General features: G+C 38.9%; 9 protein-coding genes and 3 long non-coding RNA genes across 19 annotated transcripts in view; 5 read left to right on the top strand and 7 right to left on the bottom strand.

Annotated features, from left to right (window-relative positions):
- The window catches only part of LOC112175462, a 4,826-nt gene extending 4,097 nt beyond the window's left edge, over positions 1-729 (top strand). The window contains exon 5 of the mRNA XM_024313141.2: positions 182-729. Coding sequence (XP_024168909.1) covers positions 182-316 — 135 coding nt within the window. The 3' untranslated portion in view covers positions 317-729. The remainder of the gene's footprint in view (positions 1-181) is intronic.
- A 920-nt stretch (positions 730-1,649) lies between these two features.
- LOC112175465 (transmembrane protein 50 homolog) lies at positions 1,650-3,396 on the bottom strand. 2 transcript variants are annotated; one of them, XM_040510052.1, is made up of 5 exons: positions 3,338-3,396; positions 3,064-3,300; positions 2,880-2,967; positions 2,390-2,542; positions 1,650-1,946 (listed from the first exon to the last, which is right to left on the bottom strand). In XM_040510052.1, exons 2-5 carry the CDS (start codon positions 3,194-3,196, stop codon positions 1,913-1,915), a joined length of 408 nt encoding a protein of 135 aa, XP_040365986.1. In that variant the 5' UTR covers positions 3,197-3,300; positions 3,338-3,396; the 3' UTR covers positions 1,650-1,912. The 2 variants fall into 2 exon arrangements, with proteins under 2 accessions (XP_040365986.1, XP_024168912.1); XM_024313144.2 differs by lacking the exon at positions 3,338-3,396 and having other exon boundaries at positions 3,064-3,331.
- A 4,083-nt stretch (positions 3,397-7,479) lies between these two features.
- LOC112175461 lies at positions 7,480-17,076 on the top strand. The gene is made up of 19 exons (XM_024313140.2): positions 7,480-9,271; positions 9,969-10,054; positions 10,190-10,519; positions 10,610-10,693; positions 10,811-11,182; positions 11,760-11,820; positions 12,503-12,641; positions 12,806-12,906; positions 12,980-13,228; positions 13,340-13,587; positions 13,670-13,900; positions 13,977-14,174; positions 14,280-14,333; positions 14,451-14,516; positions 14,643-14,783; positions 14,872-14,925; positions 15,595-15,654; positions 15,925-16,329; positions 16,447-17,076. The coding sequence occupies exons 1-19, from the start codon at positions 7,801-7,803 to the stop codon at positions 16,612-16,614; spliced, it is 4,518 nt and encodes a 1,505-aa protein (XP_024168908.1). The 5' UTR covers positions 7,480-7,800; the 3' UTR covers positions 16,615-17,076.
- A 2,007-nt stretch (positions 17,077-19,083) lies between these two features.
- Positions 19,084-19,877, bottom strand: LOC121050699 (secreted RxLR effector protein 161-like). Its single transcript, XM_040511570.1, has 2 exons — positions 19,283-19,877; positions 19,084-19,169 (listed from the first exon to the last, which is right to left on the bottom strand). The coding sequence occupies exons 1-2, from the start codon at positions 19,875-19,877 to the stop codon at positions 19,084-19,086; spliced, it is 681 nt and encodes a 226-aa protein (XP_040367504.1).
- Positions 19,878-22,169: 2,292 nt separating this feature from the next.
- Positions 22,170-22,644, bottom strand: LOC112175467. The gene is made up of 2 exons (XR_002926460.2): positions 22,543-22,644; positions 22,170-22,420 (listed from the first exon to the last, which is right to left on the bottom strand). It is a non-coding gene; the product is annotated as an uncharacterized LOC112175467 (long non-coding RNA).
- A 149-nt stretch (positions 22,645-22,793) lies between these two features.
- On the bottom strand, positions 22,794-23,327 carry LOC112178446. Its single transcript, XM_024316590.1, has one exon. It carries the CDS (start codon positions 23,325-23,327, stop codon positions 22,794-22,796), a length of 534 nt encoding a protein of 177 aa, XP_024172358.1.
- A 1,835-nt stretch (positions 23,328-25,162) lies between these two features.
- LOC112175463 (F-box protein At1g70590) lies at positions 25,163-33,729 on the top strand. Of its 2 annotated transcripts, none has more exons than XM_024313143.1 (2): positions 25,163-25,442; positions 32,852-33,729. In XM_024313143.1, the coding sequence occupies exon 2, from the start codon at positions 32,865-32,867 to the stop codon at positions 33,690-33,692; it is 828 nt and encodes a 275-aa protein (XP_024168911.1). In that variant the 5' UTR covers positions 25,163-25,442; positions 32,852-32,864; the 3' UTR covers positions 33,693-33,729. The 2 variants fall into 2 exon arrangements, with proteins under 2 accessions (XP_024168911.1, XP_024168910.1); XM_024313142.1 differs by having other exon boundaries at positions 32,827-33,729.
- Positions 28,971-30,561, bottom strand: LOC112175466. Its single transcript, XR_002926459.2, has 3 exons — positions 30,232-30,561; positions 29,754-30,059; positions 28,971-29,612 (listed from the first exon to the last, which is right to left on the bottom strand). It is a non-coding gene; the product is annotated as an uncharacterized LOC112175466 (long non-coding RNA).
- Positions 33,730-35,866: 2,137 nt separating the features above from the next.
- On the bottom strand, positions 35,867-38,676 carry LOC112179422. 5 transcript variants are annotated; one of them, XR_002927751.2, is made up of 6 exons: positions 38,349-38,675; positions 37,671-37,965; positions 37,322-37,543; positions 37,142-37,210; positions 36,252-36,408; positions 35,872-36,126 (listed from the first exon to the last, which is right to left on the bottom strand). XR_002927751.2 is itself a non-coding variant. In XM_040511939.1 (4 exons), the coding sequence occupies exons 2-4, from the start codon at positions 37,474-37,476 to the stop codon at positions 36,003-36,005; spliced, it is 348 nt and encodes a 115-aa protein (XP_040367873.1). In that variant the 5' UTR covers positions 37,477-37,965; positions 38,349-38,676; the 3' UTR covers positions 35,867-36,002. The 5 variants fall into 5 exon arrangements, 1 of the variants encoding a protein (XP_040367873.1); XR_005803853.1 differs by lacking the exon at positions 35,872-36,126 and having other exon boundaries at positions 36,136-36,408; positions 37,322-37,465; positions 37,611-37,965; positions 38,349-38,676; XR_002927750.2 differs by lacking the exon at positions 35,872-36,126 and having other exon boundaries at positions 36,136-36,408.
- Positions 38,677-42,117: 3,441 nt separating this feature from the next.
- Positions 42,118-44,674, top strand: LOC112180110. 2 transcript variants are annotated; one of them, XR_005803804.1, is made up of 4 exons: positions 42,118-42,495; positions 42,879-43,166; positions 43,341-43,391; positions 44,411-44,674. It is a non-coding gene; the product is annotated as an uncharacterized LOC112180110 (long non-coding RNA). The 2 variants fall into 2 exon arrangements; XR_002928078.2 differs by having other exon boundaries at positions 44,133-44,674.
- A 9,762-nt stretch (positions 44,675-54,436) lies between these two features.
- On the top strand, positions 54,437-59,395 carry LOC112179931 (histone acetyltransferase of the MYST family 1). Its single transcript, XM_024318421.2, has 9 exons — positions 54,437-54,772; positions 55,818-55,906; positions 56,100-56,159; positions 56,521-56,730; positions 56,906-56,974; positions 57,237-57,398; positions 58,023-58,116; positions 58,219-58,361; positions 58,932-59,395. The coding sequence occupies exons 1-9, from the start codon at positions 54,466-54,468 to the stop codon at positions 59,133-59,135; spliced, it is 1,338 nt and encodes a 445-aa protein (XP_024174189.1). The 5' UTR covers positions 54,437-54,465; the 3' UTR covers positions 59,136-59,395.
- An 8,020-nt stretch (positions 59,396-67,415) lies between these two features.
- Positions 67,416-68,517, bottom strand: LOC112178820 (midnolin homolog). Its single transcript, XM_024317052.2, has one exon. The coding sequence runs from the start codon at positions 68,202-68,204 to the stop codon at positions 67,593-67,595; it is 612 nt and encodes a 203-aa protein (XP_024172820.1). The 5' UTR covers positions 68,205-68,517; the 3' UTR covers positions 67,416-67,592.
- Between the last annotated feature and the right edge of the window lie 519 nt (positions 68,518-69,036).

Here is a 69,036-nt window from a genome sequence, read left to right as displayed (position 1 = left end):
ATGTCTGTTTACTTTTTGTGAACTCTTTGAATTGAATTGGTGACGTAGTAATGTTTAATGAGATGGGTGCAATGTGGTGTATTATTGTAGTATACTATTGTTATTGTCACTTTTTGCATGCTAAATAGGTTGGTTCTACAGCTGAACATTATCACCAACTATGTGTGCTCGTTCTATGCAGTATATGAAATCAAGACCATCTCTCAAACTGAGTCGAGGCATGCCGAAGCTTTCAATGCTGCCTGAATCTCATGCAACTAATTTGGATGGGGCAACTACTGAACTGAGCTCATCTGACTCTGGGTCTGAAGCTTGATTTACTTTTTCTCACACATAGATCCAAGAATTTTCAATTTTTTGATGGCAGATGGTTAGTCTCTTATCTCTTTGTTTTGGAAAAAAAGAAGAAGCTGAGAGTTCGGTAAGAAACAAGATAATGGGTCTGGAGAAGAACTATGCATTCTGCAAATAGTGCAATAAGTTACAGGTGCCCCAATCCTGTCTGCCTAAAATGGTTTTTGTTTAGGTTTTAAATTTTTATGGAAGAGCGTAGGGTAGGGGCTATTTTGTCTGCAGTGGAAGATGATGATGAGAAAATTGATACTTTGGTGTATTTTGGTCCTCGTTCTTCCTCTTTCTTTTAGGGGGTTTCATTCTACAAGAAAAGGCTTATTATGTTTTTGGTCAATTTTACGGAAAAGAAGAAATCAAAAGGGGTTTATTTTTATCTTTGCGCAACTTGATTTAAAGTTTTGTTTTCTATTTTGTTTAGATCAGTTATTTTTTCATTTCTTTTTTTATAATTGTCGGCCCAATAGGCCAATACATATGAATAATCATATGGAAGAAATTATGTCCAGTTTATGTTTCTGAGCGTTAGTTCATCTGGAAAATTATGAAAGCTGATAAGCTAAACCCATTTTATGTCACAACTATGGTCAAGCAACTCAGTGCTTCATAACCTAACCTAAAGCTGCATATGGGATTTAAATTACTGTGTGCAAACAAAATGTTGCACCTCTGTTTTGTACAACAAATCAACAAGTATCCTAGACTTGCTTCCGCTTTGAAATGCATTTTTTGCGTGTTAAAAACACAACACTTATCGAAAGGGCATGACATATTTCATCAAGATCACCAGAAGTAATCGAAAGGGCATAACATATTTCATCAAGATCACCGGAAGTAATCGAAAGTGCTAAATGTTGTGCAAGAGATTTCATGTAGGTAATATATGGATGTTGTTTAAATGGCCTTCCTTCTACATAGGGTTGGTCGTGACGAGAGACCTAAAATGTTAGGGTAGGGCAAGAAGTGCTTCAACTTCCTTTATTCAACAAAACAGAGGAGAGCTTAAACACTTAAGTCACTTGATGTTATACTTCCACATACATTCAGTCGAGTTGAGAGCTGTCCATGTTCTCATCTATTTTGTTCAGTTTCACAATTTGCAAGATGAAAATCTTTGCATGCCTATCGCTGCACATTTGGCGAAAAAAGAAGACAATGACAGTGATAATAAGAGACCTAAGTAGGACTTGAACTAATGCAGTCCTAAGTGACTAGCGTAGTCTAAACTCCTTGTGAAGCTAGTAGGTTCCCTTCAAAGGGTGGCCTCAGGTATCAAACTTCGGCAGCAAAGCATTCAGTGGAAGTAACATATACGAACTCACATTTTAAAAAGGCATTGCCTCAGTTTCACAAATTGAGAAACAGATAGTTAGCACAATATACATTTACAAAAACTGAAAAATACCTTTCATATCATCTATTGAATTTGAAATTGAACCCTATTGACTACATTTGTTCTTGGTCCAACTGATAGAAGGAGTAAAATGATACATGCAGTCATGCTATTCCCTCAGTTGTGAAATTCACATTCCCATGGAAAAATACTTGTCAGAGTCCCTACTTACTGCGAGTGAGCAGTCCAATATATAAGTCCACTGCAGGAGAAACAAAACTACAGTTAAAATAAATGGTAAATGTAAAAGTTGCATGAAACTATATTTAATCATCTAACAGCATTTCACATGTGCTTGCATGTACTTGGGCACATTCATGTCTGGGTATGCTTCCATTAGAGGGATGTCATTGTGCACGGAAGACAACCAGCAGCAAGCACTACTTTACATGCTTAAAATAGAAAAAACGCATACATGACTAATATATGAGTCAGAAATATGTCAAAGACAAACTCCAGCTGACAAAAAGGTATTGAGTTGCATAAATGCAATGAATATCCACGGAGAATTGTGCATGATTTGAAAATATAATTATGAGGCACCGCACATAGAGCAGACAACCATAAACAGAATGCCTATCAATAAGGAGTGTCCTTGTTCATAGATTTAAGAGACAGATGGGGGGCTCAGAAAGACAATTTTACCTGACCAACACGAAAACGGCTTGCAATACACCAGCAGTTCCTGTCCACACTGAAGGGCCAGTCGTCTCAAGTGAATCTTGTATTAGCAAACCCACTGATGCCGCCAACGATACAAAGGAAACAACATAAGCAATGAACAGCCAAAGCTTCAACCTGTCGCAATTTAAAGAAAGTTTAGAACAAACTTCAGAAACAAGCAATTTAATGGAACCTCCAACCCTCATATAGATACACCTAATTCAATCTCAAAGACTAGTTTTTACAGAATGTTCAGTTTACGCTAATATTCAATTGCTGAAGCATAGAATCATCTAAATGTTCATATCATTAGTCGAAGGCTCGAGTTAAAGCCTAGATCATCTAAGCAGTGTACTGAGTCCTAACATTAACAACACCAATGGCATTCACAAATCGAAATCAAGAACTCAATTACTTCAATACCGAATCAAAATCGAAACTGAAATCTTGATCTGGGGATCAAATTACTCACCTCCACTCGCCCTCTTCGTAAGGAGAGTAATCAATGTCGTCCTTCTTCACACAATTGAACATCAAAGCCGCCAAAGAAGCAAAAATACCTGCAAAAAACCACCAATCACAAACCCGAATCAAAAACCCTAAAAGACCTGAACTTTACAATATTAATCGGGTGGAGCAATCGACTCGGGTCGGACCTGGGAGGTAGTGAACGAATGAGACCGTGACGGAGCTGCAAACGACGGCGTCGACCCAGAACCACCACCCGGCGCCGAACACAGCGCCGGCGAAGCCCGGCCCGAAGATTGCCCAAAGCTCCGGCATATCCATATGTGGCTGCGATTACGAACACGATCGACTCCCGTCGCCGGAGTTTTGCAAAACCCGATCGATGGTTTTGTCAACTGCGTAATTGCTCTCCACTCACAGCGAACCCTTTTTTTTTTTTTTGGAGAGACACTCACAGCAAACTTTCCTCTGTGTTTAGCTCTTTCACGGCACAACTTCTATAATTGTTCTCTCATCCTTTTTATTAGACAAAATTCTCTTGAAGACCCTCTTTTGTAATATTTTTTCTTTTTCAGGCCCTTCTTTTTGGTTATTTCTTCAATGATCCTAAAGACAGTGGATAGTGGATTTGCCTGAAAATAGCACCACATGGTAAAAACCAGTGTTTGGACTCTGGAGAGTTCAGAATCTCTTACGAGCCACCCTCTTCTCCACAGACTATTACACCATTTTTTTTTTCGGAAATTAATGATACTTTATTAATAATTACCAAGGAGCTCAATTATAAATAAATCAAATAAAAAAAATTACGACTCAACCATAATCCACATGGATAGGATAAAAAGTCTAACCCTGAAAGTTAAATAAAACATCATCTCGTACAATAGTAACACAGTCACTGCGGCCCAAGCTATCTCGCATAGTCACCGCTGCCGTCAGTAGCCAAGAGGGCCTGATGAGAAGTGTCAAATTGAAGGGATGAGAACCCAATAACCGCTACCAGTAATATCCCAAAACGCAAATCGAGTCAAAACCAAGGTTTAAGGTTTCTTTTGGTTCGCGGAAAGGAAAATAATTCCTTTGTCTTTCCCATGGGAAGAGAAATGATTTCCCAACAACTTTCTATTATGATGTTTGGTAACATAAAGAAAGTTATCAGGAAAGTTGTTAAAAAATTTGTAAATAATGTAATAAAATAATATGTTGTGAGTAATAAATGTAAGGAAATAAGGAGGAAAGTGATTCATTTTAGATTTGGAAGAAACCATTTTCCCCCTTATTTTCCCTCCATTCAGGAAACAATTTCATTTCCTTTTGCATCCCAAACGCTGGAAATGAATAAGTTTCATTTCCTGATACTTCCTTTCCGTGAACCAAACGTGGCCTAAGGGGATAAGAGAATGGAACCAACACCACACACTGACTGTGGAGGTGGTTAATTATTCTATGCCTATAATTAAGACAGTTAACTGGGTCATTAATACAGCGGTAAATGTTGGTCATAAAAGCGACAATGATTACGGTCATAAGTAAGGTAATAACTATGTTCAATGATTACAATTATAAGTGTGCAATGATTAACTATCATAAATGCAACAATGATTGCTATCTTAAGTGCATGAGTAAATATAGCCATAAAATCAGTGGTAATGACGACTTGTCACCTAAGTATGTTATCGCCTATATAAAGGAGCTTCGACATCTAGGTAATGCATCTCATTTGTACTTATTTGATTATACTCGACTAAGCGAGTTATTGACTTCCCCCCCCCCCCCCCCCGATTATAGTCGACTATTAAACATCAATCAACTAGCAAATGAAGGTTCTCGATAATTCCTGATCAGCTCCCGCTCCAGTTCTTATTCATTGGTGAGTTAAAATCATTTTCGGAATTTTTCGTCACCAGCATTGACTTTCTCGTCTCCACTAGAGAGACTCAATTTGGGAAGGAAACGAAACCATCGAAATGGGACAGAAGCCAATAGCAAAGAAAAAATCCAATAGTGAATAGAGACTGAAACACACATGAGTGAGCACTCGTACTCCTCGAGATAACTGTTTCTCACTTTTAAGAGGTAGCCATGAAAACCTTCACGAAACATGTCTTTGGCATATGGAGGGGAGCTGGTGTGAGGTAATGGGTGATGAGGGAAATCATGGAGGTTTTCAGATTTGAATATATATATATATATTTGGGATAGTCGGCAAAGAAAGGAGGAACTAAGTCCTCTAGAACTGAATAAAAGCCAGCAAAATACCACAAAATGGGTCTAAAATCACCACAGAGGGTGTGAGAGAATCAAAGAAAAAAGATTGAGAGCAGAAGAACTAAGAAAAAGAGAGATCGAAACAAGAGAACCCGCCCTCAACTCTCAAGCAATCGATCTAGATCTGGGCAAGAAGGGGGGGGGGGGGGTATTTCAGATATGTTTTCTCTCTCTAAAACTCTCTCTAGGTCTTAAAGAGAGAAGGACATATTTGAGTTGCTTCTAGCGGAAGTGTGTAAAATAAACTTAATGAATCTGATAAAATAATATGGAGTTCACATTCAAAACTAATTGACAATTGATGGAATGGCCTAAATCCTTATAAACCCATAAGCAAGTTTCTATTTTTCCCATATGGGATCTATATATTCTCAACATGTCCCCTTACGTGCGGCAAATTTTCAAGCTATACACGGGGGTTCACATCCAAAACCAATTGATAATGGATGGAGTGACCAAAACCCTTATAAACCTCCTATAGGCAAGGTTCTATTTTTCCCATGTGGGATCTATATATTCTCAACACACCCCCGCATGTGTAGCGAATTTTCAAGCCATACACGTAGACAACTTTGAGTGACATGGATAAAGTAATTTGAGGTTTACATCCAAAACCAATTGGCAATGAATGAAATGACCCAAACCCTTATAAACCCATATGCAAAGTTTCATTTTTCCCATGTGGGATATATATATTCTCAACACTATGATATTCCTATAGGCTTGGTATTGTATCTGTCAAGCCTTGTGAGTAATTAGAAGCAAAACAATGTCAAAAAGGAAGGGGGTCGGGGGGATAGACAAAATGGTATAGGCCAGGGGGTGGGTCTTCTTGATCCTTCAAAACAGAAAAGTACGATCATATGAGGAGGTTTGTAGTGACTAGTGGCTCTCTAATGTTCAAGTAAGTTGAGTGATGATTTTGGCAGATAAGAATGTGTGAACATAGAATCATGCTCGATTTTACGTCGTGACTACTTATATATTTGATAATGACTGAGAAAAGCGTTATATCTTTTACCGATGTGGAAGTCATTTGAGATTATGATAGGTTATTTTACGAAGGAGAGGTGTACTCTGAATGTCGAAACATGTATATGTATTTATATAATCCAAGAAAATATTCCTTATAACGTGTCATATGCATGATCGGTTGTCAGTATGTCCAGGGAATGATCGTCCCTGATGTGACCGGGGAAGACTTATAGTCGATACATTCATGTCTTCTTCAAAGAGGGGTGCTTAACTAGGGTGTGGCTTGTGTCATGGAAATATGTCACTACACGACAACGAATGAATTGTTTTGCACGAAATGACCGTCGATAATAAACCCACATGATACATTAAAAGTGCTTTAACCTCCATAAAATCATTATTGTGCTGCTTATTCTACCACTCATGGGCCTGTTTGTATTCATTTGAGCTACTTGTTCACGTTTAATATAATTTATCTTTTAATCAAAGATAAGGCGCAACCCAATAGGATCAAGGCTTGCGTTGAAAGCCAAACGAAGTTGGACCAAATCATATCCAAAATACCAGTAAATTTAATTAAAAAACCGGTAAATTTAATCATCACATATTTTATTACAAATTGGTCAAAAATAAAACACACTGTTCCTCCGCAAGGAACATGCTTAAAACAGAAAAAACGTCAAGAGAATTATGTTTTTTTTTTTTTTTTTGGTTACAAAAAGTTTAGGTACGAGGGAGACTTCCCTACACTGCCAGAGGCATGGCAAACCTACGACCTCAACCTAACAGGACTTATGAAACTGGCCAGTGTCCCAGCCCAGCCTATTGTTATGGAACATGACATTTTCTAGATTGTCCACCAAATGAGAGATTGTTGATAACGGAGATCGAACTTGTATGAGTTTATACCTCAAGTCCGCCCTTGTCAACTAAACCAACTCTCAATGGCGAATTATGCTTTATTTTCACTCCTCTGATTTCACTGACAAAACTATTGGAAAGAAAATTACAGTAATTCGGTAAATAATAACTCTATTACTTTTTCCATGTAAATTCACTTTCACTTTCACAGTTTCACTGATAAAAGTAGTCCCAGTTCAAAAGTGCGTAAGCCCTAAGCAAAAACGTTGGGTGGGGAAAGAAAGAAGAATTTGCCAAATCGGGGAAATTGACCCGGTGAAATGGTGAATGATGTATATCCCATAATCTCCCGCCACGTGTAAAGCTGACCCATCTGTAGCAGTTGCGTCACACCATGCTACAAAAGCCCCACGTATATCAAAATTAAAATAAAATATCTCCCGAAACGTATCGTTCTGACGCGAATCTCTCTCTCTCTCTTTCTCTTTGTATTTAACAATTTTTATTTTGGTTTATGTCTTTTTTGGAACAAAAAAACAAAAAAAGAAGGGCACCCACTCGGAAAAACGGATCCAAAGAAAATACGAACCAGAATATAACCGTAAACCCTAGCTTAGCCTCGCCCAGCCGCGACTTTATCTTTCTCTCTCATCATTCGTTTCGATTTATTTTTATTTTTTTGCGAATTAAGGATTTAGGGTTTTCCTTTTCGGTTGCATGCCAAAGCTGATTTTAGATCTGATTGGGATTTTGGGGATTTCAGATTTAGGGTTAGGGTTACGGCCGATGGGATTTGTCGGTTGCGGCGATTTTTCTCGGTGATGACCGGAGGCCGATGTCACGGGAAGAAGAAGAAGATGATGGGTAGGGGTGCGGACGGAGGTTGCGGCACCGAGGAGAAGCCTTGCCCGATTTCTAGGGTTCCGCCCAAGATTCCGGCGACTCTGCCGGAAATTCCTAAAAAGTCGGTTGGGGTTGATTTGTATTCTCAGGCCAGGAAGGCCTTGTGTGAGCGGTCGCCGTTTGATGTGGTTGAGGACGTCTCAGCCTCAGCCTCAGCTGCTGCTCCTTCTTCTTCCTCGAGTGTGGTCCCCACCACCTTGCCGAGGGGGTTGGCTAGCTTCTTGTCCAGGCAATCTGATAGCCGGAAGCGGCACAAGAAGTCGCATTCGGCGTCGGATAAGAAGCATTCCCGGCAGAGTGAGAAGTTGAAGGGGTCTAGTGTGTGGGCAGAGACAGAGGAGTACTTTAGACCCTTGACATTGCCTGATATTGAAGCCTTAGCTGAGGTATCTGAGCTTAGTAAGGTAGCTGCTACTAAGTGTTTTTCGATTCCGAATTTGGGAAATATTCCCGAGCTGAATGGAAATGAAAATGTGAATGTGGGACTTGTTTTCAGTGAGGAGTGTGTTTGTGGTCGTAGTTCGAATGAGACTGTAAACGGTGGCAATGCTAATGAGGTTGCCGCCGAGGATGATGGTGGGAATGCTAGTGAGGTTGTTTGCAAGGACGAGATTGTGAATGGCGGGAATGCTAGTGAGGTTGTTGTCAAGGATGAGAATGCAGATGATGGGAGTGGCAATTCGGATGTAGTTGAAAAGGTTGATGAGAATGACGGAAATGAAAATGGGGCTGTGGAAGAGGAGGACAAGACAGAGCAGAATGGGCAGTCGATGGAAATTGATAGTGGTTTGCCTGAAGAGGAAAAAAAAAGCTGTTCTGTTTCGGATTCTCCCAGTGGTATTGAGTGGCTTTTAGGTTATAGAAACAAGACTTCTTTAGCGACAGAGCGCCCTTCAAAGAAGCGAAAGGTTCTTGGTGCTGATGCAGGGTTGGAGAAAGTCCTAAGTGCTTCTCCTTGTGATGGGAAGCCATCTTTATGCCATTTTTGCTGCAAGGGTGATGCAGGAAAAGAGTCAAACCGATTGATTGTTTGTAGTTCTTGTAAGGTTGTGGTTCATCAGAAGTGCTATGGAGTGCTAGAAGATGTGGATGCATCATGGTTATGCTCTTGGTGTAAGCACAACACTGGTGATAGTAATTCAGCAAACCCTTGTGTGCTTTGCTCTAAGCAGGGTGGTGCTTTGAAGCCAGTTCTGATGAATGGTGGTAGTGGTGGATCTCCGGAGTTTGCCCACTTGTTTTGCTGTCAGTGGATGCCAGAGGTTTATATAGAGGATATGGAGAAGGTGGAACCCATCATGAATGTCGGAGGAATACCGGAAACCCGCAGAAAGCTAATTTGTAACATATGCAAGGTGAAGTGGGGCGCTTGTGTTCGATGCAGTCATGGTATTCTTTGTTGCTTTACTGTCTTATACAATTTGATTACCGTTTTCACTGTTTCCAGTATGGTTGTATGTGCTTTGTTCTCCATTTTTTGGATTGTAGAGTTGTCCTGTAAAATAGAAGTTCCATGTGGCGATTTCTTTTTTGGTTAATAATGCAGTCTTATCTCCACTATCCTGCAAGAGATAACGTTTTGTGAATCTAGAGTGCTACACGAGTTGCCTACTTATGGTTTTCAAGTATAGATTTGAGATTCCCTTAGTGGTCATGCTTGTATGGCAAAAATTGTCACTATTTTGTTTCTTCTCTATGAACGGCTTGTTTTCAATCTGAGGGAAACAATACAATAAGTGAGCCTTCTTATGAACTGCTTGTTACAATTTTACATTTTCTTGCTTCTTTTCACATATAGTGGGATGCATGACTATATCTTGAGCTCTCAATGGCTCTACATGTGTGAAGACTTCTACTTAACCTACTTGTCATGGTCCTTGTCCTAACTTTTGATGTCTGAGCTCTAGCATATAATGTTTATCCTCTCATCTTAGAAGTTTGGGCTTGATTTATTTTTAAGAGGCTTCTATCATTTATAATCCTTTAACCAGTTTGATTATCAACTGCGGGAATATCGGTTGTCTCGACTTTTGGATTACATTCCTCCTGATATATACATATATTTTTTTGGGGGTTTTTGGTTCAGGTGCTTGCAGAACTTCCTTCCATCCAATGTGTGCGAGAGAGGCAAGACAAAGAATGGAAATTTGGGCAAAATATGGGCTCAATAATGTAAGAGTTCTCCTTGTCTTTGGGAATTGTAAAGGTTATGATTGTTGCTGCATTTGCTCTCAAGTTTTATGTCTTCTGGAGCTAGGTTATGATTGTGATCAGGTTAGTGAGACTTAAATTTTATTGAATATGCAGGTTGAATTGAAGGCTTTCTGCTCAAAGCATTCAGAAGTACCAAATAACAGCAACACTGAACCAGAGGATCCTTCTGTCTCCATTGACAAGAATTCAAATATCTCTGACAGTTCTCATGTGACATCGTCACCAAAAAAATTAAACAAGTTGAAAATTGGCGGTAGAAATGGTGATAATGTTGCAGTCAGTGTTGAGACTTCAGATAATTCTGATAAATTCAGTGATAGCAGATCACAGGAGATACCAATGAATGATAGGGGTAAATTTGAGAGGAGCTGTGAGGATGTCAATGCATCTGGGAACCTTAACCTTACCCCTATTTTACAGAAGGTAATGTATAAGGTGGTCAGTGATGATTTATCTCAACAATTATTGGAACTTCATCAGCATTTCCAAGTCTTATATCTTCTTCTTCTGCAGCTGATTGATTGTGGAAAAGTTGATGTGAAGGATGTGGCGTTGGAGATTGGCGTCTCACCCGATTCTTTATCTGCTTCACTTGCTGTAATGCACATTAAATAGTTGACTTTTTATGTTCATAATTATTCTGCAATAGAATCTAGAAGTATTTGTTATCCCTACTTCTTCACTTGTCGTGAAATATTTACTTCATTTATGCAGGATGATAGCGTGGTCCCTGATGTGCAATGCAGAATAGTTAAATGGCTTAAAGACCATACCTACTTGGATCTAATGCAGAAAAATGTAAAAACAAACTTAAGACCGTCATTTGCATCATTGGCCGAGTTTGGAGGTTCTGATGCTCCATTATCTGAGTCTGGTATGTCAGATCCTGTAGCTGTTAAATCAGTACCCCCACGGAGGAGAACAAAAGGTGGTGTTAGGATTTTAAAGGACAACAAAGTTCTTAGCTCATCAGAGCAGGCCTTTTGTGACAATGGGATTCGGCTGGACAAGATTAAATTAGATAAAACTATCAGTGAAGGACCAAAAGATTTGAAAGAAGAGTCCATCAGTGATGTTGTTGAGAAGGTAACTTTAATTAAATGAGAGAGTTGGTTATGTAATTCTTCTCACAATTTCTGTGCAAGTTCATAAGTTGATTCCAGCGTTCATACTTCCAATATTTCTAGATAATAAAAGTGCCTTCTCTATAAATGTCATTTATGTTTTGACAAGCAAATCACTATTCATTTCTGTTTTGTCATCAGTGGTGTCAAGAATTATGTGATCAGTTAAGGTCTAGACTGTATGACTTCAATGATTATACGGCTTGTTCTGTTATAGCTTGCACTGATAGTTTTCTTTTGAAATGGCTAGGGATGTCTTTTGGCGTAGTGTACTTTTAGGTTTAGTTGAAGTTTGTGCAAGTGAATGCTGACAACTTTTCTTTAGAAGAAAGAGGGTCAGCTGTAGTATAGTAACTATGATTTTTATGGTTTTATAATGGAGCTTCTCAATTATTATGGAATTGTGATTTACATTAGTTGCTATGTAGAAAATTTCAAAAGATAATACTCTCTCTCTCTCTCTCTCTCTCTCTCTCTCTCTGTTGTTTGGTAGTTGTGATGCATTGACATATTTATAATGTTCTTGCATGTAATTACAGAATATGACGGTGCTCAATGGGTTACAAAATTCTTTGCCGACACATTCACCTGAAATGGAAGGTAATTCTTTTCGTTTCTGTTGGTATAGTGTGTTCACTCTGCTATAAATGATGATTGTTTGTGTTCAAATTGATTGGGTATAGCATACTTTAATTCCTGGTGCTGTGGAGAATTCAAGTTGGTGATCATTGCCAATTTCCTTCAAAGAAGTTTTTTACCTAGTTTGACCTAAACTTCAGAGCAACCCCTATCGTGCATAAATATGTGGACAGAAGCGAACTAGGCCAGCTCCTTCAGTTTTGTCACCAATCCTGAAACCTAAGACTTTCTTGATACTGGAGAGTGGCCATGAGACACCAAAGCATTTTTCTTTGATTTGTGCTTGTATTTGTAATTGTTGTTCTCTAAGTTCATCAAAATATGTCTTAACTGGAACTGTCTAACATTGTATATGGTTCCTGTCCTCTTGACTGGCATTTAATGTTCCTGGGAATTTCTTTGCTACTGGTAAATCCTCTTATGTCCTAGTGTCTCTTTTAGTGTATGATGCGTTATTTGCTGCTTTTCTGGAGATGATCAGTCCATAACTATATGCTGTTCTTATTTCTCTTTCTTTTTGGTTGAATTTGTTGGTGTCTTAGGGTTAATTCTAGTCTTCTATGGTTCATTCATAAATGACCTCTGCAGCATTGAAATGGTTCTTGGTGTGTCTTTTGACATGAAAATAATATATGATTGACAGGTTATTCAACTAAGCCCTTAAATTGCAGCCTTTTGCAAAAAGGTCAAGAAGTGGTGACTATTACTCCTTTGCAGACCAACTCGGTGATTGCAAATGTAGATCCATCGTTTTCAGTAGAAAAACCAGTTCCTGAAAGCAAGTAAGCTTTCATTTTTTGTATATTTGTAATTTGTAATTTGTGAGCGGTAAAATGCTGTTTGGTTTTGTCTCAAGCTTTGGGAAGCTCCTTTTCATTTCTGTATTGTGGTTTGATAAGATACATTTTTTTTTTGTTGTGCTCAATGTTGCAAGTGTATACTGCAGGAAATCGGGGGCAGAAGCTCCTAGTTCTTATGTCCACCTGCCTATGCAGAAGACATTGTCACAGATGGAGAACGGGGTGTCTCTAAAGAATCCAATACATGGTACTGATTAAAATTATTTATTTGTTTCCATTTTTCTTTCATGGGTGATATTGACATGCAGTTTATCTTGTAGGTTCAAGTCAAGGAGAAGTCTCTCGTGTGGAGGCATCTTCCCATGCAAGTGTTTGCTGTAATCATCAAAATACACATCCAAAATGTTATGATACGATTTGTAAAACTGATGAGAGGAATTTAGAACAGTTGGCTAAGGCTCGTAAACTGGGAGTTCTAGAAATGTCTCCAGAAGATGAAGTGGAAGGAGAACTCATTTATTGTCAGCATAGGTTGCAAAACAATATAACTGCGAGAAAGCATTATACTGGTATGTGGTTAACTTTTTTTTTTCCTGTGAAGTTTAATGTGCATTACTTTGTATTTTGATGTCTTATTTGGAGATAACTATTAACCAGCACTGTTTATACATGTGCTGCAGATGTTTTGATACGTAATGTTGCTAAGAGTCTGCCGAAAGAGATTGATGCAGCACGGAATCAGAAGTGGGATGCTGTGCTGGTTAATCAATATCTTTGCGAACTTCGAGAGGCAAAGAAGCAAGGTAGGAAGGAGAGACGGCATAAGGAAGCACAGGCTGTTTTAGCAGCTGCAACTGCTGCAGCTGCTGCCTCTTCTAGGATTTCATCATTTAGGAAAGATGTCGTTGATGAACACCCCCATCAGGAGGTTAATGATCTTCTATTTTCTGGATAATATTACGGCCATCAATGGTTGCCATTTACTTACGCAGTCTTTCTTTTCTCTGCAGAATGTGGTGAAGCTGAGCACTTTCAGTGGGAGGTCCAGCTTTTCCTCACAGATGATACCACGGGCAAAAGAGACATTTCCAAGGGTGGCTGTCCCTAGAGTTTCTGTGGAAAAGCACTCTGGTGCAGTTAATTCAGGCTCAGATATCTCTAAAGAACATCCTAGGTCATGTGATATCTGCAGACGTTCTGAGACGATGTTAAACCCGATTTTAGTCTGTTCCAGTTGCAAGGTATTCTTCCTTGCTTTTAATCTAATTTTGTTGAACTTGTTATTTGCTTGAGTTATAACCAGATCTTTTGTTACAGGTTGCTGTTCACTTGGATTGCTATCGTAGTGCAAGAGAATCTACAGGTCCATGGTACTGTGAATTATGTGAAGACAAAGCTACTGCCAATGTTTGGGAGAAAGAGCATTTAACTGCAGAATGTGGTTTATGCGGTGGGAAAACTGGTGCTTTTAGGAAATCCTCTGATGGTCAATGGGTCCATGCCTTCTGTGCTGAGGTAAAACCTTCTCTTGCCTCTGAATAATGTAGAGTGATTTTATTTTATTTTTTAAGACTTTTAAATATTATGTGGAATATTGATATTCACTGTTTCATTTGGTAGTGGGTCTTTGAGTCAACATTCAAAAGGGGACAAGTATCACTGATTGATGGAATGGTATGTTTTTATTCGTGGCAATCACAAACCTGAATTTTCTTCGTATCACTGTAGATATTTTCCTTTATGTTAATGAGCAATTTTTCTGATATTACACTTGATGTAATGGAATTTCAGGACACAGTTTCAAAGGGCCTTGATTTCTGTTATATCTGCCGACGCAAATTTGGTGTCTGCATAAAGGTGAGAGTTGGACATTATCTTATGTTTTAACTTATGATGGGCAAGTTTTTTCTATTGACTCTATCTCCCCTTATGAAGAGGATCCCTGATTCATATAAATGTGTATCTTTTATTTTTATCCTGCAGTGCAGCTATGGCCATTGTCAGGCAACATTTCATCCCTCCTGTGGTAGAAGTTCTGACTTTTATATGAATGTAAAAACTCTCAGTGGCAAGCAGCAACACAAGGCATACTGTGAGAGGCATAGCCTTGAGCAGAGGGCGAAGGTTAATATATTTATGTTTCTATAAAGCGTGTCCCTTAGGTAGTTAGTGAGTTATGATGACTAATTTCTGGGTTTTTGCGCTAATGCAGGCTGATACACAAAAACATGGAATGGAGGAATTAAAGAACCTCTATACAATAAGGGTGGGGGTTATTCTCTAGTTGATCTACCTTGTTATATTTCAGTTTATTACATTATTGTTGCTTAAATACTTGTATCCTTCAGATGCAGATATAGGTGTATTTTCAATTTATTTTTATTTTTATTTACTTTTTAACTTGATAACATAAAGTGAAATGCTGTTTGATTTTCCATTATTACGCCCTTGCTTAAAGTACAGAAAACTGCTTGAATTGGTTTCACTTGATGAAATAGCTTTCTTTGTTGGTCTTTTTTCTCCTTTTGTGTTCGGTTCACTTGGGTTCTTTGACTTGTGTGGTCTTAAATATGATTCAGGATGTGAATAGTTAGAATTGCTAGTAACATATAGTTCCCATGTGCATATATGTGTCGGAACAATCTGAATATAACACTAACTTTTTCTAAAATGATTAAAGAAGAATGAAATCTGTTGTATGATTCCTATGTGATATGCACTCAAGCAAATCACTACCCACTACCTAGGGAGTGAAGATGCCATCTGAAATAGCTGTCTTTGTCTTTCATTTTCTCTTGGTCGATCATATAGGTTTTACTGATTGCCTAAGCAAAAAGGTCCTTTTTCCTTTTCTTTTTAAGCTCTTCTGTTCTTTTGCTTTCTTTGTAGCGTTGAATTGCCTGTTTGAGTTCTAACATGAGTGATCTTTGTATAGGCTGAGCTGGAGAGATTACGCCTTATTTGCGAAAGAATTATCAAACGGGAAAAAGTAAAGGTGGGTGCTATTCTGTGTTATGTGTGGTTTTGATGTGTCTATGCCATGCATGTGTTATTGGTTCCTTGTGTTATCAATGTACTGGTTATGTTACTGTTATCGTATGGATGTTTTCTGCTGGCTTCTTAATAAGAGAAGGGAATTTGGTGTAGTAATTAGGTGGTGCCTCTGCCGCTGATTGTCTATGGGTGTCTTTGACATGTACCTTTTATGAAGCTTTACTTTCTTGCTGGAAGTAGTTTAAGCTGAATAAGTTTGTTCTGAATGCAGAGGGAATTACTCATTTGTTCACATGACCTTCTCGCTGTGAAAAGAGATCATGTTGCCCGTTCCGTGCTTGTTAACAGTCCTTTCTTGCTACCGGATGCTAGTTCTGAATCAGCAACAACTTCTCTTAAAGCGCAGACAGATGATTACAGGTCATGCAGTGAGACATTCCAAAGATCAGATGATGTGACTGTAGATAGTACAATTTCTGTTAGGCACAGGACTAGAGTTCCTATAACTATTGATAATGACCAAAGGACAGATGATGACAGCTCCACATCCCAAAATCAATTTACCCACAATCTTTCGGATAGGATGCAATTTTCTGAGAAACAGATTCCATTCAGACCTTCTGCCGCGAATTGTAATCTTTCAGAAGATGGTGGATACAGGTCAAAATCTAAGAAGGTAATTTAATTTTTGACATCCGGTAGGTTCTTTGATGACTTTTTTCCCCTTCAAGACAGAACCAAAGTTCTTCAGACTTTATTGTAATCTTAATTCCTGATCTTCCACTCTTCTCAGCATGCCGAGATGTTTTCAAAAGAACTGGTGATGACATCAGATCAGGCATCGGTGAAAAATATGCTATTACCCAAAGGATATGCATATGTTCCTGCTGATTGCATTCCAAATGAGAAGCAGGCCAACCAGGATACTTGTTCTGGTGAACGACCAGAAGGAGATGGGTAGCGTGCGGAACTAGTGTTGTGCGTTTGGATTTGCCCTCTTGTGGACCACGAAAGTACCACAAGACAGATATTTCTCCACCCAGATGTCATTGTCGCTGTGGAAACGACTGTGCTTATCTGTTTCGAAGGGAAATGGTTGAATGAAACAGCTGGGCTAGCTGCCACTGTATTATTCTTCCCAAAGCAGTCGCATTCTGGTTTGGGATGTGAAGTTTTGGCGTCATTGTTGTATAGAGTCATCTGTACAGTGGGTGAGGGTTTGTTCTTACATGTATTAGAAGGCATCGATTTATGTCTTTGTAGGAGTAAAGAAAAGCTCTGCTTGTAAACCATGTACAAGAAATTAAAGCGTATCTATCACCTGCTGTGCCTGCTCTGTAAAGTTAGTGTATATATCCTCACAATATGAATCCAGAAATGAACTGCACCCTGAATCAGATTACGAGAGCATTCAATACCTGAACTGCACTGTGTCGATTTTAATTTTCCTTCTGTAGTCTGTACGTTCTCACATGGAGTTTCTTTGGTTTCGTCGGAGGTGCTCCTAGCTTGGTTCCATCTTCCGAAGTGGATATGAATTTGGACAGAATAAAGAATTGCTTTTTGGTTGTGATCTAAAGTTACATTATATGCCCAAGTTAGACTCAATTGTCAATTGGTCAAGGTGACACAACACATGCTATATACACAAGTACAGACTAGAAAGATAAAAGAAAACAAATTGGGGTACAATTGAGACTTCGACATGGTACGAATGAACATTTTTGAAGTGTACAGTCTTATATGTAGCAAAAGTCAGCAGGCCAAGAAGGGGCCGCCAAACAGTCGTACTTTATGTAGCAAAAGTCAGCATGTAATAATTTGCGCAGATGTATAAAACGATGGATCCCTAATTAAATTTGCTCCAATAATCTACAGCAACGGAGCATCCCAGCAATTGTATTGGCAGACACTTTGAGCAGCATAGGCCAACTTAGCTGCCGCCCGAAGGGATCCCATGGCTCATCCGCCTCTTCCGGTATCGGCATTTGGCACCGGCACAAGGGGCACATGTGATTCTTATCCAACCGCTGAACAATGCAATCTCCATGATAAAGGTGCGAGCACGGCAATTTAGTAAGCATCAGCTGATCATCACTGTCATTCCCTTCTTCTACAGCATCCAAGTCATCTAAGGCTCTCCCTACAAATAACACAGGGTGTCTGTCTTTTAGTATATATCTTCCAAATCATCAAGCCTCAGTTACTCCAAAATTTCAATGGATGACTTGCAGAAATAACTTTGGGCCTAAGGTCTTGATAATATTCTGTTGCAACCCTATATGCGAAGGTTTGATCATCACCCCATTGTTAGACTGAATGAGCAAAACCAAGTCCATGATCAATTCACAAAATACATAAACACACTGTATATTAATCAAGACCACATGAACCAAAATACAAGTTTTTATACTAACCTTCTTCAGTGTTAGGAGCCATTGCAGCAGTACTAACGAGCTTGACAACGAACGCAGATTGATCTTCTCCTCAGCTCTGGATTCAAGCTCCTTTCTATGGGGCAGGACTTAATGCTTTGTAACAGAGAGAGCAGGGACCAACACTCCTATATATATTGGCCATGTTCCTAAGAATCCTCCCATAAAGATGTTTCTTAGAAACCAAGTCACCAACAATTAGAAAACCTAATGCAACACTAAATCGGATTACTATGTAAACCAACTAATGGATTCCTAACCAATGAGTTGATATAATTATCTCAATAGGTTTCTAGGTATTGTACTTAGCTTACAACTCCTATTAATGAATCAAGTTATAATCCAATTTGCATTCTGCATAATAGATGATGATAGGTCCATTTAGTTCTAACATTCTCCCACTTGGACCATCATTGTCTATTCACAAACTGGATTAAAACAATTTCCAGAAATAGCTGAAGTGTGCACTGAGATGTAAGTGTACTGTAAATCCATTCAACTCTGTCAAAATGCAGAACCATTGCAGAATCAAGAAATAGATATGTTCAAATGAGCATACTCGTTCCAGACCACAAAGCAACAGTTTCTGCACTTCACATGAATTTAAACTTAATGTGATGCAATCAAATAACATCATATATCAAACTGCAGTTGTTATTTGATAACAGTCCAACCTAAGTATTTTGAATATTAAAATCACAACGCAAACACAATTTCTTTACACACAGTGGATCAATGTTTGCTTCTAACTGTATATATGCATATATAAAACAATCCACTTGAACTGAACTGATAAACTGTACAACTACCATAAAATTATCAAAATAAATAAATAAAGTTGTCAAAACATTAACTGAAAAATACCTCATTTCATTAAATCAACCATGAAGTACAAGGTTTCTGTTACATAGTTCAAAACAGAAAATCAAGAACTAAACCAAAACAAAACTAAACTAAAGAAACAATTTTCTCAAAACATTTTGCTCCCACTGAACTTAAGCATCTTCAAAACTCGACAGAATTCCCATGTTCCTGGAATGCTCCTTAAAGGCTGCTACTGACAATGCTTTAGTAAATGGATCTGCCAGTTGATCACTTGTCTTGACTCCAGAAATCTCAACTTCATCATCTTTAACTCTCTTTCTGATACTATAGAATTTAAATCTATGTGCTTAGAGTTATTTGATCTCTTACTATTCTTACTGAAAAACACCGCAGCCTCATTATCACAAAACACCTTCAAACTTTCAGTAACAAGATCACTCAACACTTTAGTCTCTAAAATAAAATTTCTGATCCATAACCCCTCACACACTCCTTCATATATAGCTATCAACTCTGCCTGCATGGTGGAAGTAGCTATCAATGACTGCTTCATTGTTTTCCAAGCTACTGCACCACCTGCTAGCATATAAACATAACCACAAGTCGACTTCATAGATGTAGGATAATTCCCAGCAAAGTCAGAATCAGTAAAACCAACCAATTCAAGCTTTTTCACACGTTTATACACAAGCATATGGCCTTTGGTCCTTTGCAGGTACCTTAGAACCTTTTTGCCAGCTGTCCAATGCTCATGTCCAGGATTTGACTGAAATCTGGATAGCATACCTACTGCAAAAGACAAGTCTGGTCTTGAACAGACTTGTGCATACATCAAACTCCCTACTAGCCTAGCATATGGTATCGATTCCATCTCAGTTTTCTCAATATCAGTTTTAGGACACTGATTTTTAGTTAGTTTATCTCCCTTAGACATTGGAACTTCACCATTAGCACAGGTTTCCATTCCAAATCTTTTCAGAATTTTTGAAATATAATTTTGTTGAGATAATCCCACAATCCCTGCTTCCTATCTCTCTTAATCTCAATTCCTAACACATATGATGCTTCTCCCAGATCCTTCATGTCAAAGTTACTTGACAAGAAAGCCTTAGTATCTTTCAGCAATTTTACATTACTGCTAGCAAGAAGAATATCATCTACATATAGGATAAGAAAGATAAAATTGTTTCCAACAACTTTAAGATATACACACTCATCGACAAGATTTTCAGTAAAACCAAAAGATGAAACCACTGAGTCAAATTTCTTATACCACTGCCTACTAGCTTGTTTGAGTCCATAAATGGATTTCTTAAGCCTACAGACCATATTCTCTTTCCCTGCCTCAATAAAACCTTCAGGTTGTACCATGAAGATCTCTTCCTCTAGCTCCCCATTCAGGAAGGCTGTTTTTACATCCATTTGATGTAATTCCATGTCATAATGAGCTACTAGAGCCATTATGATTCTAAATGAATCTTTAGTTGAAACAGGTGAGAAGGTTTCTGTAAAATCTATTCCTTCCTTCTGTGTGAAACCTTTAGCAACTAGTCTAGCTTTATATCTCTCTATGTTTCCACTGACATCTCTCTTGGTTTTAAAAACCCACTTGCAGCCAATAGGCTTGTGATTTTCTTTTGGCTTCACAAGCTCCCATACTCCATTTTTACACATTGAATCAAGCTCTGCAATCATAGCTTGAGTCCAAGCATCAGAATCATTACCTCCAGTTGCTTGTTTAAAACTAGTGGGATCGTTGTCATCAGATAATGCAGATTCTACTTCACTTAAATAAACTTCATAAATATCATCCTCCCCTCCAAACCTTGGTTTCCTTACTCTCTGTGACCTTCTTGGTACCACAACTTGGTTTTGTTGTGGCTCAGTTTGAGGTTGAGGTTCAGATTGTGGTTCAGGTTCAGGTTGTGGTTCTGGTTCAGGCTGTGGTTCATTTTGAGGTTCAGGTTGAGTCACTTGCTCTTGCTCCTGTCCTAAGTCAAACTCAGCCATTTCAGAATTAAGTTCATTGGCCTCTAAATTTTCATCTACAGCATTTTGACCTTCGACTAGATTTTGACTTTGAGCCAATCCTGAGTTAAATAAATTATTTTGAATGCTTGGCATTACTGCTATATTATCCACATTATCTACAATTTCTTCAAAATCTGAGGACAAGTCTTCAAAGTTTGTATTGCAGACACTTTCACCTAAAAATTTAACTTGATGAGTTTCAAAAACTTTGGGTGAATGATGAGGTGAATAAAGCTTATAGCCTTTAGACTTTTCACAGTAACCAATAAAGTGACAAGTTACAGACTTAGGATCAAGCTTTCCTAAATTTGGATTATAAATCCTTGCTTCAGCTTTACATCCCCAGACATGACAATGGTGTAAACTTGGTTGCCTACCACACCATAATTCAAATGGTGTTTTATCTACAGCTTTGCTTGGGGATCTGTTGCAAAGGTAATTTGCAGTTCTTAAGGCTTCTCCCCAAAGCATCTTTGGCAATCCTGAAGTACACATCATACTTCTTACCATGTTTAATAGAGTTCTATTTTTCCTCTCAGCTACCCCATTTTGTTGGGGATTATATGGTGTTGTATACTGAGCCTTAATGCCTACACTTTGCAGATATAATGCAAAAGGACCCTTTTGTTGTCCTTGCTCAGTATATTTGCCATAAAACTCTCCCCCTCTATCAGACCTCACAACCTTAATTTTCAAATCTAGTTGATGTTCAACCTCAGTTTTGAAAATTTTAAAAGCTTCAAGTGATTGTGATTTTTCTGACAGTAAGTAGATGTAGCTATACCTGGAAAAATCGTCTGTAAAGGTAATGAAATAGATATTTCCACATATTGTCTTATGTCTAAATGGTCCACATATATCTGTATGGATTAATTCCAACATTTTCTTGCTTCTGTTGGCATTTTTCTTTCTTAAGTTTGTCATTTTTCCTTTATAGCATTCAATACAATTTTCAAGATCATCAAAGTTCAATTCTGGAAGTGTTTTATTTTACACGAGTACTTTCAATCTATCTTTGGATATGTGGCCAAGTCTCCTGTGCCACAAGTATGCAGATTTTTCATTATGCAGAATTCTTTTTACACCAGTAATGGTATTTATACTTGATGTGTTATTGTTGTTTTCAACAAGTAAAGTTTCTTGTTGACCTAATGAACAATTCAATCTTAAATAATCATTCACAATATCACCAGAACCAAAAATAGAATAATCTTTAGGCAAGAAATCAAGAGAATCCTTGAAAATTTTTATTCCATTAGAACCAATGTAAAAATTACATCCACTTTTAACCAAAAGACTAACTGAAAGCAAATTCCTCTTAATTGAGGGAATGTAATAAACACTATCTAAAACCAGAAAATTTCCTAATCCCAAATCTAGTCTTAAAGATCCTACTGCCTTGACTGCAACCCTCATTCCATTTCCAACGCAGATGTTAGCTTCATCACTTCTTGGCTTCCTCATCCCTATGAATCCCTGCAAAGAGTTCGTAATGTGTAAGGGACTGCCACTATCTAACCAATAAGAATGAGGTTCAATGTTAACAAAATTAACTTCTAATGAAAAAGTTTCTAAATGATCAAATAAATCAATCTTACCCTTTTTCACAAGCCATGCCTTAAATCCTGTACAGTCCTTCTTCATGTGTCCTACTTTCTTACAAAAATAGCACTTGAACTTAAATGGCTTGTTGACTTTAGCTGTTGCAGTATTTCCTGATGGCTTGGCTATAGTTTTCTTAGGCTTGAATTTGTTCTGTTTCTTTGGCTTTTCAACTAAATTGACAGAGGTGGAGGGCTGCTTCTCTTTCTTCATTCTACTCTCCTCATCCACACAAATAGCTATCAGCTCATTCAAGGTCCAGCTCTCCTTTTGTGCATTGTAGTCTTAAGGTATTGAAGCTAGATGGTAGAGAATCTAAGGCATTGTGGACAAGTTGGTCATCCTTGACTCCCAGATCTAAATCCCTGAGCCTAGTGTTAAGCTCAGTGAGCTTCAAGATATGCTGCCTAACACCCCCACTACCAGTATACTTCAACTCATTCATCTTCTTGGAAAGTCTAGCTGCCTCAGCCTTATTGCTTTCCTTGAATTTTTCAGCTATTGCTTCCATATAGTCAACTGCCAAATCAGGCTCTTCAATACTACCCCTCACAGTATCAGACATGGTAGTTCTCATTACATTCTTATCCCTATAATTAGACCTATGCCAGTCTCGATAATATTTCTTGTCATCGGATGAGCTAGTTGCATCTACTCCATAAGGCTCTATATCAGTAAAACACAAATCCATGTTGTCATGCATCATTAGGTAGAACTTTACACCACTCTTCCAGGCCTTAAAGTTTGATCCAGTAAGCATTTGGATATTGTTCAAATTCATGTAGGTGATTCCTAGAGAGCAAAACAAAGAAAAGTGTAAGTTTTTAGTTTTATCAGTTCTCAAAACAAGTTTTTTCAAAAAGGTTCTGCATTCATGTGTTGATTCTAAAGCAGTTCAAGCAAACACACAAGCAGAAAACAAAACATTTAACAAAACAAAACAATACCAAAAAGCAAATAATGCAATTATTGGCCCCAATTCTGTAGTCAATATCAAGCATCACTTTTATAGCAGAAAACATGATATTCTGGAGGTTCCTCAATCATTATGCCACAAGCAGTGAATTCATATTATTCTAAAGACAATCAACATCTTTATGACAGAAGAAAAGTCCCTAGAATCCAAAATTGAACCCAAAATTATGCATAATGCTGTTCCACTTTTAAATCATATAGCTCAAACTTCTTTGGAAGACAATATGCATACATAATTTAAAAGTAAAACACAAGTTTCTGATCTTTTCTTTATCTTAATGAATTTTGAATAACAAGCAAATAATCACTTTGTGCAACATATCCACTTAACCATTTAAATTCTCAGACCATGAAAAATTTCCTTTCAATCTGCAACTTTTTAGCATAACAAGCATGTACAGGGAGATCGACTTAATCACATGTCACATTATACCATTGCAGATCATCAATTATAGAAATTTCACAACATATAAACAATCATATCACAAACATCAGGATATTCAATTTCATGCTCATCCCAGAAACCATCACATCACAAAACAAATTCAGAAAATTAAGTTTCATCCGGTCACCATCTACTCTAGCCTAGGTGCACGCCGGGAATGCCTCTATTGTTCTTGCACATTAAGATGATCAAAATATTCTAATTTTAAAAACCCAAAAATTTCCAGAAAACTCTAACCTTGTTCTTCTTAATTTGCTGCAAAACTTTATCGCGGAAGCATGAATTTTTACCCAAAAACAGCAGTCGATCAGTTCGGCCCCTTAATCCGCAGTGATTGGAGTCTTGAATTCCATAGAGGATATAAACATCCTCTGCGCTTTCAATCCCAGACGAAGAACCCTAATCCCCAAATGTATATGACCGTTATACTCTAACGGTCATCTGTAGCAGGGTTTTAAATGGGATTGAGTCTGGGTCAGCGCCTGCGGGTTTTGGGCCTAAAAGATTTTTCTAAAAACTGGCCCACTCGTGGCCCTTTTCTTTAGCAAGGTTTAGAACAATTTTTTTTTTTTATTATAAATTTTTGCTGAAAATAAAATTTTGGTTCTTCCAAAAATTGATTAATCAAAATTGATTTATGTTTGTGAAAACCTGATGCTCTGATACCAATTGTTAGACTGAATGAGCAAAACCAAGTCCATGATCAATTCACAAAATACATAAACACACTGTATATTAATCAAGACCACATGAACCAAAATACAAGTTTTTATACTAACCTTCTTCAGTGTTAGGAGCCATTGCAGCAGTACTAACGAGCTTGACAACGAACGCAGATTGATCTTCTCCTCAGCTCTAGATTCAAGCTCCTTTCTATGGGGCAGGACTTAATGCTTTGTAACAGAGAGAGCAGGGACCAACACTCCTATATATATTGGCCATGTTCCTAAGAATCCTCCCATAAAGATGTTTCTTAGAAACCAAGTCACCAACAATTAGAAAACCTAATGCAACACTAAATCGGATTACTATGTAAACCAACTAATGGATTCCTAACCAATGAGTTGATATAATTATCTCAATAGGTTTCTAGGTATTGTACTTAGCTTACAACTCCTATTAATGAATCAAGTTATAATCCAATTTGCATTCTGCATAATAGATGATGATAGGTCCATTTAGTTCTAACACCCATAACCGGAGAGATGCATTGACTATGATGGCAGCTAGGGGATTTCAGCTAGTTCAGCTGCCTTAAATATCCGATCGATAATTCTCAGCTGCTCGACTCTGGGGACACCTATTTCATTAGAAAGAAACTCTGCGAGCAACTTTGTATGCCTAACCTTGCTGCATGGTAATAGGAAATCGGAGCGCGAGACCTCTAACTGTTTCTCAGTAACAATGTTTATCCTGTGACAAGTAATTTGGTACCTTGACAACTGGCCATATTGCTTGGGATTTTGCCATTAAAAGGTATGTCTCCGTTTTGACACGCTCTGCTTTCAAATAACGGATTATAGTGGACATTTTTAACTGGTTATGTATAGGCACTACTAGAATTTTGTTCATAGACATCGGTTCTGGACCGATGTTAAACTAATTTTCGACCGATGTCTTAGTGGGTGTAGAGAAAAGTATAGACATCAGTATAAGCGCGTTTTCAACCGATGTCCCAGACAACAACCAACATCGATTCTAAAAAACAAATCGATGTATAATCGTTATAATCATCATATTTTTGTATGTTAGGTATGTCTAATTCTTCATATTTTCACATTTTATGCTTAATAAAGTATATGTCGAACAATACCTACGTGAACATTTGCATCGATTTCTATTCCAGAAGCGATGTCCAGTACACTTGTAGACATCAGTTGCCATGAGTATTGTTTGTTCGTGGGCATTTTTACATGTAGCTTGGCACATTATTTTCTTAGGAACGATGTCTGTATCTTTAGGCGTCATCGGTTTTTTTTTAAGGACTGATGTTTCATTTAACACAGCACATCGTTTTCATTTAAGCAAAACGATGTTCAATGGTTTTATGTACATCACTTGCTTTTTCTAGAACCGATGTGTTGTTTCATTGTAGACATCACTTTTGTTTTGTAAAATCGATGTGCACTAGTTTTGAGTACATCGATTTTGCGGACACAACTCGATATATTAATAATCATAAGACATCGATTTTCATTTTGATACTGATTTCTAATCTCTCAAGTGACTTCGTTTTCCTTGGCATTACTGTTTTGTTATGCTTTTATATCCTTCACTTCATTTTGACAAGCGTGATGAGCTAAGTTTGCATCTAGCTGCTGTTAGGAAAAGAAATGCATTTCATAATCATCCAAAAATTAGGGCTTTCCATTAATTTTCTTTCCAAATTCATGATTGAACATATGTCACAAAAGAAAACCCCAAAACCTACAAATGATAGCCTAGAAACATATGAGCAACAATCTACAAAATTTCTACACCAAAGTTTGCTTCAAAGCAAAAAGTAGCCTTGCTCAAAATTCATCTTAGTAGTCAAGTGCAAGAGAAATATGTATTAAGCTAAAGGTTCACATGAAGTGAAGTTAACAGCGGTAACCAGACCAATGTGACTAGATCACCTTATCAGGCTTGCCCATCCATTTCACTTCACACCCTAGCTCTTCATATTTGGCAACCAAATATTTCATAACTTATTGTCATCCAAGGCCTTGCTAGAGAATGACAAAGTCAGTTTCACAGTGCAACATAAACCTAATGACAGTGATTTCTGGTATTTACTAAACTCAATAAAAAGAAAGACCGACATGACTAAGCTTAAAAGGTACTAAAAAGGCAGTGAATCTCAATACACATAATTCACATCGGAATACCAAGTGAGAATAAGCATGACCACTTTACCTTATCACTATCATCTCTCATCACATTAGTGGTCAAAGCCATCAACTTTTTCTTGCTACGCTCTGGCATTTCTACCAAGCTAATCTGCACAAAACCCAAGAGAACCAAATGCACATCAATATTCAAATCAGTATTATGCAAAGATAGTCTCGATAATACTAAAACAGTTCTAAATCTGCACAGAAAATACTAAAAATTTCCACTCCAATTAAGATGCATGATGCCTCACCCCTCCTTGTCCACCCCTCGCTCATCACGATAAGTAATCTAATTGGGAAGATAAGAGAGAAAACAAAGAAGGATTTTATACATTAGTTACAACCATGTAAACATTATAAATGAGAAACAGTATGCACCAACACCCACCTCCTCGTCTATATAGTCATTGTTTTGCAATGCATAGAGCCAGAAGTTAGGCACCCCTTTCTCTGCCAAAATACGTAACAAGATAATAAATAGTGATGATATAAATAACAAACACTAGATAGTGAAACTTCACATAAAATTATACACAAAGAGCAAGATCAGATCGTGTATAAAACTTCACATAATAGAGATTTAGCATTCTTTCACATTCCCCCTAAACTTAGCAGAAAATTTAGCTAAGTGGACCTAGCCGTTATATAAAATTAAGTGAAGCAAACTCATTCAAGCACATAGCAACTACTCAGACCACTCGTTGTAGACAGAATACCACTAAAGTACTTAGCATGCATATATATATATATATATATATATATATATATATATATAACTCCAAAAGGAGGACTAAATAAATGTCAAATATACCTCTTCAGAAGCTGGAGTATTACAAACAATAGAAGTGATTGACGAATTGAGTCGAAGTTTCTTAATTAAGGATGTCAAATCCTAAACATAATGAACTGAGTGACAAGAAAGAGACCTCAATTTGGCCTACAACAAAGAGGTCACATCCAATGAGATTCCAGGCTTCCACCTTTCCAATATTCCTTGAAAATCTGGAGCCGCTGAGATAAGAAAATCAGATATCAAATCTAACATAGAAAAAGATTTAGTTCAACTGCAAAATTACATGTTGAAACAAACTAATTTACCTTTTAAGGAGCTGCGGTATAAAAAAGAAGAGGAGTGATGATATCCTGGAGGGTGATATGACTGGGTGAGAATATGAAATTCCCAAACACATTAAACGGAGTTGCACAAAGTCTTCAATCTGCCATACTATACCGAGGTCAGCATGACACGAAAGTCTTGAATGAGAACTCAAATGAGACTTTTGGATCATTTATGCAGTTCCACTGTTTCATTGCAATCAATTTCTTCTGTGCCTAATATAATAAGTTTAGCAAGAATATGTATTAGTCATTCATAATTAATTGAAGTGTAGTGAGAAGATTAGCCGTTTTGCAATTCAATCCATGTAACTAAATTTCATATACTAAGTGATCATGATAACTTACTCAGCTATCAATTTTAGTCCTGGCCTTGATATACAGTTTGTTTGATCATTGGCCTTACCCAATGCAAAATGAGTTCTAAGGCTAAATTTTGAAGGTGCCTTCCTAACTTAGTAATGAGTAGAAACTGAGACTAGGAGATATAGATTGGGTGAGAGCATCAATTTAAGATCTATCAATCCATTGAGTTTTGAATAGAGAAAACAGAACATAAAAACAAACATAAATAAATATTAATTAGCATTTGAAAGTAGAGGCTGAGACTACAAGAGCAGCAAAGATCAGAAATGTCAGGCTTTGTTAAAATAAAATACATTGTTTAGTAAATTTAAATTAGAGCAGAGCAAGGGCAAATTTACATTATGGACTAAATTGGTGAATCTTTTTACTACTGCAAAACTAAAGCTGTAAGCTTCTTCAGGTTTTGTTATTTTCCTTTTCATTTAGGCCTTCCTAAAGCTAGAGACTCAACGCAGTTGCCTTGGTTGGCTTGGCCAAGGGAGTGCTCTGGTTTGATCTCAAGCTAGAGTTAGATCATCATCATCTTTGGACAGTCAAAAGAGAGACTTAATAATCAAATTCTGCATGCAGTGGATCAATTTTGATAATTGGAAATTAACAGATAAAAGAAGAAAGAAAATCATTGGTACGTACCCAAGAAATCAGATGGGCGATCAAATCTAGACTCCATCTTTTTGTACAATTTTGCGATCAATTTTGATGTTTGGGATGTGAGAAATCTTGGACCAGTCCGGGCCTTGCCTATCTTTGCAACTTTGAGACAGAATTGGTTTCACCTCCAACCAAACCCAAATGTACGAGAAATGAGAGCAACATCTGAAACCTCACATTTGAGAAATGTCAACCTTCTATATATGTCCCAGAGTGCCCACCAAGCTTTCAGTGGCTACAGTTGGTGGAAATTGGGCACGTCAGCAAGATCAAGTGCTCGCATTGCTGATTCAGCACCTGGACTAGCAGCCCTGAGCTCTATATGCAAGCATCTTGCACCATGTAGATACATACTGTGCTGCAAGCATGCTTGGTAGCATTTGCAAGTCCATCACAAAAATGAAGGGATCACTCAAAGAGTGGATGCATAAATATGAGTATCAACGCCAAAAAAGTTCTCTCCACCGCAGGTCCAAGAGTTACATTTTCCTCCTTATTGGGCTCCCCAACCTTCCTCTTCGACAAGCTAGGCAGCTAATAGATGATGATTCAGGTCTGTCTACGCACATCTCTTAGTGCACACCCCTTGAGAAACCTTACTTGATCTTCACAATATATCATTAATCCTTCTGGAGTACTGCAAGAATATGAACACATACCAAATACAATAAGATATTGTTACCTATGGCCTGAATTAAATAAGAAAATCAATCTTGGACTCCCGAATTAAAGATTAAAATTCATGCTAATTGTATCTTGAAACTCAACGCCTATATACCTCTTTGGTTTTCATGACAAAAAATAACTGCAGTGATTCAATGGACACCATGTTCCCCAAAAGAGGCACAAATTCACATAAACTGCACTCGTCATCCCTCAGCCTTCTAAAATTATTTGAAGATATCTGTCGTCTACTGCACAGTATGCACGGTGCAACTGTAGTTACTGATGTTTGGATTTGAATGCAAGGGGTTCAGTATTTGCTGATCTTCTCTTGTTGAGTACCACAAACTTGGTCCCAAATCAAGTTTCTTCTCATTTACCAATCTTGCTTGCTCGAAGACTTCCAGCTTATAATTATTTTCTGAAAATGTTTTTAACATATAAGTTGCATCAGACAAGGTTTTGTCTGGCTAACAAAGAAACAGAAGAATTCAATATGTTTTCAAATGTCCCCATATTTGTAACATACATGTATATTATCAGACCAAACCATTCTATAGAACTAAGTGAATCAAGCTCATTTAAGCATATACCTGTTCAGCTAGTTAGAGAACACTGTATGTTTAAAATGCAAGAAATCTGATTCCATGCCTCTATTCTTGCAACCTCAGTGAAGGTCTGTTCCTCCCAAGATGAACAAATTCTTCACCAGTGTCTTCCATAAGAACTGTAGCAGTTCCAAAAGTAGTCAGAAATGACTGTAGTCCATCTCCTCCACATATTTTTGGACATAACAAAAAGGAGGATAGAACAAATGTCGAATATACCTCTTCAGGAGTTGGAGTATTATGAACAATAGAAGTTGAACTAAATTCACATTAGACATAGCATAGCAAGTTCAAATTTACATTGTACGTGAATCTTTTTTTATACACAAAGAGCAAGATCAGATCGTGTATAAAACTTCACATAATTAGTACCAAGTATTCTATCAGCCTTCCAATTGTGCAACTTATAGTGTTCACAGACAAGACACAAGACCACCACAATCACTATTCCAAGATACAAGTAATCTCCACTTCTAGTTCGCAAACTGAGCTGATAAATTAAACAACAAAAAAGCTAACTCAAGCATACAAAAAATGCTGAACTTGATTATGACAGTTTCAGCAGAACTTAAAGCATCAAAAACCATGTAGATATAACAATGAACTCCTAATATATCAAACCTCCCATAGTTAGCAGTAGTGAAGAAGTTTACAAATCATTTTCAGATCCCTCCTCATAAACAAAAGTGCTGAAAACCAGTCCCATTGATCTTTTTGAATCATTACCAATCGAGCTACCATCTCCACCTTTGCTCTTCTAGCAATACAAAACAAACAATCCGACAAGAAAACCAAACAGAAAGTAAGTAACTACACCACTGTACTAATACAGAGAAACATCGAAAACAACAAGGACTAGCGAGACCACTCACCACAATCAGACCATCAGTCCAAGTAGGATCGATATAGCTCACTAACAATATCAATGTACTTCTGCCATGCTTGCCAAATCCTCAATCACCAAATCGCCAAGAAAAACATTTCAACCTCCAGACCGTCCAATCTCAAAAGCATAACAAAATCAACAGTACGTTCAAACTCAAGGTAACCATTCAATTTCAATTTCAAATGGGTGATTCATGATTCAATCAGATTAAGAAGAAGAAGATAAGAAGAGAAGAAGAAGAGGAAGAGGAGTAGAAGAAGACGGAGAGGGAGACTGGGAGAGAGAGATACTTGGAGCTCAGAGACGGAGACTCGGAGATGGGAGACCGGAGAGGCGGAGACGGAGAGTCAGAAACGGCGGAGACGGAGACACGGAGTCATGGAGAGAGTCAGAAACGGTGCAATTGAGTGCAGCTGGGTTGCTGTGTTCGGGTTTAGGGCTCCAACCTCGACTTCGGTGGGGCTTGAGAGGAAAGAACCATTCTTCTTTAATTTCTTCAACTCTGCCAATCTCAGATCGAGGCCGAGCTCAGCATTCAGAGCTGTTACTTCAATTTTAGATCGAGGTCGGGATCTCGGCGCTTCAGATTCCGCCTGAGAATGGAGGAGGGATGATTGTGATGGTGAGGAGGAGGAAGAGGAGCTTGAGTTTAGGAGGAGCTCGAGTTTGGGTTGAGGACGGAGCTTAGGGTTTGTGTTTCAGATTTGGGATCGGGCGCAATTTTTTTTCTAAGTGTGAAAATTTTGAGTTTTAGTCCCCGCTTCCTCATTTCACTTAAAGACTTAGCGCTTTTTGCAAAAATAGGTTCCCGCAAATTTTCAAACAAAATTTTTAACACCGGTCATTTTAAGAACCGATGTTAATGATATACATTTAAATCGGTATTTTCGTAAAACAATGTTAGATTACTTTTTTACATCGTGGGCAAGTCTGACCGATTTAAAACATGCGATGTCTATGAACAGATTTCTAGTAGTGAGGATGGATTGTACCTGTAGATATTAAACCAACATGAAAGAGTATAGAAGGATTTGTAATCGGTTTATATTCAAATCCTAGCTAATTATTATTATTATTTTTTTTTTTTGAGAATTAGCTAATTACTACTGTAAATGTGGATATAAGCGAGAAGAAGAGTTTTTCCTAGTTAGAGGAGGAATGTGATTTTGATTGAGAGTATAGGAGGCAACATCATGCATTATTTTTTCATTTAATTATAGATTCATGATCTTTGATATTTTATTAAGATATTTTGAGGGTGTGTGTTTTTTTTATTTTTTATTTTTTATTTTTTTATCATATCAACAACTAATTTTTTATGCCCTCCCACTTACAAATGGGCTAAACCTAATGGTTTTTGCATTTAATTTAGGATTTTCATATTAGCTCAAGTCTACTTAATCTCCAAGTATTGTAAACCTACAAATATGGATATTGTCATCTTTGTTAAAGAGATCATTGTTTATGTATGAAATCAGTTTACTTGCAGCATGTATTTGCCCTATTTTACGAGCTTGCTATTCCATATTTCTGGTGTCCGTTGATTGACTGTTGGAGATTTCTGTTCTGTATCTTTTCCCCATCAAGTTTGGGTTTTTCCGATACCTTTTCCCCATCAAATTTGGGTTTTATATAGATTGAGAGCCCTACGTACATTAGTATGTTTAATTTGTTTAGCAATCCTACAACCTCAGTTGACGTACATCAGCAAAAATCCAGATACATAAACGGAATGAGGAAGCGAAATCGATGGGAACGCCGGGAAACTACGGCGTTTCCGTTATTGAACACCAAGCAAGGAGGCGAACTCCATCACAAAATCTTCTGGAAAACCAGCAACCGATTCTCCACATCATCCCCAAGGGATTTCTCGGATCTTCCCCAAGAACTGGTAACCAAAATCGGTGCGTCGCTCAGCTACGGCAACCTAAAAGCGGCGTCGTTGGTGTGCAAGTCGTGGTGCGACGCGCTTCGGCCGGCGAGAAAGGCCATGAAGTACAAAGAATACGAGCGTTGGGGAAAGCAGTTCAAGCAAGGCCTCTGTGGTTTTCTACCTAATATACACAATGCTCTCAAGATGTTCTTGAAGGCTGCGGAGTACGGATCAACAAGGGCTATGGTAGACGCCGGACTGATATATTGGAAGAGAGGCGAGAAAGACAAGGCCTGTGATTTGTATCGGAGAGCTGCGGAGCTCGGAGACCGGAATGCGCAGTTCAATTTGGGACTTTCATATGTGCCAGTTCAACCTCCTCCAGAGGAAGCTATAAAGTGGTTATCTCTTGCTGCTTTTCAAGGCCATGCCGGAGCTCAATACCAACTTGCACATTGTCTGCGTCAGGGTGGGAACATGGAAGAAGCGGCCGGGTGGTGTTTGAGAGCCGCAGAAGGTGGTTATGTACGTGCTATGTATAATGTATCCATGTGCTACAAGTATGGGGAAGGGTTAGTTCAGTGTGATCACCAAGCAAGAAAGTGGATGAAGTTGGCAGCTGATTGTGGCCACATTAAAGCTCAAGATTATGTACTTCGTCACCAGAAAGTTTACTCCATCGTGTAATGATTGTGCTGTATTGAGTATTGACTTTATTTTCCTTTCAGTAAATTAAACTAACACTCTCATTATCTTAATCCAGAGACGATTTGTTTCATCCATCTTTCTCTACTTGCTTTTAATAATACCGCTTCCAAAGAAAAGAGTTTCATAGCGAAGGTCTCATAAAGAAGCGATCCAAACTGAGTTCAAAACTAGATTGAAGTCAACCAGTAGAAATATATTTTAAAACCGGCTGGTCAAACATCAATAATGTTCACCTGAACAATAACTAATCAAGAAAATTATGATAAACCATAATTGAATATAAATCTAAGAGTAGAAAAATTATTTTTAGGAGCTATTTTTTTTTTTTTTACACCATTAAATTTACTCCGGTATTGGCATTTGGCACCGGCACAAGGGGCGCATGTGATTCTTATCCAACCACTGAACAATGCAATCTCCATGATAAAGGTGCGAGCACGGCAATTTCGTAAGCATCAGCTGATCATCACTGTCATTCCCTCCTTCTACACCATCCAAGTCATCTAAGGCTCTCCCTACAAATAAGTGAATATCACATGGTGTCTGTATGTTGGTATCTTCCAAATCATCAAGCCTCAGTTACTCCAGATGATAGTGTTGGTACCTAGACGATCTATAATGCAAATGGTGTTCGATGGCATGTCAAACAGCTAGAGCAAACCAGAACAGTACAGAATAATGGGATCATGGTTCTGGGATCACATAATAATAGAGAAATTGAGAAAGTGACTTTTATGGCCAGTTGGTTAGCATTGTCAATATTAGACTTTCCGTATGGCTATTCAATTTTTCTATTCAAAGGTGAGTGGTTTAATACAATAAATACAAAGAAGAGAAGAAGAACCATTCGTGATTACCATTTGACATCGTTGAATGTAAATGATAAATGGTACGTAAAAGATTTGTATGTACTTGCAAAGCAAGCACAACAATTGTTTTACCTTGATGATCCGAAGTTAGGTGTTGGTTGGAAAGTCATTCAAAGTATTCGACACAGGCATATATGGGATGTGCCTGAGAATGAAGAATCTCATGATGCAGAAATAAGTTATGTTGATGGGGTAGACCAAAAAGAAGAGGCTAGCAATGTCATTAATCCCTTTGAAGAGAATGTTAATTCAATACCAACACTTTGTAGAAGAGATGTCGAACTTGAAATTATTGGTCTGAGCAACAAAGATATTGAATAAAGCAACATAAGTGACGATGATTTTATCAATGATAAATCTCCTCTAGATGAGGAATTACCATCAAGAGATGAAGATAACACTCGAGAAAGTGATGAATACAATGACTTAGATTAAGATAAATGATTATAAATGTGGCTCAGTAAGTGCAAATCATCATTGGTTACTTTTCCTTATATGGCTATGCCTTCCTAACTCATAATTAAACATCTTTTAGTCTTGAGCATAATTGCATATTATTGTTAACTTGGTCACTTTGTCAGTATGGTTAGTTAATTTCCATTTTGTTTATTATTTAAATAATAATTATGATGTTGACCATTTGTGCAGGGAGGCTTTGCATTCTTATCTTACGAGTGGGAGTGATGTACAAGTTTCGAGTTCATTGATTGTGCTGGCTACTTTGTCGCAGACAAAAGGTTATGTTATTGTATGGCAGATTTAATCAGAACTTCTCGTCATTGATTTCTTGTTACAGATATTATTTCAATATTTCTAGTTGAAGACTTATAAAGCATATCATGAAAGTGCTTAATTTGTTCATGTTAGTTAGATTTAAAAAGAGAGTTGGTATTAGGGCTCTGTTTATTACTGTATTATCTGTAATAAATTTAAACTTTTGGTAAAAAAAAAAAAAACAGTTCTACTTATATAATTGGCGACAATCCTTAGGCCTTAGATTTGTTGCCTAATATAATTCAATAATTTATTGAAAATTAAAATTTAATTTTTTCTAAAAAAATTAAAATTTGAGATTAAGAGGAGACGAAGTGAGTTTCGTCCCTATTATCTGGAAAATGGAAAAGGCATACTGTTCCTTATCCAAGGTGTGGCAGTCGAACCATCATCCGTTGACTAATCCAGAAAGCTTATAACTAGGCATATACATATGTTCCAGTAAACCAAACAGAGAAAGAAATGTCAATGAGTACGAGACAAACAGATTGACAGGTTAATAACTTTGTAGTGAAAGTCGCAACCAGCAATTTGTCATACCAAGAGATTCCAGTCATTCCACGGTTTGATTGTTGAGATACAAAAATAAAACTTTCAATACAAGCCTAATCTCCTGGATATCAAGTCCTGAAACCCTCCGGAAACCCTACTCCAAATCCACAAACCACATGATAGCAATCCAAGAGCACCAGCAAGAACACAAACAGCAGCACTGCATTTTGTATCGCCTCTTGCAATTTAAGTCATTTCTTTCGGTGCTTAGGGTCCACCTGCAAGAGGTCACAAATTTTGATTACTCAGTCCAGTAAAATCAGTGTACACAGTAACAGCAACAACACTGCCTGGTCTCATTAGAAAAATAGAACTAGTCATAGTACAGAAGATAGTTCGTAACTCAATAGCACATGCTGAATAGCAAACAAACAATCCGTTCAGGCAAAGACTTCCCGGATAATTAACAAAATGCTGCCTTCTATAAATGTTAACAACTCCCATAGACCAATTTTTTGGCTACTTCATTTGAGATAATGTTCACGCATGCTGGATGAAACCTACAAGTCCAGTTGTAAAATAACTTCATGAGCATTAATTGCACAAATTTAAGAAGGGTCATGCAAGAAGATTTATCTATCGAGATAAATATAAAAGGAAGAGATACAACTACATTGCACAACAGACCCAAATTTCCTCCAGAAAAGTTTTTACTTTGAACAATTATATTATTAGAGCAGTTGCCCATGCTGTATGATGCAACCAAAGTATTTACGAGGACATTCAAATGAAAAGGGGAGATTCAATAATTTTGCAGCAATGACCCAAATTTCCTTCCAACAAGATTCCATTTATATATCGTGAGCAGAGGCCCATCATGAAGTTCTGTAACCACTTCTTAAGCTTCAATTTGACCAACAATTTCAGAGTAATAAACATATAGATAACTAAGCTTTCCATGGTGCAACTCTTGAAGTTGGTTAAAAGTACAAACCACCAGGAGGCAGAGCAAAGTATAGTTGCACACTTGCAAGTGGCACATTGCACATACACTGAGATGCTTTTCCAAATACATATGCTTGTATATCCATAGCTAACAAGTATTCAGGACAATTATCAGAACCCTAATAGATACTGTTTTAAATGTTTTTTCTCCCTTTCTTTAGGGTACACTCTTTTAAGTGTTACTAGATGCATAAAATGTTCCAAGTAAGATAAGACTTATTACTAGTCCATTCGAAACAAACACATTCAAAAACTCCAGCATGCCAAAGAAAGCTAAGAAGAAATTACCAGTCTTTGCACTCCTCACACTGCACCATGAGGTCATCCGGGTTATACGGCATCTCAGACTTGAAATACCTTCAAAAGCCAAAAGCCAAAACACAAGTTTTTAATCATCAGTCTCATTGGCAAACACCACATTTCCCATAACCAACAGACAACGCATAACGCAAAGACCACAAAACTCACATAGCAACTCTATCAGGAGTAAAAGCCCCCAGTAGCAACCTTGTACTCAAATCTACAGTAGTAATGCTCAGCTCCCACATTTTCGAGCTTGGTGTAGTTCTTGAACGAGTGAACCACACGCTTTCCCTCAATGGTGTTAGCACTCTGAACATCATAGTGATCAGACATGGTGAATATTCACCAATTCAAGATCACCAAATGAATCAACTCAACACCCAGATACTGTAATCAATCATCAAACAAGCAATTACAACTCAGATCATAGAATTCTAATCGAAAAGGATTCTACCCTCCTGCTTTTGTTTTTGTTTCGATTGCCTCCGTCTTCCTCCGAAACTGATCAACTTACCCAGTTTTGGGATTTCCGAACTGGAAGTGCCGGTCATCACTCCCAAGCCGTCGATGGCTGTCATCCCTTACATCCACGGTTGGTACTTGGTAGTTATTTTCTCTCCAGCAAGTGCTTCAACTCCACAGCCTCCATGACTAGCTCTCCCAGACCAAGTTGGCCACGCTTTGACTTTCCCCAAACCCACAGAGAACCATCATCTCCAATGGCCGCAGAAATGACACCGGATGCAAATGCAGAGCAAACATTTACTTGATCCAGTCCCGTTACTCTCATTGGTTCATTCCACGAATCACTGCCAATGATAACAAATGCTTCATATAAAAGGCTGAAAGTAGGTGAGATAACAACTAAAAAATTCCATGAAATGGGGTTTCTCATATCAATTCAAAAAGGTGCATGCTTTTGGTTAATCTTGGCCACATTAACAAACTACATTGCTGATTTTTACTCTAAAAACAATCATTGACTAAAATCATGCACTAGAATAGTAACATTACAGTTGTCAACTACTAAATTACCAGAACTAATCACAGTTTCTCTGAATTCTCAAACTCAAACCAAATTCTAAACAATCATAAAACTGCTCCAACACAATGCAAAAGTGAAAAAATACGGAAATGGTCAAAAGGGTCCATCTGTGCTGCTTCTTAGAGCTCAAAGAAGCTGTATCTTTACCTCGGAGAAGGACTTCCACGGCCGAGCTGGGCCTCGAGGTCTCAGCCCCATGCCCAAAGCTGACCTTCGGAAATGACGGGCAGGGAGTGGTAATGCCCCGGCGGTGACGCCGGTGATGTCAGGAGGTAGAGAAGGGACCCGAGTGGGCTCGTAGGCGTCCACACCAAGGCCCATTAAGGAAGTGGGCAAGCCCACAACGCCATGGTTGTCGGCCCCGAAGCTCATGGCAGCTGTTGTAGGGGTCATGCTATCTTTGAAACCTTTGGACAACCGCGTTCACTAGTTGCTGGTTCTTCACCAGCGATCCCAGTCCTGGCATCGATCCATTACAAAATTAAATTTTTTAAGCTCGGAAAAATTGTGTAATTATTTCATTTAGAAAATTCTGGGGCCGTAATTGTGTAATTTTCATTTAGAAATTTTTTTCACTTCTTCTTCTTCTCCCCAAAACCCACATTCTTCTTCTTCTTGGGTGATGTGATAGTTGTGAAGTGAAAAAATACGATCCTATGGTCAAAATACGGAAATACATCCTAGTATTTTTTCACTTTTTTTCTTCTCCCCAAAACCCACATTCTTCTTCTTCTTGGGTGATGTGATAGTTGTGATGTGATAGTTTTGGGGGAATCATACGATCCTATGGTCAAAATACGGAAATACATCCTAGTATTTTTTCACTTCTTCTTCTTCTTCTCCCCAAACCCACCTTCTTCTTCTTCTTCTTGGGTGATGTGATAGGTGTGAAGTGAAAAAATACGATCCTTTGGTCAAAATACGGAAATACATCTTAGTATTTTTTCACTTCTTCTTCTTCTCCCCAAAACCCACCTTCTTCTTCTTCTTGGGTGATGTGATAGGTGTGAAGTGAAAAAATACGATCCTTTGGTCAAAATACGGAAATACATCCTAGTATTTTTTCACTTCTTCTTCTTCTCCCCAAAACCCACCTTCTTCTTCTTTTTGGGTGATGTGATAGGTGTGAAGTGAAAAAATACGATCCTATGGTCAAAATACGGAAATACATCCTAGTATTTTTTCACTTCTTCTTCTTCTCCCCAAAACCCACCTTCTTCTTCTTCTTCTTCTTGGGTGATGTGATAGGTGTGAAGTGAAAAAATACGATCCTATGGTCAAAATACGGAAATACATCCTAGTATTTTTTCACTTCTTCTTCTTCCCAAAACCCACCTTTTTCTTCTTCTTGGTTGATGTGATAGTTGTGATGTGAAGTGAAAAAATACGATCCTATGGTCAAAATACGGAAATACATCCTAGTATTTTTTCACTTCTTTTTCTTCTCCCCAAAACCCACCTTCTTCTTCTTCTTGGGTGATGTGATAGTTGTGATGTGATAGTTTTGGGGGTATCATACGATCCTATGGTCAAAATACGGAAATACATCCTAGTATTTTTTCACTTCTTCTTCTTCTCCCCAAAACCCACCTTCTTCTTCTTCTTGGGTGATGTGATAGTTGTGATGTGATAGTTTTGGGGGTATCATACGATCCTATGGTCAAAATACGAAAATACATCCTAGTATTTTTTCACTTCTTCTTCTTCTCCCCAAAACCCACATTCTTCTTCTTCTTGGGTGATGTGATAGTTGTGAAGTGAAAAAATACGATCCTATGGTCAAAATACGGAAATGCATCCTAGTATTTTTTCACTTCTTCTTCTTCTCCCCAAAACCCACCTTCTTCTTCTTCTTGAGTGATGTGATAGTTGTGATGTGATAGTTTTGGGGTATCATACGATCCTATGGTCAAAATACGGAAATACATCCTAGTATTTTTTCACTTCTTCTTCTTCTCCCCAAAACCCACATTCTTCTTTTTCTTGGGTGATGTGATAGTTGTGAAGTGAAAAAATACGATCCTATGGTCAAAATACGGAAATACATCCTAGTATTTTTTCACTTCTTTTTCTTCTCCCCAAAACCCACATTCTTCTTCTTTTGGGTGATGTGATAGTTTTATTTCCGTATTTTGACTTCTTCTGCTTCTCCCCAAAACCCACCTTCTTCTTCTTCTTGGGTGATGTGATAGTTGTGATGTGATAGTTTTTGGGTTATCATACGATCCTATGGTCAAAATACGGAAATACAACCTAGTATTTTTTCACTTCTTCTTCTTTTCCCCAAAACCCACCTTCTTCTTCTTCTTGGGTGATGTGATAGTTGTGAAGTGAAAAAATACGATCCTATGGTCAAAATACGGAAATACATCCTAGTATTTTTTCACTTCTTTTTCTTCTCCCCAAAACCCACATTCTTCTTCTTCTTGGGTGATGTGATAGTTGTTATGTGATAATTTTAGGGGTGGGTTTTTGGGGGTATCATATGATCCTATGGTCAAAATACGGAAATACATCCTAGTATTTTTTCACTTCTTCTTCTTCTCCCCAAAACCCACCTTCTTCTTCTTCTTGGGTGATGTGATAGTTGTGGGGGTATCACTGTTCTTGCCAAAAAGAAGCAGAAGGCCTTGTTCTTCATCACAAAGAAGAAGGCCTTGTACAAAACTGCCCGTATAAAAATACAAAACTGACCGTATAAACTAACGAACTAACCCTATAAAAAAGCCACCACCTTCCTTCACCTTCATCACACACAAATCCAACCCAGAAACCCATTATTCCCCGTTTTATTCTTCCCAAATTTCCGATTAATCCACCTCCTGTCGCTGCTCTCTTCGTCCTTAAATACCCTTTTGCCGAAAGATTAACATTACCATGGCCAGTTTTCTCCGTCAATGGACACCCTCGGTCTTATTACCACGTGAACGTGGTAATAACATCTTCCTCATCTTCAACTTTGGACAAGCGGCCCCTTCCACCTTCGCCATTTTCACTTTCATGGTGCCAACACTTCTAACCTTCATCCAGATTAAATTCCCTGCTGTCGGAACTCTATCTCTCCCATTTGAAACCTACCACACCAAGTTCATGGTTGCCATTCTCAGCTTACTTGCCTTCTGTTTCTTTGCCATTGGAGCCACCCAAAACTTCTTCCCAAATCACGCTCCAAAACTTTTTATGGCTATCAAGTGTACGGCCTCGCTCTCCGTGGCATCGCTTGTGTCGCTTTTGCTTCCACAGCCTTGGGACCAAGTGCCGTATGTGACCTACTTCTTGTATGCATGCCACTGTCTCGGCTTACTCAGAATTATTAATCTGGCTTATTACCACGTCATTAAGCTGTTGAGACAAACGCGCCGCCCACCGTTGCCGCTGACAGTCAGAGATATCTCCAACCACCCGATTGCCAACCGTCGATCAATCACTTGAAGTCAGAACAGTCCGCTAAAGAAATGTATTTTTGTTTTGTTTTTTCCTGCGCTTGGCTTTTTGCGTCTTTCCTAGCTTTATTTAAGTTTAAAACAAAGATTAGCATAGTGAGTTAGTTATGATTGGTCTACTAAGGAGATTGTGAGTGAACTCATCAACTGTTATTTGTTATATATTATTGTTGTGTAATAATAAATAAAATGAGTTAGTTATATATATTGGTCTACTAAGGAGATCATGAATTCACTCACAAACTGTTATTTGTTATATATTATTGTTGTATAATAATAAATAAAATGAGTTAGTTATATATATTGGTCTACTAAGGAGATCATGAATTCACTCACAAACTGTTATTTGTTATATATTATTGTTGTATAATAATAAATAAAATGAGAAATTCGTTCATGTTTTTGTGATTGTGATCGGGACCATAACCCGACCTTATTATTGTCAGAAGGGCCCAGCGTTGTCGATCATTTTCTAAATGAAATAAATATACAATTTTTCCAAGCTTAAAAATTTAATTTTGTAATCGATACCAGGACTGGGATCGCTGGTTGTGAAGAACCAGCAACTAGTGAACGCGGTTGTCCAAAGGTTTCAAAGATAGCAGACCCCTACAACAGCTGCCATGAGCTTCGGGGCCGGCAACCATGGCGCTCTGGGCTTGCCCACTTCCTTAATGGGCCTTGGTGTGGACGCCTACGAGCCCACTCGGGTCCCTTCTCTACCTCCTGACATCACCGGCGTCACCGCTGGGGCATTACCACTCCCTGGCCGTCACTTCCGAAGGTCAGCTTTGGGCATGGGGGCCGAGACCTCGAGGCCCAGCTCGGCCGTGGAGGTCCCCTTCTCCGAGGTAAAGATACAGCTTCTTTGAGCTCTAAGAAGCAGCACAGATGGACCCATTTGACCATTTCCGTATTTTTTCACTTTTGCATTGTGTTGGAGCAGTTTTATGATTGTTTAGAAATTGGTTTGAGTTTGAGAATTCAGAGAAACTATGATTAGTTCTGGTAATTTAGTAATTGACAACTGTAATGTTACTATTCTAGTGCATGATTTTAGTCAATGATTGTTTTTAGAGTAAAAATCAGCAATGTAGTTTGTTAATGTGGCCAAGATTAACCAAAAGCATGCACCTTTTTGAATTGATATGAGAAACCCCATTTCATGGAATTTTTTAGTTGTTATCTCACCTACTTTCAGCCTTTTATATGAAGCATTTGTTATCATTGGCAGTGATTCGTGGAATGAACCAATGAGAGTAACGGGACTGGATCAAGTAAATGTTTGCTCTGCATTTGCATCCGGTGTCATTTCTGCGGCCATTGGAGATGATGGTTCTCTGTGGGTTTGGGGAAAGTCAAAGCGTGGCCAACTTGGTCTGGGAGAGCTAGTCATGGAGGCTGTGGAGTTGAAGCACTTGCTGGAGAGAAAATAACTACCAACCGTGGATGTAAGGGATGACAGCGATCGACGGCTTGGGAGTGATGACCGGCACTTCCAGTTCGGAAATCCCAAAACTGGGTAAGTTGATCAGTTTCGGAGGAAGACGGAGGCAATCGAAACAAAAACAAAAACAGTTGCTATGGGGCTTTTACTTTTCGTGGTCTTTGCGTTATGCGTTGTCTGTTGGTTATGGGAAATGTGGTTTTTGCGAATGAGACTGATGATTAAAAATTTGTGTTTTGGCTTTTGAAGGTATTGCTACCCGGATGACCTCATGGTGCAGTGTGAGGAGTGCAAGGACTGGTAATTTCTTCATGTTCTTAGCTTTCTCTGGCATGTTGGAGTTTTTGAATGTGTGTGTTTCGAATGGACTAGTAATAAGTCTTATCTTACTTGACCATTTTATGCATCTAGTAACGATTAAAGAGTGTACCCTAAAGAAAGGAAGAAAAAACATTTAACACAGTATCGGTTAGGGCTCTGATAATCTTCTTGAATACTTGTTAGCTATAGATAAACCAGCATATGTATTTGGAAAAGCATCTCAGTGTATGTGCAATGTGCTACTTGCAAGTGTGCAACTATACTTTGCTCTGCCTCCTGGTGGTTTGTACTTTAACCAACTTCAAGAGTTGCACCATGGAAAGCTTAGTTATCTATATGTTTATTACTCTGAAATTATTGTTCAAATTGAAGCTTAAGAAGTGGTTACAGAACTTCATGATGGGCCTCTGCTCATAATATATAAATGGAATCTTGTTGGAAGGAAATTTGGGTCATTGTTGCAAAATTATTGAATCTCCCGTTTTCATTTGAATGTCCTCGTAAATACTTTGGTTGCAGCATACAGCATGGGCAACTGCTCTAATAATATAATAGTTCAAAGTAAAAACTTTTCTGGAGGAAATTTGGGTCTGTTGTGCACTTGTGCAATGTAGTTATATCTCTTCCTTTTATATTCATCTCGATAGATAAATCTTCTTGCATGGCCCTTCTTCAACATGTCTGAATGCTCATGAAGTTATTTTACAACTGGACTTGTAGGTTTCATCCAGCATGCATGAACATCTCAAATGAAGTAGCCAAAAAATTGGTCTATGGGTGTTGTTAACATTTATAGAAGGCAGCATTTTGTTAATTATCCGGGAAGTCTTTGAATGAATGGATTGTTTTTTGCTATTCAGCATGTGCTATTGAGTTATGAACTATGTCTTGTACTATGACTAGTTCTATTTTTCTAATGAGACTAGGCAGTGTTGTTGCTGTTACTATGTACACTGATTTTACTGGACTGAGTAATCAAAATTTGTGACCTTTTGCAGGGGGACCCTAAGCACCGAAACAAATGACTTAAATTGCAAGAGGCGATACAAAATGCTGTGCTGCTGTTTGTGTTCTTGCTGGTGCTCTTGGATTGCTATCATGTAGTATGTGGATTTGGAGTAGGGTTTCCGGAGGGTTTCAGGGCTTGTTATCCAGGAGATTAGGCTTGTATTGAAAGTTTTTTTTTTTTTTTGGTATCTCAACAATCAAACCGTGGAATAACTGGAATCTCTTGGTACGACAAATTGCTGGTTGCGACTTTCGCCACCAAGTTATTAACCTGTCAATCTGTTTTGTCTCCTACTCATTGACATTTCGTCTGTTTTTTTTACTGGAACATATGTATATGCCTAGTTATAAGCTTTCTGGATTAGTCAACGGATGATGGTTCGACTGCCGCACCTTGGAAAAGGAACAGTATGCCTTTTCCATTTTCCAGATAATAGGGACGAAACTCACTTCGTCTCTTCTTAATCTCAAGTTCTAAATTATTTAAGTAAATCCAAATTGTGTCTGGCTCAAACTCATTATTTGACCTAGTGATAATAAGGTTATTAACTAGAGATAATCTTAGAGAATTTTAGAGATATTCATTTAATGTATGATTATCTTTCCTTGTACGATTCAGATTCTATGCATTGTAATCTTCTATATAAAGAGATCCTTATTATCAATAAGAACACACAGCAATTCTCTCTAAATTTCAGTTTTCCTAAAACATGTTATCAGCACGACGTCCTAACCCTAAAACCTAATAGCCAAAACCCTAAATTTGAATACAAAACCTTGAAAACCTTTCGGCCCCCGCCGCACACCTTGAAGACCTCCACCCCAGGAGTCCAGAACCGGTGGCTAAACAATCAGAAGCGGTCGGAAACATACCGAACCAGCCACCAGAATCTCTAAACCATCCGCAGCAAATATTCCACCGGTTCACTAACTTCCGGACCTTCAATTGCTACCAAACTTTACCATCAGTAGTATCTCAATCCCAGAATCCGGGAACCGGAAAAAAATTTCACATGAACTGAAGGAATTGTGTCCTAAAACAATTATTTTGATGTAATTATTATTGTAATTATTATTAATCAAAAGGGCAAGTTTATTGTTCATTGCTTATATTTGATATTTGATTGAACAAGGTCCAAGGAATATGAGTTAAAGAGAAAGTAATCTAAAGAGTTAGATGTGTGAGACCTTTACTCTTTCACACTCTTATCCTGAAAGGTTCCTAGTCATAGGATTATCACTTGGACATTGATAATCCGGAAAGACTAGCACATACTATGTATGCTCAATATGGAGGATGATATGTCTCTTGTCATTTGTGTGGAGACACTAATACAAGTATGTGGGTGCTCTTAATTTAAAGAGTACACTGAACGCGATCATTAGAGTTCTTGTATGGAGTCTTACTTACATGTCAAACTTGAACTCTAAATTGCAATAATACAAATTAGTCCTTTGACCTGAGACACCATAGTTGTCTTATGAGTGAATTGATTATTTCTTGATGATGCAATAATATTGTGTCCCTTAATGGATATAATAGATGCATTCATTGGTATAATCAATTCGGTCATGGAGACATGTGAGTGTACAATAAGGAATCTCTATCCTTAAGTAAATAAGGTGTATGTTCAAAGATGTGATTCAATGAGTCTTTGGCCAAAGCATTGAATGAGATTAAAAAGGAGTTTCTAATCACATTCTAAGAATCACATAAGAATGAAAATCACATTAGGGGATTGACATATCAATTCCATACCCCGATGATGTGATTTAGAACATAGTGTTAGAGAAGGACCGTATTGTATTGTAATTCCAATTGAATAGGTTCTTTGTCATTCTACATTAACTAGGGTAGTCATGATATGTTGCAAGACGTCACTCATGACTTGTGAAGTCCTCGAGGATTAATAAACATTTATAATCCTAATAACAAGGGAGAATCAAAAATGGAGTTTTTGGTTCGTAAACAAAATAGAATGGTTTCTATAAACTTCACTGCCTTGTTAATTAGAACCTAAGAGATCGCACACCATATAAGTGGATCCTTGAGATTGTATATGAAGAAGATTAAACAAGAGTTGGTTATGACCAAATAATTAATTAGATTTATTATTTGGACATAATTAGGTTTTCGGGTAAAACCGAACCTATTGGGCCTAAACGATTGTCGGGCTTTTCGTGTGGACTTGGGCTTCACTAAATGAGATTTAAATGAAAGCCCAAGACACATTTTTAGTGCCCAATAACAAGTATGGACCAGCCAAAATATTGGCTTTATGAAAGTCAATATTTTCTTTTAGTAATTGGAGTTATTTCCTATTATATAAAAGTGAAAGCATGGACAAAGAGAATAAGTGTGTCTCCACACTATTATTTTCAGATTTGAGAGAGAGTGAGAAAGAGTTCTCCCTTGGTCCATTACCAAATTAAAGGAAAGAAGAACACTTGCATAATTTCTTCTTTTCTTTCATCTTTCTTCATCTCTTGATTCACTTGGTGAAGATCCTTAGAGGCCATATCCTTTTGTGGCTTTACTTGTTACATCAAAGAGAAGATTACAAGCACAAGAAGGAGTTCTTAATCCAAGGTGCTTCAAGGTGGAGGAGACACACACAAGGAGAGATCAAGGAGAGGAACTTTGGTGGTTCACTTGGATCGGATTAAAATCACGCTCCAAGGGTGAGTAGAACATAAACTACCTCTTTGTTCTTCCATACTATGCATGCTATGTTTATATACATATCATAATAAGCCAAGATCATGGGTTAAAGGAATGGATTTTATGTTTAGTTAGTAGTTTAATGGTTAAACTAATTCCGCACTAATTAAAAAGTTTTGAAATCCATCCATTCCTTCATGAACCGGCCTAAAAGTACGTGAATCGGCCACCTGACCGCTATTGAACCTTGAACCGGCAGAGAGAAGAAAGAAAAAAGAAAAAAGAAAAGGGTAGCCCAGAAGAAGTCAGCGACCCAGAGAGAAGAAAGAAGAGGCGGCCCAAGCCCGTGACGCAGCCCAAAAGCAGGCCCACTATCAAGTCAGCAGCATCGTCAACAGATTCTGCCACGTCAGCAATTTGGTGCCACGTTAGCACCCCGGAGACAGGTTACCGCCGGCCAGTTTTTTGGCCATTTTTCGACCACTTTTTCCGGTCAAATTTTCCGGCGACCTATTTCAAGGTATTTTTTACTAAAAGTTCCCGTTTTTATTCAGTTTCTCTTCTATTTCTCGGGGACTTGCAAACTCCGTTCTTCTACTCCCCTTTCTTCCTCATAGGGGAGACCTAATTAAGCCGAACTGTGGGGATTCGTGCTCACTCCAAGCTTGGAGCTTGTTGAGATCTCCAAACTTAGAGTTTGTAGAGAATTTATGATCGACCATTTACGTCATTATTTCGATCTAATCCAATATCTCTTGGAATTGGATTTATTGGAAACGATTACGCTCAGAAATTCATAATTTCTTGGGAGCGACTACGCTCAGAAATTTTATATGTTTTCATGGTAACTTTTTCCACTCTGAAACAAACCCTTTTCCTTGTTCTCTTTTAGGATGAGTAACCTGAACAAATTGGACTTTGCTCCATTGGGAACAACTGACTCTGGATATCACAAGTGGGTTTGTGATGTCCACCAGCATCTCAAGGCCGATGGAATCCTGGATATGATTCTCGAGCCTAGGCAGGACGTGCTAACTGTTGAGCAAGCTCAAGCTTTGGAAGCAAATGGAGCAGCCTTAGAGGCAAATAAGGCAAAAGTCATCATCCTAATGACTCGTCATATGGAAGATTCACTCCAGTACGAGTGTATGAATGAAGAAGACCCCAGAAGGTTGTGGGTTTCACTCGAAGGAAGATTTGACAACGTCCGTGACTATCTGCTTCCTAACCTAGAAGTGAGATGACATAACCTCAGCTTCTGTGATTTCAAGTCAGTTCTTGACTACAACTCTGAAGCACTTTGCATTAAATCCTTAATGAAATTCTGTGGTAAAGAGATCATAGATGCGATGTTGATTGAAAAGACTTTCTCTACCTTCCACATCTATGCATTGATGGTTGCTAAAAACTATCGAATCGATGTTACTGTAGGACGGATCACAAGGTTTCATGAGCTTATTGGAGCTATGAATGTCGCTGAAAAGCATGACAATATCCTTGTGAAGAACTATAATTCGAGATCCGTGGAAACAGAGCATATTCCGGAATCCAATTATAGTCGCGCTCCTAAGAGAGGGCGCTAAGAGCAAAACCCTAATCTTAGGGATACTTCTGGACGTTCTAGTCCCTATAATCACTCTACTTGGGAAGGTAACAGCCAAAATAGGCAAACACAGAACCGAAGAGGTAAACGTGGAAAGAGAGAGGGATGCAACGCTTCTGGCCATGTTGGTGGCGCCACCAACACTAAGAGCCATCTAAATGACGCTTTCAAAGCGCCTCAATCAATGGAGTTTAAGCAAAGAGATTTATGTTCTCGATGTGGAGTATCCGGTCATTGGGCACACATTTGTAGAGCTCGTGAAGAAATTGTCACCGCCTACCAAACATATTGTGAAACAAGGGAAGCTCACTATGTGGAACAAGAAGATCAAGAAGCTGATCTAGAGTGAAGGGTTGAAGACTACAAATCTGGCTGGGATTAATAGATCATTAATTCTGTTTAAGTCTTTATTTTTTCAAGAGATGTAATAGGCAATTGTCATATACTTTGTAGTAAATGCCATTGATTTAGTTTTTCTTCACATAGGCTCATCCAAAATGAGTATGATGTCTAGGAAGGTTTTGAGATAAGTGGTACTTAAGTGTGCTTTTCTCCATCGACATCTCTCTACTCACCTGGTCATATTTATTTTGGAGTTATCGAAAGAAGTCAAACAACTACCTTTATTTTGCATTAGCTAGTATTTGGATTAGATTCTCTTAATGGTTAAGAGACAATGATGTACTCCGTTGGCTTATGAATAAAATTTCGAGTTCTTTTCATTATGACTCCATTTTGATTCTGAGCATATTACTTTGTGACTACGATGGCTGGGCCATCAGTATTAATTCAAGGACATGGAATAGCCCAAGTTTCACTTGCTAAATGGCATCTTGATTACTATCACAGAAACTCTCTACGCTCTTACGGCAAATCGTACCCTATGGATAGCGAACGGATTCCATGCGAAAACGCATGTAGAGAACGAAAATGAGTTCCTTTGCAATGCCTCTAATGATTGCGAACAAATGTGCATCTTAGAAAAGTTTATGTATCTCTCTAATGAACTCTATGTCACTATTCGAGCTATTAATCCAATAAAAGTTCTAAGAGAAGATCTCTTGGATTTAGACACATATTGACTTTGTCACTACAAGATAGGTCATCCCAGTCATGATATGATGATCCATCTACAAAAGACTTCACATGGGCATCCTTTCTCTCGAGCGAAACGAAGCATGAATCAAAAGTTGATTCCTGGACTAAGTGTAACCGCCGCTGCTGCCTTTGGCACAGCAGCCGTCCACCACCAGCCTAGGGCTGGCACAGTCCCTATCCATGATGCCATGGATAACGTCCATCATAGTGATGGCGCCCCAGGTGATGCTACAATCACCAACTTTGATTCAAATAGCGTTTCAGACGCTCATGCCCAACCACAATCCTCATTGGTTGCTTCTAAGGCATGTCGCTCAATTTACAAAGCCTGTTCCTTAGGGAAATTAGGACTAAGACCGTCCTATGCAAAGGAAATGAACATACTCATTATGTTCTTACATAGAGTCCGTGAGGATTATATGGACAGATTCAACCAACTTGCGGACGTTTAAATATCTCATAATGTTGGTTGACACGCAAGCACGCTGGTCACGTGTTGTGCCATTGTCCACATGTAAATGCTGCATATACTACACTCCTAGCACATATCATATGACAACGAGCTCACTCCCCGGGTCATCCTATTCCATCAATTGTGCTTAACAATGCTAAAGAGTTTACATCGAAGACTTTCGATAGTCATTGCATTATGGACTAATATTAGACATCATATCCTCATGTACACACCCAAATGGTCTTGTGAAAACGACTACGATGGTAGCCCAGATATTGGTAATGCGCACCACTATCCTTAGATCCGCTTAGGTTGAAGTAATATCGCATGCAGCTATGCTAATTTGTCTACGACCCACCTGCACTCAATCTACTTCTGCGTTACAGCTAGTGACTGGGTACAAGTATCGTACTTACTCATATTTGAGTGTGCCATTTATGTGCCAATCACGCAGCCACAGCGCTTTATGTGGGTCCTTACAGACGAATGGGCAACTACGTTGGATTTGAGACTCCAACAATCGTCCACCACTTAATGCCCTTGTAAGGCGATCTTTTTACCGCTAGATTTGAGGGTTGTCACTTTGATGAGACAGTCTTCCCGTCGTTAGGGGGAGATAAGAACATGAATGTTCAGCAGGAACGACAAGAATTATCGTGGCCTGTCCCCACTATGTCTCATCTCGATCCCTGTTAAAGTGACAAGATCACACATCTGCTGCAAATATGCCTGTGAGGAAGGATGTCCCTACGAGAGGACGTAGCGCCACCCTACACGGAGGTAGGCGTGGCGCCAACGCCAAAGAGAGTGGCACTCTGGCGTTATATGTCATGGCCCCAGCTAGGATGCGTGGGAGGCCCGTGGGTTCGAAGGATACATTGGCACATTCCAATCCTTTGATCATCAAGACACAAAATCTGTCTCATGAGAATCTTCCGGATTATGGTTACCGTTGGGGGACGCCTCAACGTCAGAACCTATTCTTGAGAATATAGAGGTCTTTGAAAATTACACTAGTGTACATGAGACGTGGGATAAAAACTCCATCATAATTGATGATGTAGTTGCGCATTTCGTTGCGCATGAGTTTGTTGAGTCCTATGATATCGAACCACACTCCGTTGATGAATGAATGCCAATGTAGAGAAATTTAGCCTAAATGGAAAGATGCGATCCAGGTTAAGTTGGATTCTCTAATGAAGAGGAAGGTTTTTGAGCCAGTGATGTCAGCACCTCCTAACATAAAACCTATTGATTAATAGGTCTTCGTTAGTAAGCGTGATGAGAAAAAGATATGGCAATCTAGCCTTATGGCGCAAGGCTTCTCACAAAACACCCTGGAATCCACTACGATGAGACATATTCTGTCATAATGGATGTCATTGCACTCCACTACCCTATCAGTTTGGTAGTTTCCAAATAACTGAACATGCAGCTTACAAATGTGGTCACTAAGTATCTCTATGGGGATCTAGATATGGAATATACATGAAGGTTTATGGTGAACTTCATTTACCCAAGTCAAGAGGCTCTAGACTACGGAACACGTTTATAATAAGGTTGAAACGCTCACTAAAGTGACTATTTGATTGGGAAAAGATATGCCCACGCGTTTCCATAATAAGTTTTGGATCCTATCGCGGTTCATGTTGGACATGATCTTCATTGGAAGCCCTTAAAGAGTTAAGGGAAACCGCTGAACACTTGAAATCCAAGTTTGAAATGAAGGATTTTGGGAAAACACGATTATATCTCAGTTTGGAACTTAAGCATCGTGTTGATAGATGCCTAGGTGTTTTGACAGGGTCAAAGCCTTCAAGCACCTCCATGGTCGTCCGTAATCTTGATCCTAAAAAGGATCCTCTTCGTCTGAAGGATGATGATGAAGATGTGCTAGAGGTAGAAGTAGAAGTGTCATACTTAAATACAATAGGTGCATTATTGTACTTAGCTCAATGCACAAGACCAGACATCTCATATGTTGTGAACTTATTTGCTAGGTATAGCTGTGCGCGAACGCTACACCATTGGATTGGTAGAATAAGATATCTTTCGATACTAGAGATGTACGACTTATAGGGGCATGCTTTATCCCTACAGAGAGATGATGGATTCGGACACATCACACACCAGGAACGCCGCCAACACTGGCCTGCGTCCTCTATCCCCATCCCAGAACGACATGTGTTTTGGAAGGTTTTGCTAATATTGGGTATCTTTCTGACCGACACAAAGGTCATTACCAAACTGGTTAAGTGTTCACCATGGGTAAAGACCGTGATATCTTAGAGGTTTACAGAACAAACCCTAGTCGCTATATCTTCGAACAATGCAGAGATCATTGCTCTTCACGAAGTGGTTCGTGAATGTATATGGATTGGATCCATAATTACGCATGGTCGAAAAATTGTGGTTTGAAGTCTACCACAGATGAACCTACGAGCATTTAGGATAATGCTGCTTGCTTTGAACAAATGAATCAAAGACTACATCAAAAGTGACAACACCAAGCATAATCAGCAACAACAGACTCTTTTCAAGATCAAAGTGAATTAGGTTTGATCTGAGGACAGTGTGGCAAACTTGCTCACCAAGTCATTGCCTAAATTCCACTTTCGAGAAACATGTTGGTAACATCGTTTGAGGAAGTTATCCGAACTCCCATGACTATAGTCATCAAGGGGAGATGCGGACATCAGGGGGAGATGTCTACATGTATGGTCTCGAAACGTGAAGGGTGTGTTGTGCTCTTTTTCCCCTTTGATCGAGGTTATTTTTGTCCCACATGGTTTTTGTTACTCGGCAAGGTTTTTAACGAGGCAATGAGAGAAGCACTACGTTTGGGCGACACAAGCGGGAGTGTTTGAGTAAATCCAAATTGTGTCTAGCCCAAACTCTAGGGTACTTGATCTAGTGGTAATAGAGTTATTAACTAGAGATAATCTCGGAGAATCTTAGAGATATCCATTCAATGTATGATTACCTTTGGACTAAATACTGTTTAGTCCTCGAGCTTTTAACCATAAAATACTTCAGTCTCTGACCCTCTAATTTCACATGTTTAGTTCCTATACTTCAAAATTTCAGACTAATAGGTCCTTACTGTCTAAAAGTCCCTGCGAAATGTCTATTATGCCCTCAGTTCTTTTTTTTAATTAATTAATTATTTTATTTTTTTTGGAAAATGAATTTTTTTCCCTTTCTTTCTTTCTGTTTATTTTTTTCTTTTTTTCCCCTTTCTTTCTTTCTGTTTGAAAAAAAAAAGAATAAATAAAATAAAGAAAAAAGAATAAAAATAAAAAAAGAGAAAGGAATAAATTTATCAAAAAAAAAAGAACTGAGGGCATAATAGACATTTCGCAGCGACTTTTAGTCGGCAAGACCAATTGGTTTGAAATTTTGAAGTATAGGGATTAAACGTGTGAAATTAGAAGGTCAGGGACTGAAGTGTTTTATGGTCAAAAACTCAAGGACTAAACAGTATTTAGTCCATTACATTTCCTTGTACGATTTAGATTCTATGCATTGTAATCCTCTATATAAAGAGACCCCTATTATCAATGAGAACACATAGCAATTCTCTCTAAATTTCAGTTTTCCTAAAACATAAATTTAATTTTAATTTTCAACAAATTATTGAATTATATTAGGCAACAAATCTAAGGCCTAAGGGTTGTCGCCAATTGTATAAATATAAATTTTTTTTTTTACCAAAAATTTGAATTTATTACGAATAATGTAGTAATAAACAAAGTCCTAACAAGTAACATCAACTCTTTTTTTAAATCCAACTAACATGAATCAAAGCTTTTTTTTTTTCCTTCAAACTTAATTCTGATTGAAAATTATAAAAAAAAAAAACAAATTTTGTTATGTAGGAAGATTGGATATAAAAAGAAAAAAGTTATGGGTATGGGTACCCGCAGTGTACCTATACCCGAGCGGGTATCTAACACCCATTTACCCATTTACTTATGGGTAATTTACTGCTATCCATACCTGAATATTTTTACCCAGATGCTTCTCAAAAAAAAAAAAAAGAATATTTTTACCCAGATGGAACGGGTACCCGTGAGTACCCATACTGGCATAATTCAAAGTCAAGAGCTTCACATACCCTAACATCCTAGCCCAATAGCGCTAGAGCCATTTTATGGGCCGGCCCACAAGCTTTGATTCTTATATTGTAATAATCTGCTGCTATCATAGTCCTACGGCTAAACTTAGAATGGGTTCGATAGGCACATCTCCGGTTGCGGAAAACGGTTCTGATACTCCCAACGGCGCCGCCGTCACGTACGACGGCGAGAACAAGCCTCACTCCGGCGATGGCTATCCTCCATTGGCCGCCGAGACGACGCCGGAGTCGGAAGCGTCGAAGAAGCGGAGGATGTCCATGCTTCCTTTGGAGGTCGGCACGAGTGTAATGTGTCGTTGGAGAGACTCCAAGTACCATCCCGTCAAGGTTATCGAACGCCGGAGGGTTCACGGCGGCGGGCCCAACGATTACGAGTATTACGTCCACTACACCGAGTGTAAGATCCATTTTCTCTCGCTTAATTTTGCCAATTAGGGTTAGGGTTTTCGGTTTTGTGAGTTTGTGCTATGTCGTAGCGAAATTGGTATTGGATTGGGTTAAATTGGTATTGGATTGGGTTTAATTGCTCACTACTCAGGAGAGTTTTACATTTCGTAGGGATTGGTGCTCGTTTTGCTAGAATCTGGTTTGGTAAATTTTTTAAATTGGTCAATTTGGTGAACTTCTTACTTGGCTGAGTTGATTAGGATGTTAAATTGATAACTTCTTACCGGGGTTGGCGATGAAAAGAAACTTAATTGGCAATTAGGATAGAAGGAGTGGAATAATGCACTTAGTACCGACAGAAAGAAGCCGTAATCCCTTAATTTTCTTTGAGTTTATTAAAAAGCATTAGGAAATGATTCATGAGGTTGTCGACTCACATGTGTAGTGACTAGCATACTATGTTAGATTAGAAGATCAAGGAGTGGCTTCAATGTAGATTTGCTATGATTAGGGACTACAATTATGTTGGGCCGGTAAATCGGAGATGTTTTCAGAATAATGATGTGGAGGCAAAGATAATAGGAACTTCTGTGGGTTATGATGGACATTTAGGGAGGGGTTATTAGGACTGACCATTTCCTTGATTTGCTTCCTTGTGGTCTGGGGTCAATCCCCCTCAATGTACCCCCTAGCTAATTGCTAGGGTTTCTTATCTTTCTAAAGATTGTAGGGTTTGGCAGGAAGCACCAGTTTCAAGAATGAGTCCGCAAACTGGGTTTGGGAATTTCTGGGCATAGAAAAGAAAATATTATGCATGAGTTGTGACAAACCTAAAAAACTTGTTTGGGCCATGTATTCCGGTTATCTCTCTGGTTAAAATTCACTTTGATTTAATAGAACATTACTTCTATCAGCTGATATCTTACTGATTGTGTAACCATTACTAAAATTATTTTTTCCCTTAGATGCCATAGCTTTTAACATCTTCTGCTGCTGGTGATATAATCAAATTGATCCATGTGAATTGATATAGTTATTTTTGTTAATCTGAACAGTCAATAGGAGGCTTGATGAGTGGGTGAAACTTGATCAACTTGATCTTGATTCAGTAGAGGCTGTTGTTGATGAGAAAGTGGAGGACAAGGTAATGTTGTCTAGCTCATTTCACCCCTTTCCAAAGTCCTCTTTCGCACCACTCATTGTACCCATTGAGGTTTCCAAAGCGTTCAATGATGTTTGGGTTTCACAAAAGATTCCTTCTATGAAGTTGACCCCCCTTTTCCCATCAGTTGCGTATTCTGAAACCATTGACTTTGTATATTTATTACTGTGCTCAGGTTACAAGCTTGAAAATGACTCGCCATCAGAAGCGGAAGATTGATGAGACACATGTGGAGGTATGCACAATTTGGATAACTTCATTTTTTGATTATTGCTTTATATTGTTGTGTTGTATTGTTTTTTTTTTTTTTTTTTGGGGTGGAAGCATCATTTACTTATATGCATCCGTTTAGGCCCACAACTAACAGGATCTTTATACCTATACCTTTCATATTTCTCATGCCTCTCTCTCTCTCTCTCTCACACACACACACACACACACACACACACGGGGTAAACCTAAGGAACATAACTTCTGAAGAAGTCTGTGTGGAAGTTTTCTACATTACTAGGTAGTGACAATGGGATAATATTATATGTGAGGAAGGGCTTTAGTCTCCAACTCTTATATTTTAATCTGTTTTTCTCTTTTTATAGGGGCATGAAGAACTTGATGCTGCCAGCTTACGCGAACATGAAGAATTTACTAAAGTGAAAAATATAGCGACTATAGAACTTGGAAGATATGAGATTGAGACATGGTACTTCTCCCCCTTTCCACCAGAATATAATGACTCTTTGAAGCTGTACTTTTGTGAGTTTTGTCTCAATTTCATGAAGCGCAAAGAACAGCTTCAGAGGCATATGGTGAGCTGTCTGTCAAATTTCGTTGTTTTTCCTTGCTTACAATTGCTTACTTGTGAAGAGATTCATGCGTAAATGAGCCTGCTGTTAAATTCATTTATGATTAAGTTCACTTGCTTTCGTGGAATTTTTTATAATTAACGATGTTCTTCATACATTTTCGTGTCTGCATATATAGAGGAAGTGTGATCTCAAGCATCCTCCTGGTGATGAGATATACCGGAATCATACGCTTTCTATGTTCGAGGTTAGTTGCCATGTTTCTGCACAACTTCCCAGTGAAGTCTAAAGAAACCCAAGGCTCGTTTTGTTAAGATTGATGCAATATGCAATTTATTTTGTTTTGAAAATTGAAACTCTTCAATACTGCATTATCCTCCTCGATATTCCTGTTTTCATACTCCTTTTTTTCAGTCTTGAATTTTTTATTTTTTTGATATGTTTGCAGTCTTGCAGAAGTTAAGTTTGTGGTTGATATAACTTTGCTGATTTTAGATGTTTTGAATCAGGTTGATGGTAAAAAGAACAAGGTTTATGGACAGAATCTTTGTTATTTGGCAAAGCTGTTTCTTGATCACAAGACCCTGTATTATGATGTTGACCTCTTTCTATTTTACATTCTATGTGAATGTGATGATCGGGGATGCCATATGGTCGGATATTTTTCAAAGGTAGTGTGTTTGCTGTCATTGCTCTTTACTGCCATACATACAAGGATATTTGTTTTAGCTACTGTGTATCTGCATGATGATTATTCTTGTGCCACAATGCTATGAATCTTATGACCAAGCACTATAACGTAATATAATATAATCCCACCAAAAAGTTTTATAGTACATACGATACCCTTCTGCCCTGTTGCCCCGATGTTCACTGATGTATATTTTCTTTGGACGTGCTTGGGAGTTTACTTTCTTGATAACTCCTGAGTAATTCCCACTCTTATCTACTTGTATAGGAGTGGGGTTTGGTTTATCTCTGATTCGGAGGTTGCTATGATAGCCTCATTGTAAAAGTTGCAGTTAGTTATAATCCCGTCTGTTACATAGTAGAAATTCTATCCCTCTTATTTTTTGTTTTTGATTTTTATTTATGGTTTAGCTAGTGAAACTCTCATGGCACAACTTTTGACATATGAGGGCAGATAGGGCTTAGGGTTTTGAAATTTAGAAGTGACTAAAGCTCTGATGTCCATTTTCTCATCAGATTATTTTCTGTGGGTGTCGTTTTAACATGTCTTATCAGATACCTTTCTATGTTACTTGAAATTCAATATGTCATTCCTCATGATGCAGGAAAAGCATTCGGAGGAGTCCTATAACTTGGCATGTATCCTTACCCTTCCTCCTTATCAAAGAAAAGGCTATGGAAAATTTTTAATTGCCTTTTGTAAGCTTCTGTCTCTTAATATCTTTTATTCTTTTGGCTTATTTTGAATTGAAAGCAAACATTCGAGAAACAATTACTAATGTTTTCCCCAATATGGAGCAGCATATGAACTGTCCAAGAAAGAAGGTAAAGTTGGTACGCCCGAGAGGCCCCTCTCTGATCTAGGACTCTTGAGTTACCGAGGATACTGGACTCGGGTGCTTCTAGACATCTTGAAAAAGCATAAGGGAAATATTTCCATCAAGGTGAGCATGTCTTAATCTTCTTTAAATCAAGACCTTCCGCTGTAGTATAATTGCTTGTTCTACTTCTGCTGGAGCATGTTTGAAGTGTTCTGGACATTTGGAAATTGTGACGAATGTTTTGTGTAGCATTGCAATTACAAGGTTAAAAAAATGGTTTATTTCTAGGAATACGATATAGAATATTTAGACCAACCAAATTATATTCACATCCCTTATAATGATACATATTCACATTATAAAAATAGACCTACAGTGTATGAAGTAATCCCAAATGGTTAGAATTACATACTGGATATCCCTTAGAATTGAACTCCCTTTAGTGAGAATATGTATTTCAGTTTCTTCCTCACTCTGGCATCCTTGCAATATCATAGATCCTCAGTAATGCTGTTTCTGCTCATCTACATACATGCATGATTATGCAGTGGTCCCTGAAAATTGATATCTTATGCTTATGCCATGGGAAGTGCTAAGAGAAATGTAAAATATCTCTGAATTAATGCCCTGAGGATCCCAGAACGAATTCAGGGTACATTTATAACCATATTGAATTATGTTCTTGTCTTGCAGGAGCTCAGTGACATGACTGCCATCAAGGCAGAGGATATTTTGACCACTCTTCAGAGTCTAGAATTAATTCAGTACAGGAAAGGGCAGCATGTCATCTGTGCTGATCCAAAAGTCCTGGACCGTCATCTTAAAGCAGCTGGTCCTGCTGGTCTGGAGGTTGATGTCGGCAAATTGATCTGGACGCCGTATAAAGAGCAAGGCTGATGATTTATAAATGTGTTTCATCAATCCTGTAATTTGCTGCACCTTGTATAGACCTAGGGGATGAAAACCGGAGTTGGACTTGAATCCTAGTCGGGAATTCTTGATATGACTGACACTACTCTCACCTGTAATGTAACAATATAAATTGACCAAATGGCTAGTGTAGTAACGGACGAAGTAACCAAGGACTAAAATATTCATGATGTTCTCAATATTTCTTCGAAATTTCCGTTTTTTATAAGCATTGATATTAATTTTAACATATTTTTGATATTGTTTAAGGATATCTCTATTTGTGTTTGACCAAAACTCTAGGTTACTTGACCTAGTGGTAATAGAGTTTAATTAGAAGAATCTAGAGATTATATTTCCTTGTATGATTCTAACTCTATGCATTGTAATCCTCTATATAAAGAGGCTCCTATTATCAATGAGAATACACAACAAATTTCTCTCAGTTTTTGATTCCCTAAAACACGTTATCAGCACGAAGCCCTAACCAGCTGAGACCCTAAAATCCCAGAAACCTCCGCCGCCCTCCTTGAAGCCACAGACTCCAGGAACTCGGAACTGGTGGCGCCACCCCCAGAACCGGCCGGAATCCACCTGAACCGGCCGTCGGAAGTGACTGAACCGGCCCCAAGAAGAATCCTTTGGTTCTCTGCCTGGTTCACATCCTTTCAGTCCATTTTTAACAGCCATCCTCTGTCAGAAGTTGCAGCGCCACCCCAGTTTTCGGGAACCGGAAAAATCCTTCCTGGAACTTGCCGGAAAGTACCCGAACCGCCCACCTAATACCACTGCACCGTGAACCGCTGCCTGCAAATTCCATCTGCAGGTTCTCTCTGTCTCAAGAAGCCCAGCCCAGAAGTATACGGCCCAGAAGCAGAAGAGAAGCCTCAGCCCAGCCCAGAATCAACAGATCAGCCTTCGGCCCAGAAATAGAAAGGATAGGCTTGAAGCCCAGTAACAAAGCCCACTGACACCAGCCCAAGGTCAGCATCCTGTCTGCTTGCCGCGTCAGCTCCAGACAGTGCCACTTCAGCGCGGACCCACTGCCATGTCAGCACCAGTCAACGCTCGGTCAACGATTTTCCTGCGACTTTTCCGGCCATCTACAGTAACTTTTCCGGCGACTTTTTCCGGTCAAGAATTTCCGACCACTTTTCAAGTTAAATCTTTTCTAAAAGTTCCCGTTTTTGAAGTTTTTTTTTTCTTCAATATCTTTTCTTTTTCTCGGGGACTTCCAACATCCCTTCTTCTACCCCCCTTTCTTCTTCATAGGGGAGACCAAAAAGCCGAACTGTAAGGGTTCATGCTCACTCCAAGCTTGGAGCTTGTAGAGTCCTCCAAACTTAGAGTTTGTTGAGAAGAAAAACGATCGACCACATACATCGTTGTTTCGATCTAATCCAAAACCCCTCTTGGAATCGGATTTTCTTGGAAGCGACTACGCTCAGAAAATCCCTAATTTCTTGGAAGCGACTACGCTAAGAAATTTAATAGTTTTTCGTGGTAGCCTTTTTCGCTCCGAAACTAACCCTAATCTTGTGTTGTTTTTCAGAATGAGTTACCTGAACAAGTTGAACTTTGTTCCACTAGAGACAACTGGCGCGGGATACCATAGGTGGGTCCGAGATGTGCGCCAACATCTTAAGGCTGATGGACTTCTGGAAGCCATCCAAGAGCCTAGTCAAAACGTGCTCTCCATTGAGCAAGCTACTGCTTTTGAAGCAAATCAAGCTAAAGCCATCATTTTCATGACAAGGCACATGAATGACGCGCTCCAAAGTGAATACCTCAATGAGGAAGACCCAAGAAAGCTATGGGTAGAACTTGAGCAGTGATTTGGCAATGTTCGTGACTCCCTACTTCCTGATTTAGAAGTGCGATGGCATAGCCTCCGCTTTTGTGATTTCAAGTCTGTGCTTGATTATAACTTGGAAGCCCTTCGTATCAAGTCTCTGATGGAGTTTTGTGGCCAAGCCATAACTGATACGATGTTGATCGAGAAGACTCTCTCTACCTTCCCCGTCTCTGCCTTGATGATTTCAAAGAATTATCGGATTGATGTGAAAGCAGGACGTATCACAAGGTTTCATGAGCTTATTGGCGCCATGAACGTAGCTGAAAAGCACGACAACATACTTGTGAAGAACTATAATGCTAGACCCGTGGGAACTAAGTCTATTCCGGAGTCTAACTATAGTCGCGCCCCCAAGGGAGGACGCAAGGAGCGAAACCCTAAGAGTAGGGACAATCCTGGACGTTTTGGTCCATATTCTCGCCCTAAAGAGGAAGGAAATCGCCAAGAGAGGCGTGCACGGAACCGTGGAGGTCAACGTGTGAAGACAGAGAGAGGCGGAGCCTCCGGCTATGGTGGTGACATCACCAAGAGTAATAGTCGTCCAAATGATGCACCAAAAGCATCTCGATCAAGGGAGCCTGACCATAAAGATGTTTGTCTTCGATGTGGATCAAGTGGACATTGGGCAAGGAAGTGTACTGCATCCCAGAATGTTGCAAACGCATACAAGACATATCGTGAAGCAAGGGAGGCAAATTACATGGAACAAGAAGATCAAGATGGCGATCTCGATCTAAGGGTGGAAGACTACAAGGATCAAGACCCAGAAACTGGCGATTTTGATTAAGTCTTTTTACTTTCCAAGAGATGTAGGCAATTGCCATATTACTTTTGTAGTAGATCCCAATGATATTAGTTTTTCTTCAAAGTAGGCGTACTCAATGTAAGTGTGATATCTAGGAAGGTTTTGAGATAAGTGGTACTTAAGCGAGCTTTGCTCCACCGACATCTCTCTACTCACCTGGTCACATTTACATTGGAATTACTGAAAGGAGTTAGATGACTACCATTGTTTTGCATTAACTAGTTTATTGGATTAGATTTTCTTTGGTTAAAGAAACGATGATGTAATTCCGTTTGGCTTATTAATAAAAGTTGAGTTCTTTTCATTATGACTCCTTTTTAATTACGAGCTTTTCTTTTAGGAATGGATGAACTACAATGCCTTGCGATAGTGCGACTACGCACACCATTCTACGACATAGGCAATTATTCTTAGAGATGTTGCCTACATATTCCTCTGTGACTACGATGGCTGGGCCATCAAGTTTAGTTCAAGGACATGGAATGACCCAATTCCTTTTGCCCAATGGCACCTTGATTAAAGTCACTGAAGCTCTCTACGCTCCTAAGGCAAATCGAACCTTATTAAGCTTTAAAGATATAAGAGCCAACGGATTCCATGCGGATACGCATAGTGAGAACGGAATAGAATTCCTTTGCATTACCTCTAATGATTGAGGACAAAAGCGCATCTTAGAAAAGCTTATGTGTCAATCTAGTGGACTTTATGTCACTACAATTCGACCAATTGAATCCAATAATGTCATAAGAGAAGATCTCTTAGATTCCGACACATATTAGCTTTGGCATGACCGACTAGGACATCCTGGTAGTGATATGATGCTCCGTATACTTAAGACTTCACACGGGCATCCTTTCTTCAGAGTGAGAAGAAGCAAGAATAAAAAATTGCAGCTTCTGGCGCTGCTGCTGTCTTGGGCCGCCGAAAGGCCGCCCCTGTCCCTAGTGATGACGCCATAAATGGCGCCAACCATGAGCATGACGCCATGGTTGCTCCTCCTGGTGGCCCTGACGCCACACAAAACAATTTCCATGGCTCTAAGGCCATAATGGGAGATGTAGTCACACACTTTGCTTCTAATAGCACCACAGGCGCTCAGGCCCGACCAAAATCCTCATTGGTTGCCTCTAAGGCCCCTCGCTCATTTTGCAAAGCCTGTTCCTTCGGGAAATTAGGACCGAGACCGTTCTATGCAAAAGATCCTAAAATATTCATTCCATTCTTACAGAGAATCCAAGGAGATATCTGTGGACCCATTTAACCATCATGCGGACCTTTTAAATACTTTATGGTATTGGTTGATGCATCGACACGCTGGTCACATGTCGCGATGTTGTCCACTCGAAATGCTGCTTAAGCTAAACTCCTTTCCCAGATTATCCGTCTACGGGCTCACTACCCTGACCATCCTATTAAGTCCATTCGACTTGATAATGCTGGGGAGTTTACATCGAAAACGTTCGATGACTACTGCATGTCACTGGGGATTGATGTAGAGCATCCAGTTCCCCATGTTCATACCCAAAATGGTCTCGCAGAAGCCGCTATCATACGACTACAAATGATAGCGCGGACATTGGTTATGCGCACCAATCTCCCGGTTTCTGCTTGGGGATATGCCATATTGCATGCAGCAACGCTGATTCGTCTACGACCCACTGCAACCCAATCTTACTCTGCGTTACAGCTAGTGACTAGATACAAGCCTGATATCTCGCATTTACGCATTTTTTGGTGTGCCATCTATGTGCCTCTTACACCGCCACAGCGTACTAAGATGGGTCCACAACGACGAATGGGCATCTATGTTGGCTATGAATCTCCAACTATTGTCCGCTATCTTGAACCCTTGATAGGCGATTCTTTACCTCTAGATTTGCGGATTGTCACTTTGATGAGACTGTCTTCCCATCGTTAGGGGGAGATAAGAACACAGATGTTCCACAGGAACGACAGGAATTGTCGTGGTCTGTCCCCACTATGTCTCATCTCGATCCCCGTACCGCACAGTCCGAACTTGAAGTGCGACGAATAATCGAGCTCCAGAATGTAGCAAATACTTTGCCTGATGCGTTTTCTGATGTTGTCAAAGTGACGAGATCACACATACCTGCTGCAAACGTGCCTGCAAGGATCGATGTTCCAAATACTGGACATCACGCCACTCCTATGACACCAGGAGATGGCGCCATTGCCCAGCATGGCAATGATGTGGCGTCTATGGCTGCAGGCCCCTCAAGGAAGCGCGGTAGACTAATTGATTCGAAGGATACTCGCCCTAGAAAGAGAGCGAATGATGCACAAACAAATCCTTTGATCATTGATACTCAAAATCCGTCCCATGAGAATGTTCCGGATTATGGTTATGTCCACGAGACATCATTGGGGGACGCCTCAATGTCAGAACCTATCCCTGAGAATGTAGAGATCTCTGTAAACTACACTAGTGTACATGGGACGTGGGAAAGAAACTCCATCATCATTGATGATGTATTCGCGTATTCAGTGGCGCGTGAGATTATTGAGACCGATGACATCGAACCATGCTCAGTTGATGAATGCCAACGTAGAGCTGATTGGCCAAAATGGAAAGATGCGATCCAGGCAGAACTTGATTCTCTAGCGAAAAGAAAGGTATTTGGCAAAGTTGTACTAATACCGCCCAACACCAAACCAGTTGGTCACAAATGGGTATTCGTTAGAAAGCGTAATGAGAAAAACGAGATTGTAAGATACAAAGCTCGCCTTGTGGCACAAGGCTTCTCACAACGCCCTGGAATCAACTACGAGGAGACCTACTGTCCTGTAATGGACGTCATTACGTTCCGCTACCTATATGGGGATCTAGATACGGAAATATACATGAAGATTCCAGATGGAATTCAGTTACCCAAATCAAGTGGCTCTAAACCACGGAGCGCGTTTGCGATTAGATTGAAACGCTCACTATATGGATTGAAACAATCCGGACGGATGTGGTATAACCGTCTAAGTGACTACTTGATTGGAAAGGGATATGTCAACAATGAACTATGCCCATGTGTGTTAATAGAAAGGACAAGTTCCGGATTTGCAATAGTAGCGGTTTATATTGATGACATGAACATAATTGGCACCCTTAAAGAGTTAAGGGAAACCGCTGAACACTTGAAATCCGAGTTTGATATGAAAGATCTTGGAAAAACACGGTTTTGCCTCGGTTTAGAACTTGAGCACCGTAGAGATGGTATCCTGATTCATCAATCAGCTTATACCCAAAAGATGCTTAGGCATTTCAACACTGATAAGATTAAGCCTTCAAGCACCCCAATGGTTGTCCATAGTCTTGATCCAAAGAAGGATCCATTCCGTCCAAAAGATGACGACGAAGAAGTGCCCTATCTAAGTGCAATAGGCGCATTGTTGTACTTAGCACAATGCACAAGATCGGATATCTCATTCGCTGTGAACTTGCTAGCTAGATATAGCTCTGCGCCAACACGACGCCATTGGACTGGTGTTAAAGATATCTTTCGATACCTAAGTGGTACGATTGATATGAGCTTGTTCTATCCCTACAGAGAGATGATGGATTCGGACCCATCAAGTTCCAGGGACGCTACATGGTGGATTGCGTTCCCTCTCCCCAACCCAAAACGATATAAGTGTTTTGGAAGGTTTTGCTGATGCTGGGTATCTCTTTGACCCACACAAAGGTCGCTCCCAAACTGGTTATGTTTTCACCATGGGAAAGACCGCGATATCTTGGAGGTCTACAAAGCAGACCTTAGTCGCTACCTCTTCGAATCATGCAGAGATTATTGCTCTTCACGAAGCAGTTCGTGAATGTATATGGCTTCGATCCATAGTTACGCATGTTCGAAGCAATTGTGGTTTGAAGTCTACCACAGATGAGCCAACAAGCATTTATGAGGATAATGCTGCTTGTATTGAACAAATGAAGCAAGGCTACATCAAATGCGACAACACTAAGCATATATCGCCCAAATTCTTCTACAATCAGCAACAACAGAAGCTCCTCAAGATCAAAGTAAACCAGGTTCGATCTGAGGACAATGCGGCAGACTTGTTTACTAAGTCATTGCCCAAATCCACGTTCGAGAAACATGTGGCAAGAATTGGCTTGCGGAAATTATCTGAACTCCCATGATCGTAGTCATCAGGGGGAGGCACAGACATCAGGGGGAGATGTCTACATGTTCGTCTTGAATCGTGAAGGGTGTGTTGTGCTCTTTTTCCTCTTCGACCGAGGTTATTTTTGTCCCACTGGGTTTTTGTTACTCGGCAAGGTTTTTAACAAGGCAACAAGAGAAGCACCGCGTTTGGACAACACAAGGGGGAGTGTTTAAGGATATCTCTATTTGTGTTTGGCCCAAACTCTAGGTTACTTGACCTAGTGGTAATAGAGTTTAATTAGAAGAATCTAGAGATTATCTTTCCTTGTATGATTCTAACTCTATGCATTGTAATCCTCTATATAAAGAGGTCCCTATTATCAATGAGAATACACAGCAAATTTCTCTCAGTTTCTGATTCCCTAAAACAGATATGTTATTTTTAGTATATTTTTAGCTGATCATATATAACTTTTATTCAAAATTTTGATAAATTTTTTATCGATATCTAATATTTTTTTAATATTTAATTTAAATTTTTTTTTAATTATTGATATTTTCATAATTTTCAATATTTTAGTCATTGATAGTGATTGAGTTTTTTCTAATGTTTATATTCCTCTTGTACGATTGAGGCTAAAAGGCCAAGAACAAAAGTTAAAAAAACCTACCCAACAACGCTAGGCTTAGACAAGCCTATCAGATGACCTTTAACCACTCAAAATAGCTGAGCACCACTACCCTTAACCTAGGGGCACTGTCAACCTTAGAGTTTACCTGATCTAGGGGCGCCCCACATCTATGGAATGTGACACCATCCCAACATGGAAAATGTCAAGGTTAGGTTCTCAAGACTATCTTTATCAGTTGGGTTCTCAAGAGTCAAGACTATCTTTTCCAAAACTGATTACATTATTCTTTTTAGGTGATCTTAGAAAAGAATAAGTTTGTACTCAACTTTTCTTTGGGAAAAGAAGAGGTGGGAATGAGTATTATGGTGCTTGTGCTTGATAATGCTCATCCGCAATTGTAGTTGCTTAAAAGGAAAAGGAAAGTTTGCCTGGCTAAAGTAGAATATTATCTCTTACCATCAAGTTTCCATGTCATATTATTACTTATTAGTTTAGATAATTGATTACCATCATTGCTACAAGGCACTACTCAAATTAACAATTGACGTACAATAGACCATAATCGATCATTGTTTTAACTGGATTGCAAATAATCGGATGTTTATGTAGCTGCAAACCTACGAATAAGTCTTGCTTGTAATCTGACGGTAACGGCTTCAATTCTGCTTTCGAAAATCTGTAGGACTAATGAAATGCTTGACCGTAAAAACCCAAGGAGCCGGCATATCTTCCCTGGTATCTCTTCAACCTCAGAAAGCCAAAATTTCATGCTTTGTCTCCAAAATTTCATGCTTTGTCTCACATGGTAGGACTTTCCATTGATTCAAAATTCAAATTACTAAGTAATATTAGATCTACGAATATAATCAACTCAAATACATTACAGTAATAAGATATCAGTACCAGTCTTAATAATTATGTCATTGGAACATTGAATCAACCAATATCCAAAATTTGGATCCAAAAGAAAAAAGACATTTACAACGTACCCCTTGTTTTTACCTTAATCCCTTATGAATTTTCTTCTATTCATTAAAATCACACACTTGTGGATTGAGTTTGATGTCTAGGATGGTGAACTTGTTTCAGCTGCAAACCTTTGAGTGCAGCCCCACCAGATCTTCTCTTCCAAAGACTGTCCTCCTCTCCTTCTTGGGGAGATTTATGTACTCTCTTGATCACAGGTAGAGGAGGATCCAGATCAACTAAGTTGATTGTTGTTGTAATAGCACAATGATCTTGTTTCACATTACTCACTTGTGGTCTCCTGCTTCTGCTTGGACAGCTGGTGGCGGTGGCAGCAGTGGCGGTTTTAGTTGGAGTGGCGGTGGTAAGGTTTTTGCCCGAGAAGAGTTTCTTGAGCTTGGAATACTTGATATTGTTGCTGCTGTTGTTAGTTTGAGAGGTGATCGGGAAGCCAGAAACTTTGTTGTTCCTCTTAACTTGGCCTATACAACTGATTTTTGGAGACACAGAGCCATTGGAGAAGAAAGCATTACTTGGAACCTGGACATCTTTGATCGATGGTCTTGAACATAACATGGGCAAGAATGTGCCTCTGTGAGTTATATGCAGATGAGCGTGATGGTGGTGGTGCTGGTGGTGGTAGTGGTGGTGGTGATGGTTGAAGCGATTGTACTCATTGGCCATAGCTCTAGCACTCGCCTCTTCTTAATTAACTCAATCTTTGGACAACTGTTAAGACGATTCACGATTCGAGAATGAGTTTCGAGAATCGGGAAGTTCTTCCACCTTGAATTGGGATGTGGTTCACACTTAAAAGAAGAGAGGGAGAGGGAGAGGGAGAGAGAATACTACTCTTGGTGGGTGGCTTAGGGGGTTAATAAGAAGAGAGGGAGAGAGCAATGATATTTTAAGTTTATGATGGAGATGGTCGTTATGGTGTTCTTCTAAGCAAATGAGAAAAGTTTGAAAGGGCGTTGAGTTTGTCAAACACGGACTACGTGATGTGTATTTTTGCATAACAAGACTACCCTTTTATTTTGTTTGCCATTCCTTTATTCATTCCAATATATATATTAAGTATTAACAATGACCTAGTGGGAGAGGAGAGAGATCAAATAGACACAAGTATGTGAGGATCATTATGTTGCCCTCTTTTGGGGGATTATGGGAAGTGAAGTGTGAAAGTGAAAGCTCTTTTTTTCTTTAATTATTGAGGGTAACCTTCTACGGTTCTGCCGAACCAATTCATGCGCAGTCGACACGCTATTGTTGGTTGTAAATCATAGGCTGACCTGCATCTTGTCTCCATTTGAATCTCATCAAGTCATCAGTGGGTTAATTCTTCATCAACATGTCGCATCACAAAATCATATAGCATAATAATCAAGTGTCTAGTCTACCAAGACTATCAAATCGATCAGATTAGTTGTGTGTGAAATCAGATGAGGTGTGTGGTTAGATACCAGTCAAGTGTGAATTATGAAGTTAAACGTACGCAGACAAAATGATACAAAAA

This window comes from Rosa chinensis, chromosome 7, assembly GCF_002994745.2.
Source record: "Rosa chinensis cultivar Old Blush chromosome 7, RchiOBHm-V2, whole genome shotgun sequence".
NCBI lineage: Eukaryota > Viridiplantae > Streptophyta > Magnoliopsida > Rosales > Rosaceae > Rosa > Rosa chinensis.
The sequence above is the reverse complement of the archived record's forward strand: the minus strand, read 5'-3'. Positions and strand labels throughout refer to the sequence as shown.

Coding starts and splice junctions, on each gene's coding strand:
- LOC112175465 (XM_040510052.1), bottom strand. CDS start 3,196: ATGGATATGCCGGAGCTTTGGGCAATCTTCGGGCCGGGCTTCGCCGGC. Junction 2,968..3,063: donor ATTCGTTCACTACCTCCCAG/GTCCGACCCGAG, acceptor GGTTTTTTGCAG/GTATTTTTGCTTCTTTGGCG. Junction 1,947..2,389: donor GCCGTTTTCGTGTTGGTCAG/GTAAAATTGTCT, acceptor TTTCTCCTGCAG/TGGACTTATATATTGGACTG.
- LOC112175461 (XM_024313140.2), top strand. CDS start 7,801: ATGACCGGAGGCCGATGTCACGGGAAGAAGAAGAAGATGATGGGTAGG. Junction 10,694..10,810: donor CTTTATCTGCTTCACTTGCT/GTAATGCACATT, acceptor TCATTTATGCAG/GATGATAGCGTGGTCCCTGA. Junction 14,517..14,642: donor AATTTGGTGTCTGCATAAAG/GTGAGAGTTGGA, acceptor TTTATCCTGCAG/TGCAGCTATGGCCATTGTCA.
- LOC121050699 (XM_040511570.1), bottom strand. CDS start 19,877: ATGGAAACCTGTGCTAATGGTGAAGTTCCAATGTCTAAGGGAGATAAA. Junction 19,170..19,282: donor GGTGTTTTTCAGTAAGAATA/GTAAGAGATCAA, acceptor ATCAACTGGCAG/ATCCATTTACTAAAGCATTG.
- LOC112178446 (XM_024316590.1), bottom strand. CDS start 23,327: ATGAATTTGAACAATATCCAAATGCTTACTGGATCAAACTTTAAGGCC.
- LOC112175463 (XM_024313143.1), top strand. CDS start 32,865: ATGAGGAAGCGAAATCGATGGGAACGCCGGGAAACTACGGCGTTTCCG.
- LOC112179422 (XM_040511939.1), bottom strand. CDS start 37,476: ATGATGTTCAGAGTGCTAACACCATTGAGGGAAAGCGTGTGGTTCACT. Junction 37,211..37,321: donor ACTCCTGATAGAGTTGCTAT/GTGAGTTTTGTG, acceptor TGGCTTTTGAAG/GTATTTCAAGTCTGAGATGC. Junction 36,127..37,141: donor TGTGAGGAGTGCAAAGACTG/GTAATTTCTTCT, acceptor GACCTCTTGCAG/GTGGACCCTAAGCACCGAAA.
- LOC112179931 (XM_024318421.2), top strand. CDS start 54,466: ATGGGTTCGATAGGCACATCTCCGGTTGCGGAAAACGGTTCTGATACT. Junction 56,731..56,905: donor AACAGCTTCAGAGGCATATG/GTGAGCTGTCTG, acceptor CTGCATATATAG/AGGAAGTGTGATCTCAAGCA. Junction 58,117..58,218: donor AAAATTTTTAATTGCCTTTT/GTAAGCTTCTGT, acceptor AATATGGAGCAG/CATATGAACTGTCCAAGAAA.
- LOC112178820 (XM_024317052.2), bottom strand. CDS start 68,204: ATGGCCAATGAGTACAATCGCTTCAACCATCACCACCACCACTACCAC.